At 49.9% G+C, this 52,576-nt stretch overlaps 2 protein-coding genes across 2 annotated transcripts; one reads left to right on the forward strand and one right to left on the reverse strand.

Annotated features, from left to right (window-relative positions):
- The first annotated feature begins 717 nt into the window (after nucleotides 1-717).
- LOC124465336 (protein unc-13 homolog B) lies at nucleotides 718-17,184 on the forward strand. Its single transcript, XM_047017060.1, has 10 exons — nucleotides 718-855; nucleotides 4,699-4,787; nucleotides 5,069-5,206; nucleotides 6,020-6,143; nucleotides 6,596-6,655; nucleotides 7,695-7,775; nucleotides 9,670-9,817; nucleotides 14,352-14,444; nucleotides 15,295-15,454; nucleotides 16,821-17,184. Exons 1-10 carry the CDS (start codon nucleotides 829-831, stop codon nucleotides 17,104-17,106), a joined length of 1,206 nt encoding a protein of 401 aa, XP_046873016.1. The 5' UTR covers nucleotides 718-828; the 3' UTR covers nucleotides 17,107-17,184.
- A 20,872-nt stretch (nucleotides 17,185-38,056) lies between these two features.
- On the reverse strand, nucleotides 38,057-49,125 carry igdcc4 (immunoglobulin superfamily, DCC subclass, member 4; the record flags this gene model as incomplete). The annotated part of the gene is made up of 17 exons (XM_047017059.1): nucleotides 38,057-40,047; nucleotides 40,205-40,333; nucleotides 40,474-40,723; nucleotides 41,093-41,195; nucleotides 41,332-41,466; nucleotides 41,680-41,850; nucleotides 42,671-42,798; nucleotides 42,905-43,091; nucleotides 43,286-43,387; nucleotides 43,556-43,783; nucleotides 44,365-44,538; nucleotides 44,815-44,952; nucleotides 45,186-45,350; nucleotides 45,642-46,052; nucleotides 46,763-46,915; nucleotides 47,533-47,667; nucleotides 48,992-49,125. Coding segments are annotated over 17 exons (3,289 nt in total), but the record flags the coding sequence as incomplete, so codon positions are not given.
- Nucleotides 49,126-52,576: the final 3,451 nt, after the last annotated feature.

Here is a 52,576-nt window from a genome sequence, read left to right on the forward strand (position 1 = left end):
AAACAGGAGCGGTAGAGTCCTGTTTACCTAAGGAGCGAACGCAAGCTGCTAGAGGCTGATAATGCTGGTGAATTACGTTCGCGAAAGGCGCAAAACGCTCGGTTTAGGGCGGGCGGGGGATGTTGTGCTGTGGTGCGCCACAACCCACCACTCGTGTGAAGTGTCGCTGGGTACCTGGGTACCTGGGGGCTGACTGTGAGGCTGACTGTGGGGCTGACTGTGGGGCTGACTGTGGGGCTGACTGTGAGGCTGACTGTGGGGCTGACTGTGAGGCTGACTGTGGGGCTGACTGTGAGGCTGACTGTGGGGCTGACTGTGAGGCTGACTGTGGGGCTGACTGTGGGGCTGACTGTGAGGCTGACTGTGGGGCTGACTGTGAGGCTGACTGTGAGGCTGACTGTGAGGCTGACTGTGGGGCTGACTGTGGGGCTGACTGTGGGGCTGACTGTGGGGCTGACTGTGAGGCTGACTGTGAGGCTGACTGTGGGGCTGACTGTGGGGCTGACTGTGGGGCTGACTGTGGGGCTGACTGTGAGGCTGACTGTGAGGCTGACTGTGGGGCTGACTGTGAGGCTGACTGTGGGGCTGACTGCGAGGCTGACTGTAAGGCTGACTGCGGGGCTGACTGCGAGGCTGACTGCGAGGCTGACTGCGAGGCTGACTGCGAGGCTGACTGTGAGGCTGACTGTGGGGCTGACTGTGGGGCTGACTGTGGGGCTGACTGTGGGGCTGACTGTGAGGCTGACTGACTGTGCTCCCTGTGCTTCCCCCTTACAGCCCTGCATCCTCATCAACAACATCCAGCAGCTTCGGGTGCAGCTGGAGAAGATGTTTGAGTCTATGGGTGGAAAGCAGGTCTGTAGACACGCTACCTGTCACAAGGATCTTATCTGTTCCCTGTTCCGTGTCCCCTGACCCTAACCCTGATCCTAACCCTGACCCCACTAAGTGTTGTAAAGCATGCCTGTTACTACGTAGCCTTACCCCTCTTAAACTGTCCTTTCCTCCTCTGCCCCACTACAAATACTCCCCATAACCTCCCCCACATCTGCTACTTGTATTAATACTGTTTGACTTCAACTGTCTTACTACTGCACTACCACTAGACTGTTCTGTGTGTTGTAATACAGGAATGTTAAATGTGTGTGTGAGGGATGTGTAGATGTCCCTCTCCCTAACCCTGTCTGTCTGTCTGTCTGTGTGTGTGTGTGTGTGTGTGTGTGTGTGTGTGTGTGTGTGTGTGTGTGTGTGTGTGTGTGTGTGTGTGTGTGTGTGTGTGTGTGTGTGTGTGTGTGGGTGTGGGTGTAACCCCGGGCGTCTGGACAGAAGTAGTAACGGACCCTAAGTGTCCCCTCACACGCATGTTTCTCTCTGGGTTTCAAACGCTTGACCTGGCCTCCATGTTTTGTCTCTCCTGTGGTTGTGTGTGTTGTGTCCCCCCCTCTCCTGTGGTTGTGTGTGTTGTGTTCCCCCCCCCCCCTCTCCTGTGGTGTGTGTGTTGTGTTCTCCCCCCCCTCTCTCCCTCTCTCCAGGAGGAGGGCGTTGTGTCCTTCTGTAAGGTGTGTGTGTTCAGGACTCTTAACCCACACATCCCTACCACCATTATCTACTGAATGACACTAAAAAGCACGCCCCCTCCCTCCCCCTTCCGCCACCCACCTCTGCTTCTCACCCCCCCCCCCCAGCAGCATGTGCCACAGAGCATAGGGGAGCCGACCCTACCCATCTCCCCCTCTGGCCAGGCCCGTGAGGGGCCCCTCCCTGTCAGTCAGCTCACCATCCCTGCGCCCTGGGGATAGTTCTTCAGCCCGCCCGATCCCATGTTGATTTTTGTTATTTTTAGCTTGCTTTCTTCCTGCCACTTTCTTGTATCCATGGCTAAATTAGCAGTCAGTTTTTTGCCAACCTGGAGTCAGCGCGCGCTGTGACGGAGCCTTTGATCATCTGTCTGTCCTCCGTGGGCTGCAGCTACAACACGACTCAGACAGGATTCAGACGGGGTTTGATGGCTTTCTCAAATAACTACAAATCTCCCAAGCTGTGCCCCCCCCCTCCACACACACACACACACCCTCCCCCTCTGCACCTCCCCGGCTAAGGCGCTACCCCCGCCTCACAGCTGGCACACAGGAGAAGCCTGAACTTCACTGGGCCGTACTTGTCCTGGCTGGGACTGTTTGGTGCTCTGATGTCCTCACACACAACACTGTCTAACTCCACGGCAGAGAACCACATCAATTACACCGAATTGACTGTATTCGTGGCCGAATGGAATAGTCTTTCCTAGCATCCTGGGAGCTTTAAAAAACTGCCTGCAGGCAGTATCTAAATTTGAGCCACTAATCTGTTTTATATCAACGTTAGAACAGAAATGCAACTGATAAGTGAGCAGTTTTTCCATTTAGACAGTACCCGGCAGTAAATGTCTCCCAATAAGCAATTAACAGTCTTGGAGCTGATGTGATTACAGTGAGCTGTTATCGTAGAATGAACAACAACTGTTTCTATCACAGCACAGACAGTTACGGAATGGCCATTATGAAAGCTCAAGCACAGTGTCACTTGGGTGTTGACTTGTCTAATTTGGTCTTCCGGTGCTTGGGGACTAGCTACAGCTGTCGAGGATGGTATGGAGAGGTAAAGTAGGAGAGCAGAGACGGAGAGAGAGAGAGAGCTGTTCCTTCCCCTTCATATGTGGAGTGATACAGGTCTTATTGGGGCTTCTGGAGGTTGTGAGGGTCTACAAAAGCCTCTGTGGAAGACCCAGAGAACATGCTAGCAGATTGGCGCCCAAATTCTGCGGAGGTCAAAAGCTTCACCGGTAGAAATCATTTAGGGCCACTTTTACGGTCAAGATTATTCCAGCCTCAATCTGAAATTGACATTTGGCAAAAAGGATTTTCTCCCCACGCAAGCTCCGGAACTGTCTGTGAGCTTTGAGCCAAGTCTGCCCGACAGGCGTGTAACGCTCCCAGGGACTGCGGCATCAGCTAGTATACTGGATATATTCAGTGTGGGCTTCTCTCTTAATGACAGGTTTCTCCAGGTTGACAGTGAGTGACATTTCGTCTTGAAGTTCAGTTCAAAGAACTGCGTTTGCTCTGGAAAAGAAGGCTGGAATTAGCATAGAACACAATGTTCATTTAGGTGCTCTGTGGGCTGCCGTATAGAATCCAACTTGTTTCAGGCACAGAGCTGATAAGGATGAGGGTATGTTTTATCTTTTTGATTCACAGCAAGTAAAAAAGTAGTCATGTATTTTATCGAACGTTATAATGCAATAACGATAGCATCTTTGTGTTTAGAGTGCCATTTCCCCCGCGACCTAGGACGTTTGTGTACATTGGCAATCCCGGAAACAAATGCATCACTGACACATCCGTCTCTTCTGCATATTGGTGGAGAGCAGCTTGTCCGTGTGCTCTAACGGCGCCTGTAATCGTTCTGTATACACATCCCTCTCCCAGCTGAGCCATCCACCATTAGAACGTGTGATAGGGATGTCTGGCTGCCTGGCCTTATCTGGCCTAATGGGATGATCTGTCATGCATGTGGAGCGCTGCTCCAACTCTCACATCCATCTCAGACGCACGGCTCGGACGCCCCCCCCCCCCCAGCGCCCATCCCCGGCATCAGCACATATATCCCATCGCGTGTGTATGCACACACACACACACACCCATATAATCACACACACACACGAACGCACAAACGCCTTAAAAAAAGAACTCTACAAAACAGGGGGGGGGGGGGGGTACATATATTGGTGCCGACCTACGTCCAGTTGCGCCCAACGTCCGCAACGCACGTGCCCGCACACGCCTGCACGCGCACCGCAGACGAGTCACACGTGAGCAAACGCATCCACACGGGGCTTTGGAGGGTTAATGATGTTTGCCCATCTGATTGAATGTTTGAGTAAAGTCGCCCCAGAGGACCCTGGGGGCTGGGGCACATCCCTGAGTGGGCATAGGTGTGTGATAATGAGCCCGTAAGCTCACCAAGCCACTCCAAGGTGTTTAGAAAAGTCTTAACGACCCTCTCTGCTAATCCACCCCGGGAGACGAGCCCAAACGCTCCTCGCCATCTCACACGACACTGGAGACGCGCTCGCTGGTCAAGGAAAGCTTATAGTCAGACGCACGTGGTTAGGCTGCTAAACATACAGCATGTATATATATATATGATATATCCACTGTCATGCCACAGCGGCAAGTTATGGTGCTGAAGGCGCATCCCCGTCAATTCAGCACTTTGAACTAATCCGATTTTCAAGGTTAGCTTTTAGCATGAAGTACAAGTCTCTCTTTAATGTTAGCTGTGTATGCTAAACCAATAACCCCTGTAGAGACAGAGCGGAGCCTAGCATAGCCACCGTAGCAATTAGCATCCCGGCCTTCTGCGATGAGCCGGCTATTTGAATTCAGTGCATCAGTCCGCACAGATGGCACCCAGCTAGGCCCGTTAGTTCTTGGACCCCCTCTATGCCTCTCCTCTCCTCCCTCCCAACCCCCCCCCCCCCCCCTCCCCTGCCCCCTGGCTGAGCCAAGCCCCGATCCTGGCCTCAGCTCCAGAGAGAGGGGGGATCTTGTTCTCCCCTCCTGCCTGTGGTGCTAACCCCAGCCTGAGCTCTAATGCTGCTGAGAGAGGAGACGCCGTGCGGGACGGATGTAGTGACGTTGTGCTCCTCCCTCGCAGCTGGACGCAGAGGCCAGCGACCTTCTGAAGGAGCTGCAGAATCGCCTCAACACCGTGATGGATGAGCTGAGTGCAGTGTTTGGAGCCAGGTGAGTGGGTGTGGGTGTGTGGGTCGGTGTGTGTGTGTGTGTGTGGGTGTGTGTGTGTGTGTGTGGGTGGGTGGGTGTGTGTGTGTGTGTGTGCTGCATCAAGCAAGCACGCCCCGCTGTAGGGGCGAGTGTCATTACCGGGCACCACAGTGTGTAAGGCGGTGTGCGTCTGGCTGCGGATGAGTGTATTAGTGCTGACATCGACTGGTTGCATAGAGCAGGTGAGCTGTAATGGAGTTGACCCCCGCGTTTACATCCGCGTTGGCTCTCGTCCTGTGCAGCTTCCAGCCGGTGATTGAGGACTGCGTGAAGCAGATGAACCAGGAGCTGGTCCAGATGAAGGGGTCAGCCAACAAGAGCAACGCCGCCATGGATGCCGAGACTGTGCTACGGCCGCTGATGGACCTGCTGGATAAAAAGTGAGTGCCAGTTGGAGACCCCCAGTTCACATGGATCCATTTCAGGTCGAGGGAAGTTGGACTGACAGGCTGGGGATAGATGGAGAGGTTGGCCGAGGCTTAACTCGCATCTTATATGGCTCCTGCTTCTAAGCACTTAGAGCTGTTGTTTCATTCATGGAGCCTGCTGTATGTAGATTGGATTATTGTCAATTTGGAAGCCTGGTAGTTAAGTCAAGATTCAGAAGATTCCATGGACAGTTGTTGTCAATCATGGTGCCTTTTAAGAATATTTTATTCATTTGCATTGGAAAGGCAATAAAAAACATTATCTGCCCTATAAATGATCCAATTCAGGCAGAAGTGAGTCAGAGAGTGGATACTGTGATGGCTGTCTGTCTACTTCAATAAGGTAGATTCAGAAAATGTCTATTGATATTCAATCTGGGAGTCACCGCCCAGCCACTTATTTATTTACTTTCTCGTCATCTCCGAAAGAGCCAGAGAGTTTGGTGTGGTTCATCTAAGCCCTGGAAATCGCTCTCAACCACTTGCCAATGCAACATTGAGGCCAATGGGGTGTTACAGAGAATCCTCTTAATAATATGCTAATGCTAAATCCTTTCTCCTATCTCCTATAGCAAGGTTCTACGATTCAGGGAGATTTAAAATGTGAAGCTGTTGCATCCCTTCCCTGTGTCGTGGGGGTTATTGAGCCTGTGTTCACTTGACGATGACGTCCGTCATCAAACAGACGGAGGAGGGCGCTTCGTCCACACGAGGCCCCTTCCGTTCTGCAACGTCTGACGCTACGCTTTCTGTTCGTCTTTGCAGTTTGATTCTGTTTGCCAAGATCTGCGAGAAGACCGTGCTGAAGCGGGTGTTGAAAGAGCTGTGGAAGATCGTGCTCAACACCATCGAAAGGACCATCGTCCTCCCTCCGCTCACAGACCAGAATGTAAGCTGCCCCGTGCCCGCCCCTGCACCGGCCTGGTCGCTCAGACCACAGACCAAATACCGCCCCAGAAGTATCAGCATGGCTGCTCCGTCCATACAGGAACGTCATGTCTTACTGATGCAGAGGCTTATGTAAATGCATGGTAATCCTGCCACACAGGGACTCTAGTCTGACGAGACATCAAACATGCTGTGTGCGCACCCCTATAGTGTGCACAAACACACACGCACAAACACACCGACACACGCATACTTTACGGAATCATAGCTCACCTGTATATCATCTTCTCTAACGGAAGGGATTCCCTAATGGAAGACATCTCCGTTATTTTACCGTGCAAAAACGGAGGCGGAGTTTGTTTATGCTGCAGCTCACTGCATGTTCCTGTTTAGAGAAACGTTTCCACATCAGAGCTGGCTCTTCAGCTGTCTGTTCCCCCTCCCCTCTAACAGCAAGGAGCTCAGATGATCTTCAGTGCTGCCAAGGACCTGGGACAGCTCTCCAAACTCAAGGTACAGTAAGCCTCACCCTAGTCCAAGACTAAAGGCGCTGTTAGCTGTGTGAGCTGTTGAGATCACCCGCGCAAACCTCATGTTCATCCCCCACACGGAATATTACGGCAATTCCAGAAGCAATTTCTCACGGTTTGGTTCATTTCCTGTCAGGGGAGGTGTGCAATGTTTGTGCCTGAGCTAGAGAGATATTAGCATTTCACCTTATCTAGACTCTATTGAGAAGGAAACGTTTCAGTTGAAAAATGAATGGAGTGGGTTTCACCTTGGTAGAAGTCCGTGGCTAGCATGGAGGCGGTCTCTCTTCACCTCGACAGTGTTTAATTGGTGTCTCTCTCTCGAGGTCCTTGATGCTCCTGCCCTGGTTAGTGAGCCGTGGGACTTTGGTGAGGCAGTGGGGCTGTACATGACTCTCACCCCCACTTATCACTAACCAGTAACACACTGTACTGTGTGGGGGGGGGTGTGTGTGTGCACGCACGCATGTGTCACTGAGAGGATCTCCTGGGACAACATCTGGCTAGATCATTAGCCAGCAGTGTCTCAATGCCACAAAGCATTATTCTATCCATCATATTCCTGTTGGTTAGGATTCGATTATGTTTTTTTTTTATCGTTCCATTGATTATCCTCTGCATGTTATAAGTACGGTATGAGCGTGTTTGTGTGTGTGTGTGTGTGTGTGTGTGTGTGTGTGTGTGTGTGTGTGTGTGTATAGGTGCAGTCAGACTGCATGTGTATAGGAACAGCTCTAATTGCTACCCTGTCACCATACAGCCTGGCCCATTTAACACCTAATCAATAGACTTCGACAAAGCATTCAAACTGTTGTTTAGAACTGATCTCTGCAGAGGTAACCTCTCCAGGGCAGAAATCGATAAACAGAATCTTCCATATGAAAGCAATGACCTCCCTGAAGGTTGACATAGGCTCTCCCACCCATTAGCTTAGAGAAACTAACTCATAGAAATGGACTGTGTGTGTGTCTGTGTGTCTGTGTGTGTGTGTGTGTCTGTGTGTGTGTGTGTGCCCTCTTCAGGAGCATGTCATTCGAGAGGAAGCCAGGAGTCTGACGCCACGACAGTGTGCAGCCATGGACCTGGTTCTCCCCACCATCAAGGTAATTCTAGCTCCATCCATCCATTCCTCCATTTATCCCTCCATCCATCCACCCCCACCCCTCTATCCCCCATCCATCCATCCATTCCTCCATCCCTTGTGTTTTCCTTTCTTCCTGTGGTAGAGCGCCTGTCATAAGGGTGGGACCAGTTAACCGCTGGTGTTAAAGGGGAGGGCCTGTCAGTGATAAGTCTGCCAGGCTGAGAGGGGGCTGGAGGGAAGAGGGATGGAGGGTGATAAGCAGAGTGATGGAGGGGTGTTGCTCTCTGGTCCGTGTGAAGGGTTGCATCGGGGAAACTGCAGGAAAAAGGAATTGATTGGGGGCGTCTCCAAGGAGACCGCATCCCTGTTTAGATCAGCCATGCGGCTGGAATTCTCTTCATCAGTATTCCAACGAGAGCAGCCAATTAACACAGTTATGTGAATGCCTTTAGCAGAGTTTGACCAATCAGAGTTAAAAAAGAATGCATGCCGGGTAAGTTAAAGATTTTATGCCCTGAAAATGGAAGGAGAGAGGGAGCGAGAGAGGAAGGGAGAGAGGGAGAGAAGGAGGGAGAGAGGGAGGGAGCGAGAGAGGGAGCGAGAGAGAGAGAGGGGGGCGGTTCAGGATCGGGGAGTGTGAGTCAGAATAACAGGAGGGTTTTGAGAGACTTGCACCGGATCATTATAAAATTAAAGCTCACATTAAACAGTTTTGAAAACAGCCACTTAAAAGCCTGACCCAGCTACTTCATTCCAGAAGCCCAGCATTTGATTGAAACATTGGCAAGAGATCAACAAAGACATCCATTCAGGAGATGTTGGCAGTGGAAGAACTGTAAAGCGGTCATGTTTAAAGAGGAAGAAGATTTTCACTTTAGCGTAATGTGAGGAAGTCCTTGTGATAATGGGAAGGCATTGTTGCATACAGTACTGTATCCAGGATATGGTGGAGTATTGACCGTGTGTAACTTGTTATACTGAATTTCTTTCTGAGTATGTGGTAGAATCACGTGTTCCACAAGGGCAGCAGTGCTACGATTCATTAACCCTTTTAGGATTTGCAAATCTTCTTCACTGTGTGGCTTGAATGTATTTGTAGATTATCCCAAGGGTTTATCTGCACTGCATTGTCTAATGAACTTTGAACTCATATCAGGAGGATTTTGGATTTTTAGGTGCCTACAAAAAGTTCCCTCCCATCAACGGAGGTCGCATTCAGGCCATTCAAATGCATTTTAATACTTCCAAACTTACTATATAGATCTCCAATCTTTTTGTGGTTGGTAGAGGCAGAAAAATTTGACCGTCAATAAGTCTTTCACCAATCCAGCTTTGTCATACTGTGTATGTGATCATCTCCAGTAAGGAGGAAGCTAGAATTCAAACCTCCAACTGCAATGCTTAACCACATCTGACTATGGCATTCCTCTTGACCAAACAAAGGATGCTGGGAAAGAGGAGAATGGTTTTTGTCTACTGGTTGGCAGTACCTTACACTAAACAGGCCCTTCTGCCTGATTCTAACTAGCTGTTATCTGAGGTGGCTATTACTAACACAGCATGGATCAGCCTCTAAATGCATGGTCATTACTTACCATGGTTATTACTGCTTTCTCTCCAACACTGCCCCGTCTCCCCTAGCTGAACCCTACTATTAGCACACTAAGATGCCAGGACAATGGCACCAGCACACACCGCACACACATCACACACACCGCATACACATCACACACACAGCACAAACACTGTACCATGTGCTCACGTTGTCCAGAACACAACACAAAAAAGTGAGTTTGGGAAACCTTTTCTTTTGAGAGTACTGCCATGGATAACTTTGTTCTCTAACACTTGACAGTTGTTTTTTATAGTCCTTAGGATTCGCTGTTTAATAATCCACTCATTTTCCTCTTTAGCAATATTTCCATGCTGGAGGAAATGGCCTCAAGAAGACTTTCCTTGAGAAGAGCCCTGATCTGAGGTCCCTGAAATATGCTCTCAGCCTTTACACCCAACCTACAGATGCCTTGATCAAGAAATATATATGCACCCAAACCTCTCAAGGTAAGGAGACATGCTCTCACCCTAAAGCCTTCATTTACCAGCCTTGCCTCCATGGCCTGATCTTCATCCTTAGACTTAGATTCAACGTCAGCCTAAGCTCAAGTCACACAGCTTCAGCTCCGCTCCCAGCTTAAAACCCCCAGTCTCAGCCTCAACCCCAGCCTCGGCCCCAGCCTCACCCCCAGCCCAGCCTCAGCCCCCGCTCCACAGTCTTCCTCCATGCCCCAGTCTACGTCTGTGTCCCTGTGTGTTTGCAGCTACGGATTAGCGCTACCTCTCCATGTCAGCTTGGTTTCTCAAGGCTTTACTGTGTGATGCGGTCATTGCTGTAATTGCATTCGTTCCTTCACTGCTTCCCTCGTTCCTTTTCTCTCCCTCTATCTCTCTCTCTCTCTGTCTTTCTCTCGTGTTTTTCTCTACATCGCTTCCCTCTTTCTCTCTCGCTTTCTCTTTCTTTCTGGTCCGTCCAATCATCTTTGTCATAAGTGCTCAGCGGGGTGCTGAGCACAAGGAGCTGTTCTGTGGCCTTCCCACCTCTGTAGCTACAGGGGCTTGCTCTCCTGCCCTTTACGCACCTTGCTCGCTCCCTTTCCTCCCTTCTCCTACTCCCTCCCTCCCTCCCTCTCCAGCTCACTCTGTATCTCTCCATATCTAATGCATTCTTTCCGTCTCGGTCTTCCTCCTCCACCTCTCTCTGCCTCTCTTACCCAAGCAAGCGTGGTTCTTTCTCTCCCTCGCTCCCCGTTGACCCACTTCCATCTTTTCAACCCGTCTATATGTGGAGCTGTTGGTTGCTGTGTCCTAATAACAAGGCAGGAATACCTCATGGTGTCCAGAGGGAGGGGAACTGACAGTAGCTTAGCGCAGCGGAGCGGTGGAGCTGGGGGCTCCGGTATCCCCACCGCACCCCCCCAGCCCCCCACCCCCACTGTCTCCTGTGTGCAGCCTGGCAGAACGGGGGCAGAGAGACGGGTGAGTGGGCAGAGAGACAGGCAGAGAGACAGGCAGAGAGACAGAGAGAGAGACAGAGAGAGAGACAGGCAGAGAGACAGGCAGAGAGACAGGCAGAGAGACAGGCAGAGAGACAGGCAGAGAGACAGGCAGACAGGCAGAGAGAAAGGCAGAAAGACAGACAGAGAGACAGACAGAGAGACAGACAGAGAGACAGACAGAGAGACAGACAGAGAGACAGACAGAGAGACAGACAGAGAGACAGACAGACAGAGAGACAGACAGAGAGACAGACAGACAGACAGACAGACAGACAGAGAGACAGACAGACAGAGAGACAGGCAGAGAGACAGACAGGCAGAGAGACGGGCAGAGAGACGGGCAGAGAGACAGGCAGAGAGACAGACAGAGAGACAGACAGAGAGACAGGTGAGCAGTCTGGCTCGGGGGTTGGAAGGGTGGAGGGGAAATAGGCAGGACCACGTGATCAAGCCGTCAGACTGGTAGATAATAATAGATGCTCAGCACATCTCTCTGTGTTGCTCCCTCACTGATGGGAGGAGGTGTTACACCCGTCCCCGGGCCCTGTAGAGGGAGTCAAAACCAGGGTATTTCAAAGGGCCAGCGAACAACATAGACAAGTGGCTAGAGTCAAGGTGTGGGGTGTGTGGGTGTGTCGGAAGGCATCCAGCCAGACGGCCAACATGAACATGGAGAGCCCGGCACAGAGCAGCACAGAGCCAGGAGGACGTCACAAAGCCGCTTGACGTTTCAGTGTAAACACACCCCCACACCCATGCAGACACACCCGGCCCCGTCCTCCAGATGCTCGGTGTGGGGCTCCATGGAAGGAACAGTCATGTGACACGATCTTAGGGCTCTGAGCAGTGCTCAGTGGCTCAGTCATCCCTGATGCAAGAAGCTGAACGTACTGTACTGTACACTGGTTCATTAAGCCTCGCTAGGCTCCCTGAGAAAGGCCACATGGAGACCAGAGGGTGTCCTTGTTTGTTCCAGCAAGTGGCCACGCAAGCCAAGCATGCAGTGCCCTGCAGAGATAACAAGCTCTGTGATTCAGTTCTGCATGGCGCTGGAGATGCCTGTTTAGAAGAAGTAAATCGCATAATGTTGGCGAGCTACTGTACAGCTTACATGCTGTGCAAAGATGATTAAGGAACATAAAGATGGTGATTGCTCCAATTGAAACTTTTCAAATGTCAAGTATATATCTTTTGTACTTACGGTAAAAGCAATCATAAAAGCAATCATGGTGAGGACATGGTGAGGGTTTTCTGCAGGTTTTATGGATCTCATCAAGGCTACATCGTCTCCTCTTCCCCACCGGCACGCCTCTTTTCCTTCACTGTGCCCACCTCTTTTGTTCCTCTCTGGGTAAGAGCATCTGCTAAATGACTCAGGCCTCTTTCTTGCCCTTCACTGCTTCCCCCTCTCCTTCTGTCCTGCTCATCCTCCCCTCCTCTTCTCCATCACCCTCTTTCACCGTCCCACCGTTTGGAGGTGGCTGCGTTTAGAACACACCCCCGTTCAAGTGATAAATGTTGAAAATGTTGCTAAGCTAAGCCTTGTGCCTGTGGCTGTCTCCAGTCTAGACGAGGTGTGTTATCGGTCCGTGCCAGGGTATGAGGGCAGGCCCTGTGTTCATTTCCCCTGGTCCTGAGCTTAATTGCGTTGCTGCGATGCTTCTCTGGGCAAACCCCCCCCCCCCCCCCCCTAACAAGGGATCATTATCATAAATCAGGACGCCTGTTCTTTCATTAGCAGCCACGATAGGCGCTGCTTGTTTGGCACATATTGATTAGGTATTGGATCAACATAATTGTTCATGGCTGACAGACGGTTGCACCGCTCTGATTGGGCCACACATCTGCCTGGGCTGCGCCCTCGAAATCTGTTGTCTGCCGTCGCTCGCTCTCCTCTCACTCTGTTTCTCTGTGGGGCCACTCTCTCTCTCTCTCTCTCTCTCTCTCTCTCTCTCTGTCTCTCGCTCTCTCTCTCTCTCTCTCTGGCCGACTGGGAACTCGGGGTCCTTAATCGTGCACTCTCTCTCCCCCCCTTATATTTCTCTCGTTCTCTTTTTCTCTCTCTGTGCACTCTCTCTGTTATTCATTCTGGTTGTCAGCCCACATTCATATCTAACGTTTGTTTGTGGGTTCTCGGCACCAGAGTTAAACAGTTCAAAACGGACGCTGTTGTGGTAAAGAACATTACATATTCAGCGATCTCGTTCACGCATAATGCGTTAGGTCTGCCTTGAAAGGCTTCAGATTGTTCTTTTCTTTCGGATTCAGTCCGTTTTCAGTCCAACCTTTAGAGCAAATCTCTGGTGAATAATCTGCATCTGGGCGTGACTTGGGCTGATGTCAGGTGTGGCCTTTACTCCTCACTTCTGATGTCAGGTGTGGCCTTTACTCCTCACTTCTGGGCTGATGTCAGGTGTGGCCTTTACTCCTCACTTCTGGGTTTATTTTTTGGTCGGTGCACCAAGGTATGATTTTTTTTCTATCTTCTTGGATCAATGTTTTATTATCTATCCTGAGCGGCAATGCATCTGTCTGCTCTTTATCTGACTGCCCTATTCCTTTTCTCTCTCCCTCCCTCTCTCTTGCTCTCTGCATCCCTCTCTCTGTCCCTGTCTATTTTAACTCTCTCTCTTCTTAATCCCTCACTCTCTCTTTCTCTCGCTCTGTACGGGATCCCCCTCCCCTAACCCCATCCACTCTCCCCCTCCTACTCCCTAACCCCCTCCACACACCCCCTTCTGCTCCCTAACCCCCTCCACCCTCCCCCTCCTGCTCCCTAACCCCCTCCACCCTCCCCCTCCTACTCCCTAACCCCCTCCACCCTCCCCCTCCTGCTCCCTAACCCCCTCCACCCTCCCACTCCTGCTCCCTAACCCCCTCCACCCTCCTCCTCCTGCTCCCTAACCCCCTCCACCCTCCCACTCCTGCTCCCTAACCCCCTCCACCCTCCTCCTCCTGCTCCCTAACCCCCTCCACCCTCCTCCTCCTACTCCCTAACCCCCTCCACACACCCCTCCTCCTCCTGCTCCCTAACCCCCTCCACACACCCCTCCCCCTCCTGCTCCCTAACCCCCTCCACACACCCCTCCCCCTCCTGCTCCCTAACCCCCTCCACACACCCCTCCCCCTCCTACTCCCTAACCCCCTCCACACACCCCTCCTCCTCCTGCTCCCTAACCCCCTCCACCCTCCCCCTCCTACTCCCTAACCCCCTCCACCCTCCCCCTCCTGCTCCCTAACCCCCTCCACACACCCCTCCCCCTCTTACTCCCTAACCCCCTCCACACACCCCTCCTCCTCCTGCTCCCTAACCCCCTCCACCCTCCCCCTCCTACTCCCTAACCCCCTCCACCCTCCCCCTCCTACTCCCTAACCCCCTCCACACACCCCTCCTCCTCCTGCTCCCTAACCCCCTCCACCCTCCCCCTCCTACTCCCTAACCCCCTCCACCCTCTCCCTCCTACTCCCTAACCTCCTCCACACACCCCCTCCTCTTCCTGCTCCCGTCTGACTCCTGCGATGCTGTCTCCGTCTCTTCCCAGGTCAGTCAACCAATGGATCGGTGGGTGAGGTGTCGATGCAAGTGGATCTCATCTCTCACCCTGGCACTGGAGAACACAAAGTCAGCGCAAAGGGTGAGCCTCACTCTCTCTCTCTCTCGCTCTCGCTCTCTATCGCTCTCTCTCTCTTGCTCTATCTCGCTATCTCTCTCTATCACTCTCTCTCTCTGTCTTGCTCTATCTCGCTCTATCTCTCTCTCATTCTCTCTCGCTCTCCCCTGCCAGGCTACCTTCTTGTATGAATGTTTTCAAGATGGCGCCTTCAAAGGCATTCCATTTGGAAGACATGGATATTTGCTTGCTGGTGAAAATGGTAATGACTTGGTCATTATCAGAAAACTACTCACAAAACCCCTTATTGCAAGGCCTTTAATGGAGGATAACAAGAGAATAACCATGTATAAGATCTCGGAAGGCATCATTAAATTCATCCAACTGGAAAGAAGTCAAGCCTTGAGACAAGAGGAATGAATCAGAGTTTGGTCACATGACAGTGATGTTGAGACAAGCGTCCTGTGTATGGCGCGATAACATATTCTAGCAAGGCTCTCTTTAAGATCAATGTAGCTGACTCGCAAACTGACTATATTGATGCTCCTTCAAAGCAAAGGGTAAAAGGCTTAGATGCCTTCAGCCAAGAGCTATTCTAATCAGTTTATCATCAAGCCCTTGATGAATGGAATTTGGCATGTGAGTCCTCATCGAACGAAAGCCTATAGTTTTCTCTCTTCAATCAAATTACAAAGAGTCTATCCTGTGTGTGTGTGTGTGTGTATATGCATCTTTTAGTGTATCTATTTGTGTACTTCTGTGCGTCGGAGAGGTTTTGGCAGAAGACATGTTTTAACAGGGGAGCCAGTCCTCCATCAGGCGTGTATTCTGCATGTCCTCTTCCCTCCTGATTGTCTCTCTCTCTCCTCGCCAGTGGTGGGCGTCAACAACATCACCTGGCAGACCAACGCCATGTTCCGCCCCTTCGTGGAGGTGAACGCCGTAGGCCCGCACCTCGCTGACAAGAAGCGCAAGTTCAGCACCAAGACCAAGAACAACAACTGGTCACCAAAGTACAACGAAACATTCCAATAGTAAGTGTCACCTCTCAGCCTCTACACTCCCCTCTCAGCCTCTACACTCCCCTCTCACCTCTCAGCCTCTACACTCCCCTCTCAGCCTCTACACTCCCCTCTCAACCTCTACACTCCCCTCTCAGCCTCTACACTCCCCTCTCAGCCTCTACACTCCCCTCTCAGCCTCTACACTCCCCTCTCACCTCTCAGCCTCTACACTCACCTCTCAGCCTCTACACTCCCCTCTCACCTCTCAGCCTCTACACTCCCCTCTCACCTCTCAGCCTCTACACTCCCCTCTCAGCCTCTACACTCCCCTCTTACCTCTCAGCCTCTACACTCCCCTCTCACCTCTCAGCCTCTATACTCACCTCTCACCTCTCAGCCTCTATACTCACCTCTTACCTCTCAGCCTCTACACTCCCCTCTCACAGTTCAGCCTTTACACGCCCCTCTCACCTCTCAGCCTCTACACGCCCCTCTCAGCCTCTACACTACCCTCTCACCTCTCAGCCTCTACACTCACCTCTCAGCCTCTACACTCCCCTCTCAGCCTCTACACTCCCCTCTCACCTCTCAGCCTCTATACTCACCTCTCACCTCTCAGCCTCTACACGCCCCTCTCACAGTTCAGCCTTTACACGCCCCTCTCACCTCTCAGCCTCTACACGCCCCTCTCACAGTTCAGCCTCGGCCGTTCCCCGTGCTCCTTGGGCAGTTCCGTTGTCTGTCAGCCACTTCAGAGGAGAGAGACAGGCGGAGGGATCTAGACACTCGTCTCTCTCCCTCTCTCTCTGTGAGCAGAGCCTACTGCGGTACAGAGGCACACTGATCTTCCCCTCGCCGGCGCGAGCCCTGGTAATGCCACAGGAATCAATGAGTTCCCGACGCCGTCTGCATTTAGATTCACCCCTGGCACTCTCCCGTTTGAAGCTCAAGAAGCAATTAAGGAAACGCGGATAATTAGAAAACAGCCTCGAGAAAGGTTGGCTGCAAATAATACGCTTGTATGAATGGAGACATTTGCAAAACATGATTGAATTCTCCCATCACAGTCGCTCACAATAAGCCCTAACCTCTCTGAGAAATGTCACCGAATTAACCTGTTACTGACAAATTGTGTTCAGCCCGCGACAAAGCCGAAATGCCCCCAGTGCCAAAAAGCTATCAGTCATCCCTGACGAAAGCTTTCTCCCAAATGAGAGTTTGTGGTCGACTTGTCTGGGCTTCATCTTGGGGGGCTGCGTTTCCAACAGTCAGCGTAGGTATGGGCGTGGTCTCCCAGACGTCTCAGCCTCCGTCTCGCAGATGCATGTGATCTTTGTCATTCTCATGGTCAACCCCCGTCTGTCTTCTGTCTGTGTGTGTGTGTGTGTGTGTCCAGCGTTCTAAGTAACGAGCACGGCCCAGAGGCCTACGAGCTGCACGTGTCAGTGAAGGACTACTGCTTCGCCCGCGAGGACCGCACCATCGGCATGGCGGTGATCCAGCTGAGGGAGCTGGCGGACAAGGGTAGCTGCTCGTCCTGCTACCCGCTGGTGAAGAGCGTGTCCATGGACGACACCGGCCTCACCATCATGAGGATACTCTCTCAGAGGACCAACGACGAGGTGGCCAAAGAGTTTGTGCGTCTCAAGACGGACACCCGCTCCACCGAGGAAGTGTCCTAGTCGGGGGAGCGGGAGTCACGGGGGGGGTCCCGTCCGGACGGGGGAAGATAGACAGACAGAGAGAGAGAGGGAGAGAGACAGAGATAGAAGGAAAGGAGAGAGAGAGAGAAGGAAAGGAGAGAAAGAAAAAGAGGGTCCTATAGAGAGAGAGACAGACAGACAGAGAGAGAAAGGGGGATACGGAGGAAGAGAGAGTGTGAGATGTAGGGAGAGAGGAAAATGGAGGGAAAGAGAACCAGAGAGAGGGGAGGTGGGCTGTAGCAGGGCAGGTGGGCCAACCTAAGTCTAGAAGTAACGACAGGTGAGCTGTGCTGTCCTGACATGCAGATGGAGAGAGGAGAGAGAGAGGGCCCGACTGACACAGAGAGATGTGTTTGTCTGTTTTTGTGCATGTGCGTAAAACATCTGTTGGAATGTTCATTTGAAACTACTGTATGTGCAAGTGTTTACTTACCGTATGCTCATTATGAAGTACTATATTCTACGAGTTATGTTAACAAGACATGATGAATTACTGTTTTGTACCAACATTTAGTCTTTTGAACAAAAATTTGTTCCGATAAAGTGCCAAACCAGAGAAAAAAAAAATTGCTAAACAAATAGATAACAAATTATGGTGAACTTTGGTGAAAATTGCTCGATTACTTTGTCCCGTGTAAATTCATTCTCTGACAATGTGGCGTTTTAATTGTCCGGTCTTTCTTTTTTGCACCCTGGTTTTGTTCCACGTTCCTCCACTAAAGCACTTGTTGTGCATGTCCGTTCTCCACCACTCGTGTCCCCATGGTTCCATCGTGACCCAGGGCAGGGCACCCCCCACCCCCCCCCCCCCCCCCATGCCCTCCCCCCCACCCCCCCAACTCTTTGTATTTAAGCCAACCTGAAAAGAGACCATTTTTTTAAACGGCGATGACTGCTATGTAAACCTTCATAGGTGTTTGTAATTTTATAACCATGACAACAATGAAGACAAGCCTCCAGTGCTACCAGTCTAAGCAGGAAGGATGGAACTTTATCTTTTTTGTTTGTTTTCGCTTTTGATTTCTTTCTTTTAGGGCCGTCAGCTTCCCGCCTTTCTGAATGACCACTGTGAACATGAGCTTTGGAAGGCAAGCTTACATAACATTCTGACGGTTTGATATTGTTGTTTCATATTTAAAAATAACTTTGTTCCTGAGAAACTGCCAAAGTTATATAAAATGTTTGTACAAAAGCAATCCATTACTTGTATGAAAATGTATATGTACATGTGACTATTACTTTTTCAATGCTAAATATCTGATTGTTGATGGGGTAGTTCTAAGATTTAATTTTTTTGATTTATCGTGAAGCTGTTAACCAATATGAAAGTTGCACATGTTACTTGACACATTAGTTAAATCAGCTTCTATCATTTAGTTTATTTTTATTAATAAAGGAAAGAGTCTTACATTTGGTAAATATGCAACATTCCTATGTATTGCACTGATGGCGAATTGTATGTCATGTAAATATATTTAGTGAGAAATTGTACACAGTCTCTTTTTCTTCAATCCTCTGTGCTGTATCTGGGGCCTCATAACAGAAGCACCATGAGCCGTTTGCTTTAGATTGCATCATTTTGCACAACCCCCTGCCTCCGCACAGGCAGTGGTGGAAACTACATTTGGAATTCAGAGTCTAGCCTACACGTGTATTCAGACTTGGAGATTATTTGCAGTTACAGTCATCCTCTGTGCAATGGGGGATTTGAGCTGCTTTCTCATTCCAGCCGCAGGCTCCACCCAGGTCATCAGTGAAGTCTACTCACTGGGAGACCTACAGGGAAGAGCAAGTCTGCCTGTTTGTCAAAGTCATCCTGTTGTCTTTGCTCACGGTGCGATCGGAGGTAGAGAGTGGAGGGCTATTTTCAGTCCCAGATCTATGGTGCCTTCAGAAATCAATCCGTCTCCTTCCCAGTGATGTGAGCGCTCTGGCTGTGCAGTGTTTGAAGCTAACGCCTTCCTGCAAGTCTAGCGTCACCGATTCACGTCAACGCTTCTGAATGTTGTCTCAGTACGCACACAGAAGCAATGTTGCCATGGTTCCGTACAAAAACAATAGTGTCCTAACTAATCAGTTGACCGCACCAACACATCCATCCATATTATGGAAGTGCCACAAACTAGATGATTTTATTTCACTTACATATGTCTTAGAACATTCTTTATATTTGTGAGTTAGGCCTCTGTTATTACTCTCTGTAATGATTTGACATTTCAGGACAGATCTGGTCCTAGAACTGCTGCATGAGTTTCCTGCGCAGAACTGGAAGAGAGATGAGGAGGAGGAGGAGAGAGGAGGAGGAAGAGGGAGGATCACACTACCTCGGCTGGAAGCAAGAACATGTCAACCTTCACCTTAGGTTCCCTCTCTTATACAGCATACATATTCTTATACATAATTCCGTGCTCATCAGAAGCACATTTTGAAGGACACACTAATGGTAATGTATGTACCAGGCTAACAGGGAGTAAATGTTTTCCATACATAAATAGTTGAGTGACCCTTGACCCTGGTCTTGCCCTCTGCAGACATTGACAGTATTCCCTCCCTGAGTTTATATTGTGGCCATGGATTTACTGTGTACAATGTATCCTGTTTCCCAATGAAAAAGTTCATGATTTACCTGAGACTCTTCATAAGAAAATACCGAAGTTCTCTGTACATTGCTTACTCTAGTTAATTTAGAGAAATTAACTCCCCTGATCCAGATAAACGCTGACTGGATTTACCTGTAAATAATTATATAGGATATAAATCATCCTGTATCTGTAACATGCCTCATTACTTCTGCCTGGCTGGCTTGAAATGGAAGCCTTTGGTTCCAGATTAATTTGTTGTCTTGAACTGTTGACTTCTTGATTGGCTAGTTGGCTTGGCGCTTCCTGATCTTATGACTCTTGAGCTATCAAGCTTGTATTCATGATGTTCTTGATTAGTTGTCATTATGGGTAAAAAAAAGAACTTGATCCATCTCTGAATTATAGTTTTTCATCTGTCCTTGGCATCAAAGCCTACACACACACTACACCCACACACACACACAACTGATTTACAAAGCTGACAGTACTTGGAGATAAATCACTGAAAAAGCTTCTAGGGCCAAATGACTTTGCGTAGGACAAGCAGAAGACATGATGATCAAGATCAGAATCAACAAGCTGTTGATGGATGGACACACCCATCTGTATGGTAATGTTATGGAGCCAGCTGTTGTCCCAGAAGACCACCCCAGCTGACTGGGTGTCTCAGGCCTCAACCACTTGCCTGTGGTTCCCTCCCCCCCTGCTGGCAGTCAGAGTCCTTCAGGTGGCTCTGCTTGCCACCGTGGGACTCTCGGCCTCCATTGCTGGGAGCACAGGGCTACGGCAGGCTGCCAGGGACACAGAGTGCATCAGCGGGGGGTGGGGGGACAAAGAGGATGAGCATCTGGGCCGAGGGCCATGGGTTACCCATCTCTAACCCTTGTCCTAGTTCTTCAGGCAGGGCTCTGCCACCCCTGACCTCACCCAGAGGGTCAGTGAGACACACTTCCCCAGACTTAACCGTTCCAACTCGCTCTCCTTCACTCCCAGTCTTCCTCCGTCGCCTGCTCTCTCCTCCCTCCCCCCCCCCCCCCATCTCCTCTCCTCCCTCTGTGCTCTTTTCGTCCCTCTGTGGTAATAAATCTTCCTCTGCACCATCTGCCCAGGGAGGAGAACGCGTGTTGGTGCCCTGCTCCCACAAAGGGTGTGTGAATGGAAGTGTGTGTGAGTGTGTTCACCATACTCAAACAAATGAACATTGTGCCGAGGTATGTCTGTGTGTGTGTGTGTGTGTGTGTGTGTGTGTGGGCACGTGCATGTGTGTGTCATTCTGTAAGTGTTAGTGTGCGAACAGTACTGTGTGTGTGGAGCACACTTGGACAGGTGCACAGTGGGTGTGCTGTCACTGTGCCCTACTCATGCGCTGGTGTGTGTGTTCATGGAAGTCTGTTCATGTAAGTGTGTGTGTGTGTGTGTGTGTTCCTGTAAGTCTGTTCATGTGAGTGTGTTCCTGTGAGTGAGTTCATGTGAGTGTGTGTGTGTTCCTGTGAGTGTGTGTGTGTTCCTGTTAGTCTGTTCATGTAAGTGTGTTCATGTGAGTGTGTGTTCCTGTAAGTGAGTTCATGTCAGTGTGCTCATGTGAGTGTGAGTCTCCCTCGCCAGTCCTCTCGGCTGTAATTACAGTTATCTGTCTCTGCTCACAGGAGCTGCTCCTGCTCTGCTTCTGCCATTAAACAGCCAAGTCTGCCGTGCCTATTATCTGCAAATGAAGATAATGTAAGAGCCACACAGACAAAGAAAAGCTTAGACAGGATTTGAACATACAGTGCTATAGGTAGACACTGTAGACACCAGGCACAGAGAAAGCTGTTAAAGTCGTGAAGCACAGAGAAAGCTGCTGTAGTCATTAAACTGGCAGCAGACTTGGCTTCTGTGTTCAGAGTGGGACCGAGCGTTGGTCCCTCTCAGTCCTGATAGATGAGATGTTGGAGTGAACTCTTGCACTGTGCAGCCAGTCATTGTACCGCTATGAGATCTGGTTGCTGTGTAATTGCTTCTGCTGTTTGACAGTTTTATTGCAAACGAATGACAGCAAAAGGAAAAAAATGAACAGTTATTTATTTTCGAACAAAAGACAGTAGTCTCAAGGCAATTACCAAACAGACACATGGAATGTTTTGCTGCAATGTCCTGTTGGCTTTTCATTACAAGAAAACATTCTTCATTGTCAGATATAGATGGTTAATGACTACACAGAGAAAACAATTGAAACTACTAGGGTGGAGTTACTGTTTATTGAAAGTATAGCTTTCTCAGTTTAACCCCATTGGAAAGCATTTTTAGACTTCTTACCTACTAGGATGGTTTACCGTAGTAGTTTTTAGACTTCTTACCTACTAGGATAGTTTTAGTCCAGATAGTCAAATATTGATCATAATTGCATCACTGATGCTGGAAGACTGCTTGCTATGGAAACATGTTACATCAGTTCATACAATTTGTGAGATTCAGTGATGTGCAAAAATATCTTCAAATCCCCAACAAAATCCCTGAGGACTCTATCCACTAGCCGACTGGAAACCAAAAGCTGATACAAAGCACAAAACAACAGAGAATCTATTTGTGTATTCTTTACTCATAAATCAGCTGAAGGATTACACAGACAGCAAGGAGAGGGAAATTTTAGCACACGAAACACTTCACACACACAGGGTGTGAATAAACCACAGGGCGGTTTGCCTCCATCAAGGACTTGAGGAAATGACCTCAGTCTGCACGGCGCTGAACAACACGGCTCCTCTACTCTGACGTGTGTCCATGTGTCCTCAGAGAGCCGTCAGCGGAGGTCGAGCGGGTGACAGGCTGCAGTCAGGGAAGTGGTGCGTGTGTTACAAAGCTGAGTGTAGCCAGAGAGAGGGTCCAGGGACCTGCAGGTAGCCGGGCTGAGAGGCTGCAGAAAGGAGGAGGGCTGCAGCTGCCATCTGTCTTGATGGTAATTAGTGCTAAGGGGGCGTTGCGGTCCACTCTCCTCCACTCCTTTGAAATCTGTTAAATTCCCGTACTCCCTGGCACACAGGATTACCTCAGTCTCAAGAGGACAAGGATTGTGTGGCCTGTATTGTTTCTGTAGAACCCTGAAGTGATGTTACCGGAAAGTGGTGTCCTTCAGTATTTCTTCATTTGCCTGCTATTCAAGGTCTTACACGATATGAGCTCTCTGTTGAAGTGGCCCGTATAAGGTGACAGAGTGGTATCTGCCGCTTGTCGTGAACATTTGGAGATTTATTTCAAGTGCTTGTCCAGCGCCGTGGATGCAAATGAGTTGTGCCGAAGCTCTCAGCTCGAGTCCCTGTGCTGGCTCTCCCACCCATGTGTTGACATATGTTCTCAGAGGGAACATATAACCTATGCAGGCTTTCAGCCATCGCTGTCACGCAATGACAGTGGGGCCATTAATCATAATCACCAGAGCGCCACCACCTTTCACACGCTATACACACTGTCTGGACTCATCCTTTTGGTGTGTGTGCGTGTGCATGTGCATGTGCGTGTGTTTCCCCAAAACACAAATCTCGGGTGTATCAGAATGACACAACGCTTATTAGAAAATCAGGTATGTATCAATGAACTGTTCAACAGCGACAGCTGTATTTTACATGGTGGCTTATGACCAGGATTCCTAATCTTATCCTCTGACTATAAATGTCAAAGCAGAGACATGACTCTGCTTGTGTGGGGCGAGGAGAGGCCTTTAGTAGCGGCAGAAAACCTGCTCCTGTATGTTGGGCCACCACAGTCCACCCTGGTCCTGGTTCTGGTCCGGCTGGAAGGGACATGAGAGCCTCGTGGCAGATGGTGTTGGAGAGAGCCATGGTTGCTCTCCTCAAAACTGTGGCAGAGCTTCTGTTGGGTCTAAGCTGGGTCACTCTGCCTCTATGGGCCCAGTTTCTTCTAATCCTATATTTACATTTAGTCATTTAGCAGACGCTGTTATCCAGAGCGACTTACAGTAAGTATAGGGACATTCCCCCCGAGGCAAGTAGGGTGAAGTGCCTTGCCCAAGGACACAACATCATGTGGCACGGCGGGGAATCGATCCGGCAACCTTCTGATTATTAGCCCGACTCCCTCACCGCTCAGCCATCTGACTGATCCTAGTGCAGAAGTGCCTCGCTGAAGGCATGACAGTACGAGGAAAACTCCAACTCGCCGCAACCTCAATCTGCTCCTTTGGGCTCATCTGGCATCGCAGTATGATCAGTGTGGCAGCGAGGTGCTTTTCCCCGGCGAGCCTGCATGTGAGAACGCGTGGGTGTGGGTCATTAATCTAGATAAAGAGAGCCGACGGCATGGTGAGGAGCTCTCCTCCTATGATATATCATCTCCACTAGCCCTTCTCTCTGCACTCACTTCAGTTATTGTGTCATTGGCAGGATTCAATAACAGCCAGACCTGGGAACTGGAAAATAAATAAATAAGATCTAACTGTGTGTAAGACGACACCAAAGTCACTTTGACTGAGCCACTGAGCTGAACGCAGATCTTGGCTGCTGTGAGGGTTTTCAACTGCCGTGCGGTCCACAATGTCTGAAAGCAGAGAGGAGGGCGATCCTCTCAGAATTATTATGGGATGGCTTTCATTTCTTTTGTTTTACCACAGGGGCTTGAAGAGGACAAACCGCCTGCTGACCACAGAGCTGGTCAGACTGATTCGGAGGCATTGACGGCCCATTTAGTGCAACCAGAGTCCAGCCCGCAGAGAGCAGCAGGATTGCAGGGAGACTGTGTCCCCCCCTCCCCCCCCCACACACACACACACTCAGCAGAAATCATTTTTCCAGTTCAGGTGTTGGTATGGATTTTCTCCTGTGGTATTGTGTGGGGTTCAGATGTCTCACTGTGTTTACTTGTCTGTTCGGCTGGCTCGATGATCAGGCTGGTGGCCCACTTCCTGCTGTGAGGATTGATAGGTCTGGAGGACATCTAGTTCCATCGTGCCTGCCTGTCTGTCTGTCTGTCTGTCAACCAGCTTACCTGTCTGCCTGCCTGCAGATCTCACCGAGGGCTCTATGGCGGATGTCTCTAAACCTGACCCGTCTCTCTCCTCGCTGCGTCAGTAAGTAAGTAGGGTCTTCTTCGACGTTATGAAACCCCTTTCTTGCTTCCTTCACTGTCTTGTGACCTGTTACCTCTCATCACCTGCGTTTGAAATAGACACGCGTCAAATCTGGAAGCAGAACGCAGATCTCTTATTCCAACGGTGCTTCTTTTTCTCTGATCAATGTGTGAAGCATTTACGCCACATGCCAAAAGGTTTGCAAACCTTTGGCATGAGCACACCGCTCGTTGTGCTCTGAATTCACTCATCCCCCGCCCTCTTTAAGATGTACGTCTTTGTCTGAGTGTGTTTGTGTGCATGAGAGTTTAATCTGAGAAGCCGAGGCCTGAATTATACATGAGCAACAAGACCCTACACAGCTTTTAATAAGCGTGAGGTTTACAACAGCATAGACGAGACACAGACACACACACAGCACTGCATTCCAGCAAGTCCACCGGCAAATGTAGCGTGCTATAAAACATGTTTACCACCTTGATGAGAGTGCTTCCCAGACACGAGCTGTGTTGAGCATTGTCAACCATAGCCCACGATGGTCCCTTGGTTTCCCGTGAGCAATGCACAACTCCACGGCAGCTTTTAGCATCCTGACTAAATCCGAGGACAACCGTAGAACAGAATAGATTTAACCCAGCAAGGGAGAGAAGCTCTCGATCAGAAATCGTCTTTCACAAATTAATAATTTGGCACAGAGGCATAAAGAAGCACCAGACACATCATATATTACATATATTACCCCCCTCCCCAGGCTACAACTCTGCATTCAATTTCAAACAGATGAACCGATAAGGCCTTGAATCCCCTCCCCTCTGGTGGTGGCAGCTAATAGACAGCAAAATCACTGAGTTGGCAGCTCTGCATCGCTCTGAAGCTTTGATGTGATATTTCCAGTGGTTAAGATAGTCTGTTAAAAAGGAAACGCTGTGAAGACTTTAGAACAGCTCGTTAAAACGACAGGCCTGGGTGAACACAGAGCCGGCTGCCCAGGTCACACACCCGGAACATTCCTGGTCGCCTTTAACGGGCGCGTAGGTGACGGTTTGTTTGTGTTTGTTTTTCCTTCCTCATGAAGTGATGGGACATTAGAGCGTCGTTAAAACGTTGGTGGCGTTCGACGGGGCGAATAGGAGGAAGCCATGACGACGTGCGAAAGGTCACCGTGCGGAGAGAGTGCAGTCGTTTTTCCCCTTTTATCTCCGTGCTCTCAGAAAGCTGCACTTCATCAACAAAATATCTTCCAAAAAACAATCCGTGGATTGATTTTTATTTCAGTTGGGAGTAAATTTGTTTTAATAATTCAAAATGTAATAAAACTAAATGAACGAGGAGTGGGACACAGTATCTGACTAATCGAGCAAATGGATCAATCCATCGCTCGAAGGAAAACATTAAAATATCAAAGATGTTGTTGATGTTGTGAGGATTTGACATCTCACGTGGGACACAAACTGCAGGCTGACAAATTGCATGCAGTGTTTCGAACGATACCGAGTTTTTGAGATTTCTAATTTGATTTTGCTTTGATTGAATCGCACCCATATTCCCCAAGGAAGAAGGAAACACAGTTGTGTAAATTGGCTTGAGTTAGGACAGGTCAGAGAGACCGCCCACATAAAGATGAATTGCCTCTTAACTGGCAACGATCTGACTTCCAAATGAAGATGCTATGACCAAGCCATTGTAGAAGACCTGATGTAATCTCTCACAGGTCACGGGATATTGGCTCTGGCTGACGTGATGTAGCCTTGAGGCCTAATAAAAACACACATGGCACATAAAAAGACACGGCCAGACCCCAGAGAGGCTATGTGGAGGGATGCTATCCTAAATGGATTTTCTCCTCCCTTCCCCCCGGCTGATAGTGTTGCCATTGTGCAACAGCCCAGTGCCGCCCGACATCAAGACACCCGGATGAGAAACACCCAAGTGTGCCGACACGCTGTGTGTTTAAGGATCCCGCTCCTAGTGAGGGATTAGATCCCAGTGTCGCAGCCCAAAGCTCATTTGTTCACAGTCCCCATATGGCTGGCTGGAGACTGGTGGAGCCCCTCTAGTAACCTGCATGGTGCAGCTCCAGGTCCAGGGAGCAGCCTGCATAATCATCCCAGGCTCGGGCCGAACGCTGGGGCCATCAATCAGCTGGCTGTGCTGGGCCTCTGCTGCACCCAGAGCACACCTCATCTGTTAGGATGCCCTCCTCTCTAGGACAATCACAGACCCTCAACATACTGGATGTACCTGTAGTGCCTAATGAGTGGGGGCACTGGGGGCCCCAGCCCAGCCTAGACTAGACTAGCCTTGCTCAACCCAGCCCAGCCCAGCCCAGTGTATAAATCCTAACCCTAACATCAACCCCCCCAAGGTATACAAACCCATGGATCTCCATGACCAGTTCTCCTAGTGCCTCTCAAGTACGATCGAGCACTTTGTGTTTATCTCGGTTGCCCGTCTCCTCATTACAAATACAGACCAAGTGAAGGGCAGGCTCAGTCCGCTCTCCCAGTGATACCCTCTGGGATCGCTTGCTGATGAAAGCTGATGAATAGAAAACCACTGCCAGGAGGAAACCATTCAAATCAGCCAGGAAAAATAGCTTCTGTTTTCCTTCCAAGAAATTGGTTGTTCTAGTTGCAGGTGTGTGAGGTTGAAGGTCTGACTCTGAGCGTGTCCCCAAATGAAAAACTGGCTCCAACTGCCTCATGGATGTACAATACATGGTGTAATGAATATGCCGGAGAATCCCTCTAGGACGGAAAAATACAGTTCATATGCTACTGTTTGAAAAGCATGACTGCATATCTGTCAGTGTATGCTCTAGGGGGGGAAAAGGAGAAGAAATGGAATACAAATTGGTAAAACGTGCGTTTAACCCATGTCACATGACTGGTGTGTTTCCTTATCGTAGAGCCAGCTGTTTCTGACTGCTACTGAGCTTCATTACCAGTGGTGGCTTGAATCCCTTTCACCACCTTGATTTAGAATGCATAATCTCATGCCACATTTTAGAGAGTGTGTTTCAGTGTGGTGTCGAGGTCAGTGCTCTCATCTCTGGCTAACTCTCTTCCTCTTCCTGAAATAGCCCAGAACACTGGCTGTGTTGATGAAGCAAGCTCACTGGCTGGAGAGGGAGCTGTGTTGATGAAGCCAGCTCATTGGCTGGAGAGGGAGCTGTGTTGATGAAGCCAGCTCACTGGCTGGAGAGCGAGCTGTGTTGATGAAGCCAGCTCACTGGCTGGAGAGCGAGCTGTGTTGATGAAGCCAGCTCATTGGCTGGAGAGGGATCGGTGTGGTGTGGCATATGCAATCAGACCATCACACTCCACAGAGCACACCTGGCCTGTCGGACCCACACATAGACACACACACACATATGCGCTCTCTCTTTGGTCGCCCGTTGAAATCCGATGATGACTTCCTCTCTTTCAACGGTGAGATCTTTGATCGCTGAACAGTCCTATCCTAGACCGACAAGCCCTGTTGCAGATGCTGGCAACCATGACTGCATTTCTCCTGCCTTCCGATGTCTTCTATTCCACGTGCGCACACAAAGAAACACAGAAATAAACACACACAAAGGATGCTTTCTGTCTGAAGGCAATCAACCCATGACACAGTGCCCCCACAGGGCCCATCAGAAGCCTCTCTGGGAGGTCTTCCAGCCCTGAACACTGCCCCACACTGCAGCACTACTGCTCCATCGGTGGCCTGCCAGGACTTTGTGACATGTCACGATTCAGGGTATGAATAATAGAGAGCATGCACTGGCCTCCAGACCCATGCAGAATAAACGACCAGGAAGAAGTGGGTTAGGAACCTCTGGGTGGTGTTCAGGTCATTGTTGCCCATCACCACATTATTACTCTTCTCCTTTTCTCGTCTTCAGGTGGACGGCGCGACCCAAATGAAGTCCTGATGACGGTGCACTTCAGACACCAAACCCCTCAGGAGAACCACAACACACTGGGACATCATCAAAGTGGGACCAGGTGTCGTTCATCTCTTCGTTTGACTCTCTGGAGATGGAGAAGAAGAAGAAGAAAAACCAAACAAAGTATGATTAAAAATTGCCAAAGTGTGTCTGAGAGAGGAGGCGTCCTGTGGGGTGAGGACGAGGCTGGCGTGGGGACGGCGTTAACGACGAGCTTCGTACCGTCGAATGGATCCATCCCCCTCCCTCCTGACGGCCCACTGCATTAGCAATGACAACTGGTGCAGACGCGGACACCGTACCTCGAGCACAGGAGCCATGTTCTCAAGCGGACGTTTGAGTCTCGTACATCATGGGGAAGGCAAGGAGAGCCCGTCTGTCTGTTTGCCACCGCGCAGACGACAGCTCTGTCTGTCACCACCTCTAATGACTGACGCAATGACACAGGGAGGTTGCTTAGTAACAAGCCCTGCGGCCCCTCCTCCCCCGACGCCTCTTGCCTAAGTGTTTCCCGCTGTGTGGAAATTACAGTAATTACATCCAAAGAGATCCATCCTCTAATTCTAGTGCTCACTTTTGCACCTAAACATATCTTGGCATATGGTGCCTCACTTTATATAACGGTGGAAAAACACCAAGCAGTGTGTCTGGAGTTTATATGGGAAGCTTTCTGCAGACTGCCCTACCCAAACACTCACAGACCATTTCACAATATTGTGAAATAATTTGACACCAAAAGTAAATCCTGGTTTTCAGTCCAGTTCCTATATTACTGATGGACATAGAGAGAGAGAGAGAGAGAGCGAGAGCGAGAGCGAGAGCGAGAGCGAGAGCGAGAGCGAGAGCGAGAGAGAGATGAAGGTTGTTGCAGACAGCTTGATCTTTCTTCTGTGTGATTGTGTGTGTGTGTGTGTGTGTGTGAGTGTGAGTGTTAATAGGGTGGGCCGGCTCAATGATAAAGATCAGTGACCTTAGAGAGATGTGCACAGGTGACAGCTGGAGAGACACCTGTCTGCTACAGCAGGACCACACTGGCAGCCCCTCTCATGAATACACTCTCAAATATACAGCCCATAATCATTCCTGAGAGGAAGAACCTTTCTCTATACAACACTGAAACAACATCCCTACTGCATGACCACAGTCCCATGATAAGTTGCTATATGGTTCTAGCTGACTACTATGTTTACAAACACACATCAAAGGCAACAAATACTTAATCCAAGTAATTCCCTTTAGCCAGGTGCCTGCGAGTCTCTCTCTCTCTCCCCTTCTCTCTCCCCCCCCCCTCCCTCCCTCCCCCCCCCCCCCCCCCCTCTCCTCCCCCCCCTCCCTCTCCTCCCCCTCCCCCCCCTCCCCCCTCCCTCCCTCCCTCCCTCCCTTGCCGTGGAAGCTTCTCAGCGCGGCCCGTGCCTCCTGACTGAGCGTTGATAACAGCAGAGAGCTGTGTGAGGGAGAGAACAAGAAACATCCCCAGCACACAGAGCAGGAGCGCTGGAAAGTGGGTCACCCTGCCTGCAGAGACTCAGCCTGTACCATCCACTGATGTGGAAAGAAATCTCCTGCATCAGACCCATCTAGTGAAGCTGCACTACCAAACACGTCCACAATCGTCACCCGGCAGACTTTCCGCCACCTCCCTGTATAGCATCGCTGAGGAGCCGAACAGGAAACACTGCTCTGAGAGGCGTGGAGAGGAAATTAAGTGGGGTGTGTGTGTGTGTGTGTGTGTCAGGGGGTGAGGGGTTGGTGAGAGGGGGAGAGTTGGCATTATTAAACGTTCAACAAATCCTCCCAAAGTTTTTCATTAAATTCTACATCCTTCTACATAACCTTAGATTTTTGCCTCAGTTCAACATAAAACAGTAGCACTGGCTATGAGGGCATAATTTTCATTTGAGACCTCCCAAAGCTAGGAAACACAGTTGCTAACCACTTCAACATGTGCCCTATGTTTTCCCTCGTAGTCTAGATAAGTTGAGGTATTCAGCACTGCTCTCCATCAGTTTGAGCTACTGTTGAGATGAAACACTTTCTGCTTGAAGGACTCGCCTGACATGTTCCCTGCACCTCAATGAGGTATCCTTCCCTCTGCTGTGCGTCCCAGGATGGCAGGCGTGTCACACCTGGACTGTGCTAGTGGAGTGGAAAACTGTAATTGTACAGTGAAATTTGAAATGCTTTCTCCCTGTTGTCCTTTAATGGTCCGCCAGCAGTGAATGGAACATGGCAGGCAGAGTCTAGAGGGTTTAGGAAACCACAATGCACAGCCTTTAATGCACCAACTGTCACTAAGAGACAAAAGATCTTCCACCTTCCTCTCCTAGTTTCCAGAAGTTTTTATTTTATTTTGCGGAGCTTAGAGCCTATTGTAAAGTAGATCATATAAAACTTGGAGAACAAAATAAAGGTTGAGGTTCATGATGTTGATGGATCTTGTTCTCTCACTTGATTCAGCTCTCACACTCCTTCTCCCCTGGTCTGTAATTATCCTTCTCTTCTTTCTCATTTCTTTGCCACCCAAATTCACATCAGCTTTGATTGACAGGATTTAACCAGCAGTGGGAATTTAACCAGAATCTCATCTGGAAGTCCAGTTATTTCTCAGTGTCTCCTCTAGGAAGAGTCTGCAGGGAGGCAGGCTAGCTGATTGATTACTTATGTGCCAAGGTACTCATCGAAACAGAAAAAGTTGAGCAGGTCTCACCAGAGCAGAAAAGACTGCACTGCCCCAGTTCCAGTTTTCATTCAAACAGAATTTCCTCTCCAACCAGACAGAGAGGACTGCTGTTCAGAACGCTGTTACGGGACACAGGATTGGTACCAACACTGATATGTACTGTAGCGAAGAGTCTCATGTTTTGTTTTCCGAGGATGGAAGGCTTGTTGCAGGCTCTTGCAGGAGAGCAACCTCTGAAAGGATAGGCAAGGCTGAAGGTGAGAGAGAGAGAGAGAGGTGAGTGAGACCAATGGACAGATGGATGGGCGGACGGATGGATGGACGGAGGCAGAGGGGTAGTCTGTCAGGTACTCTAACATGAGTACCTGAGTGTGGACAGAGAGGGATGGAGGTTGTGATTGGTCTGTTCCACATGTTGTTTTCCCCCTCCACCCCATTATAGGGCCCCTCACCTGCTCGTGTGAGTGTGTGTGTGTGTGAGTGTGTGTGTGTGAGTGTGTGTGAGTGTGTGTGTCTGTGAGTGTGTGTGTGTGTGTGTGTGTGGGGGGGGGGGGTTTGGGCAGTGATGAAAGCTAGTCCCCTTGTCGACAGCGATGAGCAGTGGAAGTTGTCTGACCCTCCAGGTAACTACAAGCTTTTAGCTCTCTCTCTTTGGGAGATGGCACAGTATGATGTCACCCGGAGCCTCTCTACTCCTTCTTTGTCTCACACGCATACATGTACACACACACACACACACACATTTAGACATACATATTTATGTACACACGTTCAGACACACGCAGTCACACGCACACACACACAGACGCACACACTTGTTTACTCTCTCGGGGCTCGACACCATGATTTCTAAGGTATGTAAGGCATGAAGACGGTGGTCTGAGGTGTTCACTCATGTGTACATGTGCAAACAATGATCTGAATGAATGACAGAAACAAGCAGTTTAGTTATTTACCTTATGGGAGTGGCTTCGCTTCACTTCTTCCTCTCTGCACAGCAGCTCACGGAGAGACCATACTGCCCTCCAGTGGTCACTGTGTACTGGATATGATGAGAATGAGCAGGGTGGGGTCTGTGCAATCGCTCTGTGGGACACTTGGTGATGAGGATGATGGTAGCATTGGAAGATCAACACAGCGGCCTGGACTCAGAACAGTTTATATAGTATAATATGGTATTTAACAGAGTTGGAACGGAATCTTATTCTGGGAGCTATTAAGCTAATGTCCTCAGTAAAAGACATTGTAATTTGAGTCGCTTAGTGTTAAAAAAAAACATTAGCTCCTAATCATGTAACACCATGGTCTGTGGAACAAACAAAGTGGTTTTAGATTTTTAAAAACCGATGAGCCGTAATTGATTTAAGGATGCAATCAAGCGGAGAGAGCAGCCCGAATCAGACACCATCAGCGAGTCAAGTGGGCAAGTGGAGCACCCCTGTCTTAAAGAGGAGCACCCTGTCCTAAAGGGGAGCACCCTGTCCTAAAGAGGAGCACCCTGTCTTAAAGGGAGCACCCTGTCCTAAAGGGAGCACCCTGTCCTAAAGAGGAGCACCCTGTCTTAAAGAGGAGCACCCTGTCCTAAAGAGGAGCACCCTGTCCTAAAGAGGAGCACCCTGTCCTAAAGGGAGCACCCTGTCTTAAAGAGGAGCACCCTGTCCTAAAGAGGAGCACCCTGTCCTAAAGAGGAGCACTCTGTCTTAAAGATGGGACTTTATTATTACCAACAAGAGGGTTTTTCACTGCACAATTATAACTCTCCTTGTTTCAGAGAGAGAGAGAGAGAGAGAGAGAGAGAGAGAGAGAGAGAGAGAGAGAGAGGAGATTCTTGCTCTCCTTCTCTCTCACACACATGTAAAATTACCACTGTCACATTTACAAAGCTAAATTAGGAATGCAACCAAGCTCAGTACCAATGTGCCTACAGGGCCATACACGAAAAGCAATGAGCTTAACACCACTGAAGGCCACAACGAAGCAGAAAGACAAATTTATAGGGATACAATCCCATTCTATGACAACAACCTTAATAGATAAGCATTGACATTCACGCAAAAAAACCGACTACTGTCCAGATCCCCTCTCCCAACTGTTGTGGCATATCAAGATGCTGATTAGACAGCATGATTATTGCACAGGTGTGCCTTAGGCTGGCCACAATAAAAGGCACTTTTACTGTATTGGGGGGGTGGTCAGTTAGGGAGTTAGCAGTTAGTCTCAGGGAAGCACATCTACATGCTTGTCATCCTCATCAGCTTGAGGGTCAGCTAACCCCTAATCCTAACTGACTGGTTTTTGGACCCCCCCCCCCCATACAGTCAAACTGCATCTTGATATGCCACAACTCAGGTGGATGGATTTTCTCGGCAAAGGAGAAGTGCTCACTAACTTTTTTGCGTGACACAATTTTTCTTCTGAGGGTAGACTACAGTAGATTGCAACCAATGATGCATTATCGCTGACTAGTTTTCGGCGGCGTAAGTGTTCCATAACCTAAAAAATACCTATTGCTATCTTACTACTTACGACAGTTGGGGAGTGCGCTGCTGTTACAGGGATGTGGGCCCACGGATGTGTTTGGCACTACGCTCTGTGCAACGACTAACCGGGTCGTTGGGGTTTATGCACCACAGGGTCCCCCTTCTATATACTTGGAAATAACATATATATTACCTAACTGATATCAGGTAAATTAATTATCAATTGGTTTGAGCGAGAAAATCGTAACATAAATGATATGCAATTTAGGAATATACTATTTTCATAGATAGTAAATTATATGAAGTAATCTTCTAGAAATAAAAAATAACATACATTTGTTGCAGTTGCTTCTGTTGACAGGTGTGGGGCTGTGCCCCACCTGCCCCTAACGACCAGTCACCACTGGCCATCCCACTGGTCCCCCCGTTGAGAGACAGATTACTGGCCTTAGCATTACGATCAATTAGCAAGCTGTGAGGGCACACTGAATTTTGGAGCACATGGTCGCACTCGTATAAAACAGGTTTTTATGAGGTTGTGGTTAAATCAAACGATAATTTCCCAGCAGTTAAAGCTTCTTACCGACAACCCATTAAAGCATGTCTCCTGCTCGTGGAACCAAGCCCCCTTTTTCTCCAAACTCTACAGAAGAATCGTGTGCTGTTTTCCAAGTTCTCGTGTTTGCTGTTCTGGAGACCAGCAAAGCCAGGCCATGCAGTAGGAAGTGATGTGTCTCTCCTCTCGGGAGCTGGTCTCTCCTCTCGGGATCTGGTCTCTCCTCTCGTGAGCTGGTCTCTCCTCTCGGGAGCTGGTCTCTCCTCTCTGGATTTGGTCTCTCCTCTCGTGAGGTGGTCTCTCCTCTCGTGAGCTGGTCTCTCCTCTCATGAGCTGGTCTCTCCTCTCGTGAGCAGGTCTCTCCTCTCGTGAGCTGGCCTCTCCTCTTGTGAGCTGGTCTCTCCTCTCGGGAGCTGGTCTCTCCTTTCGTGAGCTGGTCTCTCCTCTCGTGAGCTGGTCTGATGGACATCACACATGGCCACACTCGAGGGAGATTCAAGTTTGGTATTTTTTGAAGTTGAAAAGAATCAATGTGAAATCCCTGTCTGAATCAGTGACAGGGATATTAACTGTGTAATCAATATGAGTATGGGAGTCAGGTGGCTGAGCGGTTAGGGAATCGGGCTAGTAATCAGAAGGTTGCCAGTTTGATTCCTGGCTGTGCCAAATGACATTGTGTCCTTGGGCAAGGCACTTCACCCTACTTGCCTGGGGGGAATGTCCCTGTACTTACTGTAAGTCGCTCTGGATAAGAGCGTCTGCTAAATGACTAAATGTAAATATGAGTAATGGAATTAATGCAATTCATACTAAGTTTATCTTCACTTCTTTTATTAAGATATTTACATAAGAGTAGTTTGCACAGACATCTCAAGTTGTTGTGATTGACAATTTCACAAACAGTGACATGGTGGAGGAACGTCTACAAACCAGGATAACCTTTAACCCCTTCAAGCCTGTTCCAGCCATGCACCTGAGCCAAGATACACCATGGTTAGCGCTAAATTTCATTTTTATTTTTTAAGATCAGGTAAATTGCACATTTTACTTTTCTTTCCATTTACTAAGTTGAATATGTTGAATGTGGTCCCTAATTCTGTGACACTGTCGACACAATGTGGGAATGCATAAGAGGGGAAGACTATGTGCAAGAAGATGGCAACGTTGGATTAGAAGGCCCGTGTATTAAGATGGACAGGCATGCTGGTCTTTGATGAGGGTGGTGGTGACACACAGGTCCAGAGAGAACCAATCAGGTCAGAAAACCCTAACACCAGCAACCCCTCCTCAACTCTCTCAATCTTTGTTCCACTCCTTTTGAGTTCTTCAATATAAAAGCTTTCAAGACGGTGCCACACGTCAAAATAAGAAAGGTCAAAGTGCAGATTGAAAACTAAAAACATTGGAGTTGTATTGTGCCTAGAAGGTTGTGGATGAGGTATCTCTTACTACACCATGAGCTGTGGAACAGACGGCTGCAGAGTTCTGCTGGTGGTGCAGGAACCGAGGTCACTGCGCTGGGACATTCTAAAGAGAGAACACAGTTCTACTTGTACAAGGGTACAAAAAATGAACAAATGTGACGACACCGGCCAAGGCAGCTCAGCACAAAGCACCGGAGCAGGAACCAGACGGGCACAATCACACTGCTGTCGTCATCTTTTTTTCTTTTCTTAGAAAACTAAAAAGCAACATATGTGCATCACTGTTTGTTTCCTTTTGTTTTAACAGTAAAAAGGACATGTTTCGCTGCCACAATCCTCAACAGTTTTATACAAAGACAGGGCACCTAGTAGAGAGAAACCAGTATTTATTCTCAATGACAAACTCCAGCAGGAGCTCAAACCTGTAGGGCATGCACCTCCAGATATCTACCCCAGGCCCCTTGCTTGCTCTGCTTGGCACCATTCTCCAGTGGTTCTCTACCTTCCTCCCCATCAGTCAACCTAGAGTTTATGCTTCCAGTCAAAAAAGAAACTCTCCCCCAAGTGATTTTTCTGGCTGAGGTAAAATCAATACAATCAGTCAATCATGTGTTTTCCTACAAGGTTGTCTTTCATGAAAATGATTCTTATAAACATAACTCTCCCCATCTATCATACAAAAATGTGCAGCTTTAAGAAGATTATTGTAATCAAATGAAGTAACTACTAAATGAGGTATTCTAGTTCAACCGTGTACAAGCAGGGACAATGCCGTAATTAAATAATGTGCATATCTGAGATTTGAGCAACCAGATACAATATTTACACCTGGCCTCAACACAAACCTTACAGCACATGTATGTTGTTACAAATTAAAAGTTTGTAAAAAAAAAAAATTAAAAATGATTGAACTGCTTCAATGAGAACACATTGCTTATGCTGGAAGGCAGGTTTGAAGTTAATACTGAAATATTCACCTTATTGGGACTCCTCCGACCACACAAACCCACACCTGTAAAAGGTGCCCCTGGAGTTAGACTTTGAACCAGACTGAGACACTTGACGCGTAGCTAGGCAGACACTGTGTGTAGAAATATGAAGAGAACACTGAACACCTGTCTACTGTTATTAGGATATAATAAATACCGTATGTATGTATGTATATGGGAGGAAAACATACCGAGCAAATGCACCTTTAGTCACAGTCAACAGCTTTACTCAGACTAACAGATAGTGGTTGTTATAAGGGCTTTACTGGCCACAGTTCCACATAGTATGTCCTGAGAGATGCCCTCTCATAACAATGTAACCAGCTGAATGTTCCCCTAAGGCAGCATACCGCAGGCACTCCTCAAGCAAGGCCAACATAATGAGTGAGCCTCACGCTTTCAGCTGACTCCAGTGACAGTGTACGAACAACAGTTTTCCTGAAGGAACTGAAGAAGATTCTGTCCTCGGAGTAAAGGAAGCGTCCGATGCCGAAACAAGTCGGAAGGGAGAGAAAGACAATTTTGCAGCGTCTTCGTTGCAAGGGTCCGGACAACTCATCCAGAAGGAGGTATATATGTATATCTATATATATAGATATATATATATTTGTATTTTAAGTATGGAACTGGAATGCTTTTGTGAGCATAGTACAACATTGTCTTCTATCCAGACAGGGTGAATCACCCTGCACCCAGGCACTGCATTAAGACTGTTTCACATGGCCCCATTTGCACCTGTCGTCTTTGACTAGCTAGATGATTACTCAGTCGTACAGACGGGTATGAAGAGATATCTAACCCATCCAGCCCAGTCTACACGTGCTATACAAACAGCTGCAGCTGGTCAGGTTGGAAACGTGCCCACTTCTCCCCCCAATAAGCTGTCTAGTCAGACGAAGGTCATTCAATGGAGATGATGTCCACTGTTGTCACATTTTAGGAGTTTGACTAAGATACTGAGGGCAATCTTAGAGTCCACAAATCTTATGAGGGCAAATCCAGAGATGTGTGGTTGTTGTTGAGGAAGGATATGTACATGGTTGACAGTGACAGAGCTGATGCTGGTGAAGGACAAACAGGTGTCCAGGGGTGGGGGCGTGTCCACGGGGGCGTGTCCATGGGGGGGGTGTCCACATGGGGGGGCACGGGGGCCGTGTCCACATGGGGGGGCACGGGGGGTGTGTCCACAGGGGGGGCGTGTCCACGGGGGCCGTGTCCACATGGGGGGGCACGGGGGGTGTGTCCACAGGGGGGGGGGGGCACAGCGAGCGTGTCCAGTCATCCCAAGACAGAGGTGATCTCATAGGTTTCTTCTCCCTTCCTACGTCACCTGTGAGGCTAAGTGCTGTGACATCATCATAAATGGCCATGGCAGCAACATAAAGGATGATGGTTTACCCAAAATAGACATCGCAGGCTGTCGCCTGTTCTGTAGTACTATTTCAGAAACCCCCGACATGTAACCAAAGATAAATGCTTATTTGAGGTATTTGATGACTCTGCGTCGCTCCTCTGCAAGTTCTCTTCGATGACCAAAGAATAAAAACATACAGAATGAGCCAGGCTGAACGCAGGTGATGTGGTGATGGGAAAAGATTTGTGACGAGTCATTCCGCACCGCATGTTTGTAATTTCCTGTAGCCCGTGTACATAATGCACAGACAGTGTTGGGCAGTTACATCTGTGAGAATTGAAGGTCATCTATCAGAAAAGGATATGTAAAAGGTGCTTTCAGCACTACACTAATAAAATCACATTGAAACACCGTCCTGTAAAAGAAATGAGGTAGAGTTGTTGCCGGGGAGGGACCCAGAAAAGGGACCCTTCCAGATGGTGATGTCATCGTGATGTCATCATGATGTCATCATGCCACATCTCTCCCAGTCCCCAGCTCCAGGTCATGTGACCAAGCTGAAAGATTTCCTTCTAAAATTACCATGGTTTGCGCATCCTTTTTTTCTTCATTCTGAAATAGTGTTTCTGTCCGTACTGAATATAATAATCTATATAAATATACAGAGGTGAAAAACGCACCTAAAATATTAGGCACCTGAGACCCCCAAGCTCCAGTCAGGGAATGTATTCTGTGTGTGTGTGTGTGGGTGTGTGTGGGTGTGTGTGTGAGGACCCTGAGACAGCAGGAGGCTGGACAGAGAGACAAGCGGTCTGCACTCTCAGAGTGTGTAAATATAAGGCTTCTATCCTGGTGCCGGGGCAGCATCCACCAGCACCACGCAGCCAGGGGGCGTTACAGGGAGCTGGACAAGGCCCACGGGTCCTCCGTCTACCTCCGTCACCTGAAGGACCTTGCAGCTTTCTGATTGGCTGGAACGGAGCTGTGTCTGTTTCCTTCTCTCCTCCCCATATCTCAGTAGAAGTCTGTACCCATGGCCCAGGAGCAAGGCCCAGAGAAACGTACTGCTGCTATGCAATCCAATGCATACCCATACATACTAGCACTAAAAACGTAATTATATGTGTATACAGTATATGTCTACTGTATACATACACATAGAAAACAATGGATTCAAAAAGAGCTATAAAAACTGAGTCAGAAGGAACACAATCTGATATTGAGGTGCATAAAAAGAAAGCATGGTGTCAAAGGTTGTATGAAGGTGTGTGTGTGTGTGGGGGGGGGTTAAGGGTGTGTGTGTGTGGGGGGGGGAGGGGTTAGGGAACTGGGTTCCTCTCATGGGCACAAGTAGCTGTGCGCAGTTTAGGTCGAGTGGACCAGGCCGCTGCCGGGGAAGGGGGCGGGGGCAGCCCCGGGGGCGGAGCTTTCGCGGAGGGGCAATGTCTGGAGTCCTGGTTCTCCAGGGTCTCCGCCCCCCGCTGTAGGGTCTTGGGGGAGTGGAAGCCGTTGGTTAGCCCCACCCCCTGGCGGAGCGCCCCATCTGCAGTTAGCTGGGCTGCCACACCCTCCTGCGGCCCTTTGTGATTGGCCAGGGGCTCCAGGGCAGGGCTCTCTGGGGAGGGGCCCAGCAGTAGGGTCTCTGGGGCGTCCTCAGGGGGGTGTAGGGAGGAGGCCTGGCCGGGCAGGCTGACCGGAGAGTACGTCCCCTCTGAGATGGACGACCCCCGGGTCTGCTGAGAATCCTCCACTTCCTCCTCCTCCTCCTTCCCCTTTTCCGCCTCTGACAGCTCGGAGTGAACTATGACCTCGGCCTCCACCTGGTTCGTGCACAGAGACAAGCCCAGGCGGTCCTCAGGGTCCACCTGGTAAACAACAACAACAAACATGGTTTTTGGTCACAGCTGGTCTTGGTGGTGCATGGGGGAGTCCTAGGTGTACGAATGATATTAGATTATTGTTACACAGAGGCAGGAAGGTTCCAGAACATGACCATACGCATGATGGACTAGATGGAGACACCTTGCCGTTCTCTGTGGGACCCCGTTCCATGGTTCCGTTCAGGGGGCCGGGGGAGTCCTGCGTGAGGGTGTCTCTGTACCGGGTGATCCGGTTGGCCCAGTTGCGGCTGACTGAGCCGTTCCACGCCGCCTGGGGAGGAAGCAGAGAAACAGTCCAGTCTGGGAGCCTCACTAAAGCTTGTATCCTTCACAGGGGTCAAATGTAACCGCAGTCAAGTGCTGCTGTGCTGGCTGTGGGCCGAGGTCCCAGCGTCCTGCGGTCTGTCTCACCTTAAGCTCAGCCAAGTCCTCTCCGGCCCCGGCCCCGGCCCCGGCCCCTGCCCCGGCCTCAGTGTGAGCCATGAGGCTCTGCTCCTCGGGGGGCCCTGGGGAGGGCTGGCAGGGCTCCTGGTCGCTCGGGGCCATCAGGTTCTCCAGCTCATGGCAGTCGCTGCTCTCTGGAACACTGGAGGGCAGAGGTCGCCCCCCACGCCGGTACTGGGGGGTCAGGGCCGAGGAGTCCAGCCCCCCCGACACCTCCCTGGTCCCACAGGAGAGAGGAAGGCCAGGAGGGCTTACAAGTTGCATTGCAGTAAAGTATAATAAAGCATAAAAAACCCCAATACAAAAGTATGTGGCCTGTATCAATCCATGCACTCCTTCCACAGTTAAATGTGGAGATCGAAGATATAACCGCCTGTGGATTCTCACACGATACTTCTCCCTAAAACGATGCAAAAAGAGCCTCAAATGCAATGAAGATTCAGTCACTTGGCTGATCTGCTGTCCAAACACAATCAGCCTGTTATCTCCTACTCTCTCCTGCAACCAGCCAGGTTTATTCACGTCAATGACAGAGTGACATATTGGCCTGCTGCATGGTACACACACACACACACTTAACCTGTACCTGGTCTTGCCGTTGTGGAAGCTGAAGCACATGTAGAGGAGGATGCAGAGGAGGCCCAGACACACTCCCACGATGATGCCTGTCACAGCCTGGAGGTCCAGCTCTGCAGACCACAACACACACACACACACACAACACACACAACACACACAACACACCACACACATGACTAAAATGAGCCCTGGATCGTACCCCGGGAGCAGATGTGTGCCCGGCGACACGTGGGTAAACACACTCACCGTATCTCTGGGAAGGAGTGTGCACGTCTTTGACAGGGGAGTAAGGCCCCGCCCCCACCTTGGTGGCTGCGGCCATCTTGAAGAAGTAGCGCGTCCCACTGGACAGACCCTGTACCTCCACACTGGTGATGGTCCCTGACAGAGAGAGAGAGAAACACAGAGAGAGAGAGACAGAGAGACAGAGAGAGAGAGAGAGAGAGAGAGAGAGAGAGAGAGAGAGAGAGAGAGAGAGAGAGAGAGAGAGAGAGAGAGAGAGAAGGATGAAGACGTGAATGTACTCATCCCATCCATCCGGTAACCTTGACAACAGCCACAGACAGACAGCCAGACAGACAGACAGACACCCACCCTCCTGGGAGAGGTTGTTCCACAGGTGCTCCGGCTGGCTCAGGTTGCCACTGTACAGAATCCAGTAGCTGGTGATGATCCCGTTAGACTCCACTGGGGGGCGCCAGCTCACCAGCACAGAGGAGGAGTCCAGGGCGCTGAGCTGGAGTTCTGCAGGGGGCGTGTAGGGTCCTGGAGGAGGGGAAGAGAGGAGGGGGGAGGGCAGCCATTAAAGCCCAGAAATGAGGCATCACAGCTGGGACACACACAAAGGCCTTAAAGGGGACCAGGTGTGCCATCCGTCTAGAGCAGGGGTGGGCAATTCCGGTCCTCAGGGGCCACAGTCCTGTACGTTTGATTTGCACCTGCACCTGATTCAAATAAATGGTCATTACCCAGCTATCACAGAGCTTGATAACAACCCATTCATTTGAAATATTTGTGTTGGAGCAGGGAAACATCTAAAACATGCAGGACAGTGGGCCTTGAGGACCGGATTTGCCCACCCCTTGAGAATCTCATTTAAACCACCTAGTCAAGAGAAGGGGCCAGGGTGGATGAGGTGGGTAGGGGTCATAGGTGACAGGGTCGAACGGTGGGCGTCAGAGTGGATGGTATAGTGGTTAAAAGGCTTAGCTGTAGCCCTGACAATGAATGAACCTAACACCCTCCCCTCCCCCGCTTGGCGGGTCTGATTGACGTGGGCATGAAGACCTCTTGGACAACACACTCTCCTCCATCTGGATGTTTAATTATAGCCTGTTATCTGGGCTTTAAACCAGTCTGTTTGCCCATCCGTGCCCTGACCGCCCTTGCTCAATCAAACCGCGCAGACACGCACATGCACACACAGATTTCACTGTGCACATGTCAATACCCCTGCCCTCCTCTCCCTTCCTCACACACACACGCACACACACGCACCCTCAATGCATGCAACAAAACAAAGACATGATGACACATAACATAACGTAAAAGACTGATGTCAAACAGCTGGGAGCTCCTGACTTACTGTCCGGCAGTGTGGACTCCTCCACGGTGACGCTGAACGGTCCCACCCCTTCCACCCCATTGGACTGCACCGCCAGCTCGTAGCGCGTGAAGGGCTTGAGCGCCCCCAGCAGGATGTCCTGGGCAGAGCTATGACACGGCCACACAGGAAACAGGTGAGAACGGCGCCACAAAGGGGCGCGTTTGATTTGTATCTCGGCGACAGGACTGGGTGCGGTCCGGGGCGGAGTCTGACCTGGTGTAGTAGGACACCAGCGAGGCGTTCCGGAGGCCCGCGGGGCTGCAGCGCACCGTGTAGTTGATGATGCGCACGTTGTTGAAGCGCGTCTTCTCCCAGCGGAGCCAGATGGACGTGGAACTGTTGGCGGTGGCCTTGATGTTGCTGGGGGGCAGGGGAGGCAGCAGGTTCTCCCTGGGGGGACCTACACAACACACACAACACACACACAGTAGAGCGTCAGCAAAGAGGGCACATATACAAGTGTGACTCTACAAACTCACACACCTACACGCCTACACACACACACACACACACCTACACGCCTACACACACACACACACCTACACGCGTACAAACACACACCCCCACACAGGGGAGGGTTAACTGATTTCTCACCCCTAGTGTGAGCTTTCTCGGTCCGACCCTTCCAGACAGCAGGGTAGCCATCAGTCTGCTTGTTGTAGGCCCACACCTTCACCTCATACTGCCGGTCAGGCACTGCAGAACACACACAAACGCTCAGACATATTTCTCATAATGTGCACTGTTTATATGACTCTCCCAAAATAACAAATGTGTGATGTGTGTGAAGTATGTGTGTGTGATGTACGTGTGTGTGTGTGAAGTATGAGTGTGTGTGTGTGTGTGCCTCAGGGAAAACCTCACCCAGGCCGGTGACATCATGGTGCTTCACTCTCTTGCGGAGCTTAATGGTGTGAGACTCCATCCTCCTCTCCCTCTCAGGACTCTCCTCATTGGCCAGCTCCTCAGTGTCCACCTCCTTACAGAAGAGCTTGTAGCCGGAGATCTGCGTGTGATTGGGCGGAGGCTGCCATGTGACCTGGAGGGTGTTCATTTTGGTCTTGACTTTTAGCTCCGTCGGAGCAAATATAACTGGAAAAAGAAAAAAGAAAATTCTGAAAAGGTTTGCAGCTTGAGAGCATGATTACTGCTATTAAGAGAGGCCTTCTCAACATTTACCCTAATCCCCTCCAATTAATAATACATTGCTAATTGAAACAAGGAATGCTAATTAGAACAGTATACAAAGGAGATTGGGTAAGCTCAATGTTCGTGTCTTAGACCTCAGTGGATGCTCTCTCTCCTTCAGCTTCACAGCTATTGGTTCAGGGGAGTCACATGGGGAGAAGTGGAATGAAATGTTGAAGGGGGAACACTGAATCAATGTGGTACTGAAGATCCTTTCAGGTCGCCCTTCGATCACAACGCCCTCCTCTACCACTCTGTCTGACGTATTTATGGGAGAGGCCCAAAGTGAGCTGGCGAGGATTGTGTGTTGTGTGTGTGTGTGTGAATGAGAGAGAGGGTGTGTGTGTGTGAATGAGACCGTGTGTGTGTGTTGTGTGTGTGTGTGTGTGTGAATGAGAGAGAGGGTGTGTGTGAAAAAGACAGAGAAAGAAAGAGGGGGGAAAGAGAAACTGCTCCTTTGTTCAGAGATGTTTGGGGACTCCTACCCATGCTGTGGTTGTAGTGTGCGGGGGTATGGTGCTGCGTCCACTCAGACGGCACACCGAAGCCCGCCCCGGTGCCGGCCGCCATCCTCAGACGGTAGGCCTGGTTGGGCAGCAGCTCCCTCAGGGTGAACTGGGTCTCGTTCCCCGGAACTTCCACGGAGAACACACGATCTGCTGAGGAAGAGCACGCCGCCCACCGCACACAACACACAAAGACACCAAACACAACATACCTTTTGTCACTCAAGGCCGTGCTTGCTGCATGGCAGTCCCAATTATGTTATAGATTATAGAATCGGATGAATGCTTGTGAGGATTCAAAGAGAGGCATCCAGACGAAGCCAGCAGGAAATACTGTACACCGACAGACACCAACGCTCTTTCTCTCCCTCTTTCGCCCTCTCTCTCTCACACACACACACACACACATGGAGCCAGCAGTGAGCTCACCCTGTTCCAGCGTGCAGTAGTCGATGCGGTAGCGGGTGACGTCACCGCGGCTGTGCTGGGAGGACAGGGGCAGCCACATCACTCTGATATCTGAGGCGGAAGTGCTGAGGAGAGACAGCTGGGGGGGGGCGCTGGGCACTGGGGGGGGGGGGGGGGGTGGCATGGGGGCAGGCAGGGGGGAGGGGGCACAGAAGGATGAGGACCACTCTGAAAGCAAAGCCCCCCTCACTCTCTAACGCGAGGACGCTTATGGGCGTTTACTCCGTCAAACACGACCCACCCGCACACCCACCCCCCCCCTCCCCCCCGTGGATGTGGTTTGACAGAAACCTTCAGCCACGTTCCTTGTGGCCCGGGCCTTTCTGACTCACCGTCCTCCAGCATCTCCACGGTGACGGGCAGCGAGGGCTGGCTGGCGCCCTGCAGGGAGTACGCCACCACGTAGAAGGTGTAGGCTGTGTGGGGCTGCAGCTCCTTCACTTGCAGCTCCGTGGTGTCGTTGTTCAAGGCAAACTGGTCCTCCACGTTATCTGTGCCTGGGGGGAGAGAGAGGAGACGAAGAGGCTGGGGTTCAGTGCCTGCTTTAACCGCTGGGTTTACAGCTTTTCCTGTCCTCACAGAACACACTCCTACCCAGAAGTCCTGTCATGAGATGATGATATCATTGTCCTGCATACTGACTGCACAGTGAGGTTTGTGTGCCATCCACAGTATGTAAACACACATACATACATACCCAGAATTCCTCTAATGAGATTGTGATATAACGGTCCAGCATACTGTACAGGAAGTTTGAGTGCCATCACAGTATGTAAACACACACACACCTGCGGCTCGCTGGTAGTGGACTGAGTAGCCGATGATCTGGTCGCTGTTGTGCTCCGGCTTCTCCCATGCCAGCATGGCGCTGGTGCTGGAGTGGGGCGTGGCCGACAGGTGTCGGGGAGGGCTTGGCAGCCCCTCCCTCACGATGACGGACAGCTTGGCTGTGGCGCAGGCTGTGCCCAGGCTGTTGTCGGCGATGCACTGGTAGTAGCCGGCGTCGTTCAGGCCCACCTGGTTGATGATGAGCACCCCGGGGCTCTGGGTCTTGACCCGGCCGTTGGACAGGACAGGCTGGCCGTTCTTCAGCCAGCGCAGGACCGGGGCCGGTTCCCCGGAGCTGTTGCACACGAACCTGGCCGTGTTACCCCTGGAGAGGGACACCGTCTCTGGGGCCTGGAGGATAGCCGGTGGGGCTGGGGTGGAGGAGGAGGGGGGATGGAGGAGGAGGAGGGGGGAGGAGGAGTCTCAGAGCGGGGGGAACTGTGGCATTGGCTGAGACAGGTATCGCTTTACATAAATCCCACCATCTCCCCCCTCTTTCTTCAGAGGACAACTTTATTATTAATTTCAAGTGCGAATATATAAAATACATGTGGTGAAGCCACTCCTAAACCACCCACCTTACCCCCCTACCCCCAAACCCTTACCCACCTACTCTAAAACAAAACAACTTTAACAAGTGTCTAAAAAAGACCCTAAAACAGACAGATAGACAGACAGGTGAGACAGACAGACAGACAGACAGACAGTCAGGCGGACAGACAGACAGACAGACGGGCAGACAGACAGACAGACAGACAGACAGACAGACAGGTGAGACAGGCAGACAGACAGGCAGACAGGCAGACAGGCAGACAGGTGAGACAGACACAGACAGACAGGCGGACAGACAGACAGGCGGACAGGCGGACAGACGGACAGACAGGAAGACAGACAGGTGAGACAGACAGACAGGCAGACAGACAGACAGACAGGCGGACAGACAGACAGGTGAGACAGGCAGGCCGACAGACAGGCAGACAGACAAGCAGACAGGTGAAACAGACAGACAGACAGGCGGACAGACAGACAGACAGACAGACAGACAGGTGAGACAGACAGGACCATGTGACCGCACCCTCACCAGGAACACGCAGCTCTGCGGCGGCGATGACAAACTCCCGCGTCTTGGGCTTGTTGGCACGACACACGTACACCCCTGAGTGGTGGCGCCGCGTGTCGCGGATCACCAGGTTGGTCTCCAGGACGACCACGTCCGTGGCGATGGGCTGTCCGTCTGAAGACGGGGAACAAAGGAGGAGAGATGAGACGCTGACAGATCCAAGGCCTCACAGACGTGACGGTCGTCTGGGAAACATCAGAGACGACCGCAGAGGCGTCGTCTCATAAAGCCTCGCTTGTTTTCCGGCCTCGGGAATCCCACGTGTTTATGTGAGACGTTGTCCTGCAATAACCACGCACCCACCAGCAGGGGGCACTTTCAGATCTCAGAATACTGACGGGTGATTTTTTTTGGCTGCATTCATCTTGTCAATAGCGGGAGTCTGGAGAGGAGAAGCTGCCAAGTGTGACAGCAGGACAAGGGGACTTCCAACAGCGTCTCACGGCGTCATTCACACTACTACTACTTAGTTTACAAGGAAGTGTGAAAGCCTGGGAGGCACCAGTTGATTAAAAGTGTCAGTCAGAACAAGAATCCACCAGTTAGCCAGTTAATGTCTGAACAGAACATCGACTTTATAAACGACTACTGGAGATGACATGAATTTAAATCATAACAACAAGCAAGTGGATGTTTAGACTAGACTATGCCACGCAAGCCTAGGTCCGATTGAGCAGACGCCTGATGCTTAGTGGGACTGGCTGGTGGCTTCAGATGTGGGTTCCTCTCACCCTGCCTGCTCCAGGACACGAGAGGTTTGGGTTGACCCTGGGCCATGCACTCCATGACGGCCGGACGACCCAGCACCACCGTGGCGTTCTGGGGCGGCGCCACTATTGACACCTGGTTCAAGCCCGGGGCAGGACCTGGGAGAGGAAACATGAAGAAGAAAACTAAGAGGTCAACATCTGTGAGCGAGCGAGCGACAGACAGACAGGGACAGCGGGAGGGATGAAGATGCGAGAGAAGGAGGAGTCTGATGGAGAGGCGACCCAGGCGTTCTCTGCCATCTCTGCCCCGTGTCCACCGAGATGAATACAAAAGTTCGGCCATTTCACAAGACAAGGCCCTGTGGAGGTGTGTTAGTGTGTCCCAGAGTCGTCCCAGGGTTGTTAGGCATCACACAAGCTCCCCTCAGTTCCCAGAGGCCTCTGCTCTCAGAGCTTTGCATTATGATCAGGATCTCCTGCTTGCTTCCTAGGACACTGTACTGTAAGTACATTATAAATGAATCATTGGGATTACATACAGCAGTGCTTGCTTATGCATGAGGTTTCTGTGCTTTAAGTGGGTCAAACTCCCTTCACTGGGAGAGCAGGGTGAGCTTTCACAGGGGTGCTGCATGAGTGTGTGTGAGAGAGTGTGTGTGTGTGAGAGAGAGAGAATGAGAGAGCGAGAGAGAGCGAGTGAGAGAGTGAGAGAGAGTCTCTCTGGCAGTGCTGTAGGTATTTCTCTCACAGCTGAATGAGCGTTGAGTGGACGTCCTCAACATCATTCTGTCATGACTATGACACTGGTGTTTATTCATAGATAGTCTTCAAACCGAAGACAAGAAAAATTACTTTTATTCGATTTGACAGCTGTTTGATGTAATTCCTTGTATAGGGAGCCTCCAGTGCTTTTTCATTGACCTTTCTGTCGCAAAAGAACAGATGAAATCTCACAGCAGGTTAGCTGCGTCCATTACAAAATGGCGTTTGTGTGGCGTTTCCCCTCAGCCTGCACTTGTGTCCAGGCAACGGGCTTTCAGCATGACCTACAGGCATTAAGTCACCATCTTATTGCTGACGGAGGGAATTGGCCAGGCCTTCCCTGCAAGCTACCAGAGGCCTAGTGTGAGAATAGAAAGGGTCAGCTCCTCCATTGGCCTCTGTCATAAGCTATAGAAATATAGAAGAAAGAGAGAAAGCCATGGAGGCGAGAGAAATAGGAGGAGAGAGAGAGAGAGAGAGAGAGAGAGAGAGAGAGAGAGAGAGAGAGAGAGAGACGAGAGAGAAGAGAGAGAGAGACGAGAGAGAGAGATGAGAGAGACAGACGAGAGAGAGAGACAGACGAGAGAGAGAGAGAGAGAGAGAGAGAGAGAGAGAGAGAGAGAGAGAGACAGACGAGAGTGAGAGAGACAGATGAGAGAAAAAGAGAGACAGATGAGAGAAAGAGAGAGACAGACATAAAGTAGGAAAGAGGGTAGACCTGCAGTAACAGTTAGGGTGGCATCCTGACTGGACCGGGTCCTGGCTGAGTTGGATGCCACACAGCGGTATGTGCCCGCATCCTCCTTAGTCACCCCCAAGATCTGCAGCACCCCGTTGGGCAGGGTAATGAATCTGCAACAGAGAGGGCAAATGAGAGAGTTAGACAAGGCAGGCGGGAGGGAGGGAGGGAGGGTGAGATGGAGGGAGGGAGGGTGAGATGGAGGGAGGGAGGAGGGAGGGTGAGATGGAGGGAGGGTGAGATGGAGGGAGGGAAGGTGAGAGGGAAGAGGGGGAGAGAGCAAAGGGAAGAGAAAACAACATGATAGCAGAATAAAAAGACGAACGTCACTTCCTCTCAGCCGAAGGAGAGAAGCTTTTCGGGGCGAGACACGGGAAGGCCGGTAGAATCTGTTCAAAAGACCATCAAGCAGCTCAACATAGAACGAATATGAAAAGAAAATGGCAAACAACTCAGACAGCAAGATTGGAAAAATAAAGAGACGGATATAGGTAGAAGGAACGAACAGGGTCTAACAAAGAGGACTCTATGTAGGTCAGGCCGGCCTCACGTCACCACGTTGCAAAACCGCCCCCCCCCCCCACCTCTTTTTTTGTGGTCTGTGGTTGATAGCTTTGGCTACTCTTGTCAATATTGATCTCCCTTTCACCCAGCAGCTTCCACCACAGCCCCCTACCCCCCCCCTCACCCCCCCCCCCCCCCCTCAACCCCCACGCTGGTGGGGAGAACATGTCAGGTTCCTGTGTACCCCCACAACCCCCCCCACACACACACACACACACACACCCCCGGGGGGGCACCGGGCACAGGGTGTGCTGCAGTACCCCACAGCTCTATCATGGACTATTACTCCCAGAGACAGATGATGTGAGGCAACACACACACACACACAAGAGCTGGGGAGAGAGGGAAAGAGAAAGGGACAATGGGAAATGGAAAGAGAAGGAGAGAGAGAGACGGACAGAGAGAGAGAGACAGAGAGAATGAGAGATCTCTTCCACATAGTCATTAGTTGCAGCCTGGGGGCTCATAGGGCGAGGATGGGAGGAAGGGAGGTAAGAGGGTGGTGGGAGAGTAGTGAGAGAGTGGTGGGCTGTCACAGGGTCACACAGGGACACCGTGTCATCAGACTACAAGGCTCTAATAAGGCCCTGGACACATATACAGTGCCCTCCAAAAGTATTGGAACAGTGAGGCCAATTCCTTTATTTTTGCTGTAGACTGAAAACATTTGGGCTTGACATCAAACGATGAATGTGAAACCAGAGATCAACGTTTCAGCTTTTATTTCCAGGTATTTACATCAGGATCTGATGCACAAATTAGAAAATATCACCTTTTTGTTCGAACCCACCCATTTGTCACGTGAGCAAAAGTATTGGAACATATGACTGACAGGTGTGTTTTGTTGCCCAGGTGTGTCCTATTACATACATTATTCAATCAATAAATACCACTGAATGTCTACACTCAGGTTCAGATTGGGTAAGATAGGTTTTGTCTATGCAGACTGTATTCAGAGGTAAAAACAACATGAAAACCGGAGCGCTGTCTTTGGGTGAAAAACAAGCAATTGTGAGTCTTAGAGAAGATGGAAAATCAATCAGAGCCATTGCAGAAACATTGGCCATAGCCAGTACAACCATTTGGAATGTCCTGAAGAAGAAGAAAACTACTGGTGTACTAAGTAACAGACGTCAAACAGGTAGACCAAGGAAAACATCAGCAGTTGATGACAGAAACATTGTGAGAGCTGTAAAGAAAGACCCTAAAACAACTGTTAGTGAGATCAGCAACAACCTCCAGATGGCAGGAGTGAAGGTATCACTATCTACTGTTCGCAGAAGACTTCATGAACAAAAGTACAAGGGCTACACCAGAAGATGCAAACCACTCATTAGCAAGAAGAATAGGAAGGCCAGGCTGGAATTTGCCAAAAAGTACAGAGATGAACCTCAAAAATTCTGGGACAAAGTTTTATGGACTGATGAGACAAAGATTAACTTTTACCAAAGTGATGGAAAGGCTAAAGTTTGGAGAAAGAAAGGAACTGCTCATGATCCCAAACACACAAGCTCATCTGTGAAACACGGTGGAGGTAATGTCATGGCTTGGGCTTGCATGGCTTCTTCTGGGACGGGCTCATTAATCTTCATTGAGGATGTAACACATGATGGCAGCAGCAAAATGAACTTGGAAGTCTACAGAAACATTTTGTCTGCCAATTTAAGGAAAGATGCAACCAAACTGATTGGCAGAGCCTTCATCATGCAGCAAGATAACGACCCAAAACACACTGCCAAAACAACAAAGGAGTTCATCAGGGGCAAGAAATGGAAGGTATTAGACTGGCCAAGTCAATCTCCAGACTTAAACCCTATAGAGCATGCATTTTACCTGCTTAAGAGGAGACTGAAGGGAGGAACCCCACAAAACAAACAACAACTGAAAGAGGCTGCAGTGAAAGCCTGGGAAAGCATCAAAAAGGAAGAATGCAAAGGTTTGGTGACGTCAATGGGTCACAGACTTGCTGCAGTTATTGAAAGCAAAGGATTTGCAACTAAATATTAAGTCTTATTCACTTAAATATGTTTTAAGTATATCTGTTCCAATACTTTTGATCACATGACAAATGGGTGGATTCAAACAAAATGTGATATTTTCTTAGTTGTGCATCAGATCCTGATGTAAATACCTGGAAATAAAAGCTGAAACGTTGATCTCTGGTCTCACGTTCATTATTTGATGTCAAGCCCAAATGTTTTCAGTCTACAGCAAAAATAAAGGAATTCGCCTCACTGTTCCAATACTTTTGGAGGGCACTGTAGCTACCAGAAAAAAATGCCTTGGCTTTAAGTGCTTCACTAAAACGAGCATGGGAGAATGTGAGTGTATTTTTGTGATGGAGAGTGTGTGTGTGTGTGTGTGAGAGTTTCCAGACAGGTTCCTTGAAAGTCTCATGGTCTTAAATGCTTTGGTCTTGTTAAACAAGCCCTGTGTCAGGTCTCTGTGCAGTTCTCCCTCACTAACGTCATTTGCGGTGATGGAACCGTGGAGAATGGCTGAAATGGTCGTCTCCTTTCAAATCCCTGGTCCTGGGACTGTACAGTGAGACCCATGCTCAGAATGCCATTGATTCCATTGATCGTTTCCATACATAACAGGGTCCTCAATTTTGAATGTGAAGCTGTGCAAACACACTACAATAGATGGATGAAACAAGCATGCCTAAAGGCTTCTTTCATCAAAGGGTTAAGAGTTTGGAAGTCTGAAAAACAACAACATTGACAAAGGGATTCTTTTTTTTCCAAGTTCGATTCCAAGAACTTGAATGTAAACCGGTTTTAGCTTGTTTCAGTTAGACAAAGTGTCATCAAGGGTTGGTACTGGGTACACAGAGGATTGTTAGGATTGGTGAATGTAGGAATATAATATATCCATGTCCCCCACCAGTACAGTCAAAACATTTAAGCACATGATCACTAAAAAGCCTGCAGGCGTAGTGGTCATTCAGTGTGTGTGTGTGTGTGTGTGTGTGTGCGTGCGTGTGTCGAATGTTACATT

Source organism: Hypomesus transpacificus, unplaced genomic scaffold (genome assembly GCF_021917145.1).
Source record: "Hypomesus transpacificus isolate Combined female unplaced genomic scaffold, fHypTra1 scaffold_474, whole genome shotgun sequence".
Taxonomy (NCBI): domain Eukaryota; kingdom Metazoa; phylum Chordata; class Actinopteri; order Osmeriformes; family Osmeridae; genus Hypomesus; species Hypomesus transpacificus.

What these genes read in the sequence shown, in the direction of transcription:
- LOC124465336 (XM_047017060.1), top strand. Translation starts at nt 829, where the DNA reads ATGTTTGAGTCTATGGGTGGAAAGCAG. An exon ending in CTCCGCTCACAGACCAGAAT is followed by an intron (nt 6,144 to 6,595) that starts GTAAGCTGCCCC and finishes CCCCTCTAACAG; the next exon opens with CAAGGAGCTCAGATGATCTT. An exon ending in TACAACGAAACATTCCAATA is followed by an intron (nt 15,455 to 16,820) that starts GTAAGTGTCACC and finishes GTGTGTGTCCAG; the next exon opens with CGTTCTAAGTAACGAGCACG.